This window comes from Pituophis catenifer, unplaced genomic scaffold, assembly GCF_029215685.1.
Source record: "Pituophis catenifer annectens isolate HBS135680 unplaced genomic scaffold, rPitCat1.0.hap2 SCAF_3, whole genome shotgun sequence".
Lineage (NCBI taxonomy): Eukaryota > Metazoa > Chordata > Lepidosauria > Squamata > Colubridae > Pituophis > Pituophis catenifer.
In genome coordinates, this window is record NW_027256883.1 from 191,888,621 (window position 1) to 191,960,709 (window position 72,089).

Here is a 72,089-nt window from a genome sequence, read left to right on the forward strand (position 1 = left end):
TGGCTATTCAGAAAGAAATACACGGGACTGGCATTGGGGCAGAGAAAGTTCTGCCTTTTGTTTGAGTCCTGGGATGTCTTACAGCGCCCCCTCCCGTCGTGCAAGGAACCCAAAACAATTGGGAACCGGATAAGTGATCATCGCGGATTAAAATTATGCCCTGGCCGGTGGAACCCTGAATCCACGGGGAAATGGGCACTTGGCCTGGAGCAACTTTTCTAGCAAGTAAGTGAATACGCCTCTGACACGAACAGTCTCAGGCGCTAGGACGCTTGCAGGGAAGACGGGGTATCCAAGCGCGGTCTCGAACTCGGTACCTGCCGACCTTTCATAAGAAACTATCGTTGCTCGTTGCCGCTGCGCTACGGTAGTTTTGGAAGCGACAAGCGTCTTTTTAGGCGAACAAGATGGAAGCGGATTCTGCGTTGTGCATTCCCCCGCCCCCCCCGCCCCCCCGGCATTTCTGGTTCTGACGATCAGCTTCCTCCCCAGGAGACTTTTGTGAAGTTTATACGATCTTTCGACATTTGCAACCCACCGGGAAAGTAAATCCGGTCCAGTCCATGCTGGTGGGGGCCACCAGGTCTCTTGGAAGTTATCAAATATTTTAAATACAGGATGCCTAAGAGGGCAGGTGTAAACCAGGACGATGCTGCATGCGCTTACTCCAGTGTAGCGCTTCTAAGGCAGGGGTCTCCAACCTTGGCAACGTTAAGAGTTGTGGACTTCAACTCCCAGAGTTCCTCAGCCAGCAAAGCTGACTGAGGAACTCTGGGAGTTGAAGTCCACAACTCTTAACGTTGCCAAGGTTGGAGATCCCTGTTCTGAAGAACCCAGCAGAAAACCTGCTACCTGTAACGCCACGCCTTGAATAGGGGAGCGGAGGCGACACAGAATCCACGTACTAATTGAATCCACATAATAATAATAATAATAATAATATGTAAGGAGGAAAACTAATCCTTTCCCACTCACTAGTTTTCCTAAGTAAAACACCTCACTTGCATCTGCCTTATTAATAAATATTATTTTTTCTTAACTAAAACACCTCGCTTGTATCTGCCTTATTAATATGTATTATTTTTCTCCCTCTTTGGCAACTTTTTGTAAGAAACGTTGCATCCATGCATCTGTCTAAGGCTGAAATTTACCTCAGATCCTAAATCCACACAGAACTAAGCTAAATATATATATATATATTTATGCATAAATGCATAAATATATATATATATATTATGCATATTCTTTCTAGCCAGGTTCCACCTACGTAAGCTAGGTTGTTCCACAGCCCTAGTTCTGTGAAATCTCATTCACAAGTTTCTGGGCTTTTTGTATCCTGCTGAAAAGCAACAACTCTGTGCTGCAATTTGGGAGATATTTAATATATATATATATATATATTAAAAAAGCAGCTACTGTATGATACGACCTTAGCCTTCTGTTCATTGTATTGTTTGCCAAATGGGGAAAAAAGACGTTAAAAAAAAAAGCTTTCATAGAAGACAGGATATTTATTGTCATTGCCCCCTTTTTCCTTTGCTATAAGTATTGAAAACTCTTAACAATTTCATAACAGGCAGGCAATGCACAGGTAAATATTTTTATTGTGCACATGTGCACCTCTAATTCTGGGAAATACTGCATGTTGGAAAATGAATATTTAGGGTTAGGGTTAGGGTAAATGAATATTTACCTGCCAGATAATTATTACAAGAAACTTGCGGAAGAAAATCTGTCAAATTCCATTAATTTAATAAATGTTAATCAATTTAATTACTTAATTACCATAATTAAGTCTAAGGAAAGCCACATGGGTGACTTTGGGCTAATCACATTTTCTCAGTCCAACACCTCACAGTTGTAGGGAAAATAGGAGGAAAGAATATTAGGTATGTTCACTGTCTTGAATTATTTATAGAAATAATAAAAGCTGTATCTTTATTATCTATTTAGCAAGAGCTGCTACAGGAGAATAAGGAAACATGTAGCTTAAATGTTCTGTAAATGAATTTCTAAAATGTATTTCATTTCACCAACCTAGTAAGAAGCAACCGCTAAATGTTATTAGTAATTTCTAACAATTTATACAAATATATACACTAGGTTGCATTTCTGTGGTTTCTGAGGTGACATAGCCTGTGCGATTTTTTTAATTTTTCCGTTCAAAAAGCTCAAATAAGCTCCAACTTTGAAGGAAATCCACTATTAGTCCCTTTTTCTATTTTTTGGAAAAACCCTTGTGATTCTGCTATCATCACAAGGGGGAAAATGTATTGGAGTGAATCTATAATATGTGTCTAGACTAGCATCTAATCCGTTGTAACCCTTCAGGTCATACATGATCTCTTTCCTATAGCTTCAACAGGATATTCGTTTAAATTGAAATCCAAAAGACAAAAATAACCAAGAGGCGCAAAACATTACTTCATTTCTTCCAGTACTCAGAACTGCAGTCACATAGTCCATCGTCCATGAATATATTTAGAAGCAAACTCTATTGGATTCAAAGTGGGCTTATGTGAAAGATAGACTTATGACCCTCAACCTCTCTGGAATAATATATGCATTTGAAATGTCAAGAACCCCAGGGGCACTTTCACAATAGAGGTACTATGAATGATATTCCCACTTACTCATGTATCAGAATGATACCTGCCACATTTCTCACTAATTATCTTTTAATTCTAGACAGATAAATATGCATCAAGACAAAGTACTGGTCTGCAGAAACCAAAGATTATGAAAATAAGACACTTTCTTGGAAATAAACATGATGATGGGGCTGACCTTTTGTTTTGCATTATGCAACTTACTATTAAATACTAATGAAAGGAGTAAGTGGTCAAGGGGACAAGAAGTCTGGCAGGAAACAAGAGGAATAGTCACAGGCATAACCCTATCCAATTGCCATGTGGCCCCAAGGTGAGATGGGCAGGAAACAAATCTAATAAATGAATGTTGAGAATGCATAGTATACAATAAAATTTGTCTAACACTACAGATTGCAGCAGATTTAGAGATATTCAACCTGTAGGTATTAACAATATTTATTGAGGCCATAAATGTACTCTTGGCATAAAAGGGAGTGATGCAAATAAAATCTTAAGAGATGAATAGGAACTTGCAAGCCTTGAAATGGCCCAAATTATTTCAATCATATGACTGGGTTGCATAACATATTACATCAAGGATTTACATCTTCACAAGAAGAGCCTTGGTAGTACAAGGGTTTAAGGCACCCTGTTATTAAAGCTGCTTAAGACCAGCTGCCTGCAATTACTGCAGGGTTCGAATCTCGCCAAGGCTCAAGGTTGACTCAGCCTTCCATCCTTTCTAAGGTAGGTGAAATGAGGACCCAGTTTGTGGGGGCAATAAGCTGACTTTGTATAAATATACAAAAAAAGGATGAAGGCTATTGCTGAGCACATTGTAAGCCGCCCTGAGTCTTCGGAGAAGGGCGGCATATAAATCAAATTAAAAAAAAAAAAAAAGACTGTGGGTCAAATTCCGACCGATTCAAGAAATAAACAGATTACAAAGAAGCAAATACTAACTTCTGTTCTTGAATTTTTCACTATCATTATATAAATCTAGTAAGAACGTTCCAGTACATAAATATGAAATAAAACTAAATTCAATTTTATTAGACATAACTGAAAATACTTAAAAGGACATATAAAATTTAAGTTCCTCTTCTTTTTCTCCCTGTGTTGTCTGCATTCTTTATCCAACCATAGATCTTTTTCTTCCTCTTAATCGTACTTCATCCAGCTTTTTTATCACTGGAATTGATTTTTTAGATGCAGCTGAGTATTTCTTCAAGAGTGCTTCAAACAGAGCTTCTGTGTTTGGATGGGTACTCAAAAAGGCTTTCTCTAAGACATATAAATCAACACCCTTATCCTCAGGAAGGCCAGAAATAAAACTTAGTCCAAAATCTATTAATGTCAACTCCAGCTTCTCCGCTGGTGGTCGCAAAAGCATGTTAGAAGTTGTGAGATCCCCATGTATGAGGTCTTCATCATGCATTCGTGCCAATATCTCTCCTATCTTTTCAGCTAATTGAATAAGATTGCTGATACCTTCACCAGATTGCTGCTGGGAGATTATATAGTCCCGAACAGTAGTTGATCCTACAATGTCTTCAAGATATATACAGTTGACAACATAGTCCACAAAGTACACAACAGGTGCAGAAATCCCTAAAAAGACAATAAAAACCATTAGTTTGTGGTGGAATATATTATACCATCTTAGGAGATAGACTAATGTTCTGAAAAAAGCATTTTTTGGTGCTCATCTTCCTCCAGACAATGTTACCATTCTATCCTTTCCCTTATCTTTGGCATTGTATGCCATAGTCTTTCTTTGCTTCTGAGCTATAAAACAAACAATCAACACATCACCATACTATTTGTAGCTGGCTATTATAAGAAGCTACAGAATTTAGAATATAAGAGAAAAGCTGGGAATGCTCATGTACTGACAAGATATGACTAAAATGTTTTTAAAAGTCTGGAGCAGAAAAAATGTTGATTTTAAAACTGGCATGTTTTATTCAATGAAACTTGCATCTCGTCTTTCTTCCTTCAAGACACTTATATAGCACTCTGCCCTCCATTTTTCTCTAAGGCCCTTAAGAGGAATATCGGCTAAGATGAAGAGCTGGCTCCAAATCACCTAGTGAGATTCCATGGCTGTGTATGAAACTCACAAGGTCATGGCCACTGCCCAAAGCACAATTCCATCTTCCAGCAGTCTGATATCCAATTTAGTTTAGTAAGTTTAATTGCAGAAATGTAAAACACAAGGTGTACTTGATCAGGAACATACTCAATATATCACTGGTTTCTAACCATTAATACTTCCCGTATCATGACAATGTCTACAAGAAATTGATGACGGCAAATGGAATTAATACATTAAAATTGAAAGTATTATAGAAAAAGAATTTTTTTTGTAATCCTCAAAGTAAAAGGTGGTGATATATCTAATCCAAATACCACACATTCAAACGTGTTTAACACATCCATTACATTTCTTTTTTAAAAAATTCAATCTGCTTCCTTAGCCATTTCAGACAGTCCCTCCAATAAAGGGAAGTAAAAAAAACTTTAAATCAAATCTACTAAAAATTGATCAATATTCGAAGGACAATAAAATATATATTTTGTTATATATATTTTCCTTTGTCAAACGGGAGCTGATTTGATCTCCCTCCTTTAGCCTATTTAGAGTACAGTAGAATCGCTTTTAAATACTTAAATCATGGGGGTGGGGGGGAGCGGATCTAACTCTTCTTTGATTGGCCGCCCTGTGGAGCCCACCCACTTCCTGCCTCATCCAATCCCTGGCTAAGCCCCGCCCCACCTGCCCGTCGACAGCGTAGCAACGAACGGGCCTCCTGTGCCGTTCGCTTGTGGCTGAGCCTCTCGTCCATCGTTGGATGCCGGTAACGTTTCGGGAACCGGAGTTTCATCACGGTCGGCCTGCCTAAAAATTGGCCCCGATAGAGGCGGGCTTCGGCTCCCTGCTGGATCAATTGCAGCCCTTCCATGGGAGGAGGGAATCCTGATGGATCGGTTTCGATCGATCCACCCTCCGAATTTGATCCTGCCATGATGGCAAAATGGCCAGACAACCTTCCTCTTTTAGTACGCATGCGCAATCATCCTAACCTAAGTGGTGTGTGTGCGGTGCGCAAATTCCGCAGCTGAATGAGCAACGTTATTGGAGTTGTAAGCATCAGACCATTAAATGTCAGCAAGGAAACCGAGGAAAATCTGCCATCTTGTGGTCGGCTGTGTGTTTGCAGTCCATATTTTTAAACCGTAATAAAAGAGTAAATTTTCCTACATTCTTTCTAGAATGATAGGGCTAGTATACCAATGAAGAAAATCAAGTAAGAATCTGAATTTGGAGCTGTGCTGCATAACTTGCTTACTTACTTACTTACTTACCTGTATGTTGTTCCATATCGCTCCTTTCCTACAGTCATTCAGATTTCCTTATTAGGAAATTCACTGGGAGTTCCATCCCAGCACTTTCCTGAAACAGATTTTTTTTTTTTAATTTGATATATATGCCGCCCTTCTCCAAAGGCTCAGGGCGGCTTACCATGTGTTAAGCAATAGCCTTCATACTTTTGTATATTTATACAAAGTCAGCTTATTGCCCCCACAAACTAGGTCCTCATTTAACCTACCTTAGAAAGGATGGAAGGCTGAGTCAACCTTGAGCCTGGTATTGTTGCATTACAGCTCCTCTAATCCCCTAATTTGCTTTCTAATTTAAACAAAATATATTTGGAGATTAACCTATTTTTCATAAAAAGGCATTTTGGTGTAGTGGCTAAAATGTACCAGATTCCCAGACTAGAAACTGAATTATACTTCTGCCTTACTCATGAAGCCAATGGGTATTTGGGTCAATCCTACACTGTCAGCCTTAGGAAGAAGGCCAAAAGCCAACTGCTTTTGAAACTGTTGCCAAGAAAACCTGTTTGGCAATCAATGGAATGGAATGGAATGAAGTTCTTTATTGGCCAAGTGTGATTGGACATACAAGGAATTTGTCTTTGGTGCATATGCTCTCAGTGTAGATAAAAAGACAAGATACACTCGTCAGGAATCACAAGGCACAACACCCAGTGACTAAAGATTTAGATTTTGTACCCATTTGCTTCAGAGTAAACCCTTTGAATTTATTTGGCTTTAGTCCTGGGTAAACACAGGCTTGGATTATTATTTACTAAGTTTGATATAAAAAGAATTGCATGACTGCAATCTTTCCTTGGCTGTACAACCTGTAGCCCCCCAAGTCTCAATCTACCACCAAGAATTACACAAAAATTGGCAGTGGATTTTAATGTTTAATGTAATATGTAAATAATCATTTCCTTCTTAGTCATATGGGCAGAAGATAGTTTCTGTAAACTCTTCAGAAAATGAATAAAGACGCCATCACAGAATACATGAAAACAAAGATGCTTCTATAATTCAAGCAGAGAGAACTCACATACCCGCTTGATTTTTAATGCTACATTTGCTTTACTGCCATAGCTTATATTAGTCCTATTTTTCCAATTATACTGATTAGGATAGTTGGGAATTATAGCCCTACATAGTCATAAAGCCAGAGTAGGTAAGTGAGGCCTGCATTCTTCAAGATAATGTTTCATTCTGAGCAGAGTGTTCACTGCAAAGGTTTCAGAGTAATTAATTCACTGTCTGCTTCCTCTCATGATTTTTATTTATTTCGACAGATACAGGTGTGGGTAACTGTGATGGTATTGTAAAAAAAGAATATCTGCATCTTTCGTATCTAAGGAAGGGAAAATGTTGGCACATGTAACTTGTATGTTGGATCTTTTAGGATGTGTTTGTACACATTGCTAAATCATGCTTACTTTATTATGGTTTGAATAAATTAATTAGCTAACATATTGATCCTTAAAACACAAGTTAGCATTCCTACTGAGCAAATTCATGCTAAGCAAAATCCAGTCAAATGACATGATGACTTTATGGATTTTTGTATGAATCTGGCTATAAAGCTATAAAACCTTGTCCCCCAACCCTCTTGCCATCTCTAGTTTTGGAACAAAGCAAACAGGATGGTTAATTATTTAGATGGTTTTAAGAATAATCTGTATGTATGGAGCTTCCAAATCTGGAAAAATCCAAATGCCTTCAACCCTAAGAATTAGCTTTCTGTATGTCTTTGGCACCATCTAGTGGTTGGTCATTCAGTTGTGCCCCAGATATGGTAAATGTAAAACATATCCATGGAGTTTTTGAGGTACCAAGAGATGCTCATCCTGATGCTACTAGCTCAAGAATCAAGTACTGTATGTCTTTATTATTAGCTATCAGAGAATAACAGTGTAGAAGAGCTACTATCCTCCTGTCCTAGTTTGTAAGCTTCCCCCCAAAAAAAATTGGTCAAGCATTATATGAAAACAAAGTGCTGGATTAAATGGGCTGTTGAGCTACTGCAGTAGGGCTCTTCCCAAATTTTATTTCAAAATAAATTACTGTTTGATAGAATGAAATGGACATGAAAAGCAGTGCCATGCTTCATTTTTAGAAATGCATTTCTCCGCACTTTTTTACCAGTATGAAACCTGGTATGATGCATCTGAAAAGAATGTCACACTCATCTTTGTACAGTAAATTCTGTAAGTGGCTTAACATAATTTGCATATGATTAAAATGGCAAGTTTATCTTTTTCTCTATTCACCCATTATATTGAAATTATTGTCTCCCTTTTCCTGTCTTCCCTAAATATGAAATCTCATATGTCAAAAGTATAGGCAGTGGATTATTGTAGTTGTTTTTCCTGCTCTCTAAAGTTACAAATATTTCTTTCTTCTTCCCATGTCCCATTTCTTATCTATAGACAAATTCACAAAACATCATCTTTTCAGTCCTGGTGTCAGCAGAAAGTCCAGAAAAGATAACTAGAAGTACCAACATATCTTGATTTAATCTTGACCTAACAAACCAACTTTCTATTCCTTCCTTTTATTTCTAACAGACTTAATCTTTAGTTCATTCAAAAATTGTTGTAGAACTTGATTTTTCTTCATTACTTCCTTACTTCATAGCACAGAGTCCTTCAATGTTTTAACAAGCTTCTTTTGCAAATCCAATAGGAAAAAAATATCTTAATCACCCTCTTGGTTTGTCATTTGAACTTCACTTTTAAATTTCAGTACCTCAATAGCTTCTTTTGTAGATTCAGTGAAACAACCATTTGTAAATCATTCTTTTGGCCTATCAGTTGTAAATCAACTTTCAATGCGAACTCTATTTTGTCAGATAAGATTTGTTCTCCATCTGAAATTTCTTTAGTAATATATTTTGGACATAGGTCTGTCCATAGAAGCATTATTATTACTGACATTGTTGAGGCTACTGTTTTCTGATTCCATTCTTCAAAAGTTTCCTTCAGTATTTTTAACATCATAATGTTTTCCATCATCTTATAGGCCCGTATGTCTTCTTTCTACCTATCTTATTTAGCACCTTGCTATTTATTTCAGATTCTTTAAATTGTTAAATTTATTTAAATTTATGATCAAAATTTTCTTTCATTCAAGCTTGAAGATAGACTCGCCCAGCATTTTCAAAGCTGTAATTCCAAGTTCTCTCATAGTTTAGAAGTACTCTTTTAAAAGTTTCTGCCACAGTTGCAAATGAGATGGCAATTCTGTAATGTCTGAATGTTGAAACTTGCAGAAAATCCACTGTCTTTCAGTCTCCTCACAAGGAGCAAATGTGTGAAGCAAATAAGTGATTTTCCATTCTCTCATTAAAAGAGATTCCAAGGAACTGGTCTACTCAATGTTTTCACACAGCCATCCTCGGTTTCCCATACTTCCCATCTGAGGTGTGAGCCCAGTTATTGCATGCAGGATGTGGAGCAAATCCTAATAAACTAAAATATCAGTCTGGGAAGAAATGAAGGATTGTCACTGTCATATTAACATGGTGATCAGCAATTGCTCTAGTTAGCAAATCCTTCCCACATCATTTCTGAATCCATTTTTCTAAATCCCACATCCTTCAACATTACTGATTTTATGGATTTTCTTCAATATCTTATCTGAAGTCCTTTTGAACCATTCATAAGATGTAACCATTCAGGATAAACATTTTTTTTTTATTTTTCCAAGTTAAATTTGAAAAAGGGAACAGTAAGCCAATCTATAAAACGTCTAAAGAGCTGGCTCATTTAAATATGAATTAGAAATATGAAGAAAAAAAAACAAGTTTGGATATACACCCCTCTGACTAGAACAGATTATCTTCAGTTGTATTCCCAAACACGGAGAGAAAATATGAACCAACTTCATGTGTTCAAAAAACGAGTGAAATTCCAAAGAGAGACATTATACCATCAATTTGTAATAAAACAAGTTTTTTGGAAAAAAAATAAAACAAAAGGCAATCCTAGCCTAGGGTCTGTAATATTGTAAAAGAAACCTGATATTAGCAAAAACAGCAGTGAACAGTTTTATTATGACACAGAAATAGAAAATGAACTCTTAGATTTTTTTTCTTTTTGTTACTATAACTTACAAAAACAGAGAGGGAGGGAAGGAAGGAAGGAAGAGAAGAAAGAAAAGAAAGAAAGTGAAAGAGAAAGAAAGAAAGATTCTTAAAAAAGAAAACCACTATATAGCGAGAGCAAAATAAGCAAGGAATAAATCAATTATACCTGACCTGTGGCATACATTCTAGGTGAGCTTCTATTTTGGTTTTTCAATAATCTTTTAAAATCAGTAAGGATTTGATCTTGATTCTACTTTTAATTTTTTATTAAATTCCTGCAAGATAATGGTTATTATCAACTCCTGCAAGATAATGGACAGAATGTGATACAAACCCCATCCCCTTTGCTTATTAATGTCTCACACACGTATTCAAAAGGATAGGATTTGCGTTGCCATTTACTAATTTGATCTATATCCTAAGATTCCCCGGTGTTAAGAGTAAAATTATTTAGGATACTTATAAGAATATAAGAATTGCTTTGCTAGATCAGGCCAAGGTTCATCTTAATCAAGAATCTGGTTTCTCACCATAATCAACCTAGACCTATCTTCTGCTATAGTTATTCCCCTCTGCAAGTGATATTTGGAGGTATGATAATCTCAACCTGGAGTTACCATGAACTCTTTCAAGACAAATCTGTTCTTGATGAATGTACGTAGTCTCTTTTTATAGCTGTCTGTTAGTTTCCCTTACATGTGGTAATGAATGCCATAGGTTAATTGAAGAAATGCTTTCTTTTAAGGTTATGCAAAACCTCAGATTAGGGAAAAAGGGGCTTCAGTGTGCAAAAGATCCATATTTGGCCCTTGTCTACACAACACAACTTTTTCTAGGGATCATCCTACAGTTGCAAAGGGCAGCCATGTGATCCTAGAGGATCCGGAGGCTTAAAGCAATTCCAACAGATCTTAATCAGCACTCCTGTGGGCACTGAAGCACCTTTTTCCAGAGTGCCTTTCTTTGTCTATTTTAAATACTGTATGGTTTTAAAGCTTCAGTGGGTATTTTAAGAGAGAATAAATTCTCTGTCCACTTCATATTACTCATGCATAATTGTATCTTAGATCTTAATGCTCTCCCCTTTTAATAGCTGTTCTTAGAAACTAAAGAGTTGCAAATGTTCTAGCCTAGCATATATTTTATTTCTTTGTAATAACTGTCTCATGTACTTATCAAGCTTAGGCAAGGAAGACTGAAATTACTCATTACTATAAATCTTACTTTTAAATGCCTCTCCAATTCTTTCTTGTCTTAATGGCTGATTTACAAAGGGGTTGCTGGCTTTAATGTGATTCCTTGGGGAAAAATACACATTCAGTATATCTTCTTAATCCCAAATCTCTAGCCAAGATCGCCCCGACAATGTAGCTGTGGCTTATATAGCAAACCACAATGAAACAAATCATGACTTGGCACTTTGAATCAAGACTTCAACTACAATTCAAATCAAATCAAGGAAACATTTTATCTCCAGTAGTATATATATTGAGAATCTATTATCTAATTACCATGCAGAGGCAAGACATAAACCACAAACACACACATTATTTATTACACACAATAATGTATACTGTGACCACTACTGGTAAAGGGTTTGGAAAGTGACATGCTTTGCATGTGTGTTTGATTTCTATAGCTGCCCATCTCAGCAAAAACTCTGGGCAGCTCACAATCCAGGGTTGAGTATTATATTGAACTGACTTAAGTGGTTGAGTTCACATGTATCACAAACACAGAATTTAGATTCTGACCAGCCAGCTAGCTGCAAAAGGCCTTCTAAGGTTACCCAAACACACGTTGGATTGTTTACTTGTTTGGGAGCAATTAGAAGAGACAAATGGGTCCGTTTTCCCTCATAATTTCCCACTCTTAAACTGACCACAAACCCCCAAGTGTAAATCACACACTTCCAAATCAGCCTTTTTGCTGCCAAAGTTAAGAGCAATCATGGTGCTATTAGAAGGCCACAATTGGATGCTGTGGAATGTCTGTGGACATTGGTTACCTCATGCCAACTTGTGATTCATTTCCTGTTCCTTTACTGTGCGGAATAGCCAGAGCAGTTTATGAACAGGGCCTATTAGACATGAACCAGACCACTATGGCTTGTTCAACAAATCATGGGTGAGGAAAATATGGCTTTAGAGCAGGGGTGTCAAATTCATGTTGTCATGGCAGCATCACGTGACTTTTTTGCCCCTTCGCTAAACCAGGCGGGGCCAGTACATGACGCATCTGGCCCACAGGCCGTGCGTTTGACAGCCCTGCTTTAGAGTGAAATAGAAATTTTGCATTACAGTCTGATTTGGAAGCCTTACTGCTTCAGACAGGAAGGCGGGGCAGAGAGCAGTGAGGATGGCAGAAAATATTGGCACTTCACTCAGTTCTATCCAGGACACAGCAATATAAGTGTTATTGCTTGAGCAGGGTCAGGCAATATTGTCTGGGACACTACACATCCTCTTCATGACTTTTTTTCCTTGTTACCTTCTGGGAGGCAACTTCGTAGTATCCGAAACAAAACATCCAGATTCAAGTCACAGTTTTGTTCCATCCAGTATCAACTTTGTGATACTCTCAAGCTTCCACTTTCCCACTATGTATTCAAGAGATGGGCAGTGATTAATGTTTTATATGTATTTATATGGAAGGGTGTAGGTAAATACACGCATGTGCCTGTTATGTATGTGTACACTTTTGAGAGCAGGCAACACAATTTCATTTTTAATGTGTGCCAGTAAAAAAAAAAAAAAAGACAATAAAGGTTATCTTATCTTAAAGCAGGCACAGATCCCTGTGCCAAAGATGCTTTTCACGATGCTTGGTTCTTCCCAAACAATCGGTAGTTGACTTCGCAGACCAGAACCGGCGACGTTTAGTCTACGCAACCTCTCCAGAATGGATGGGATCTAGCAAGCCCGAGCAAAGGGGGCCGTTTTGCTAGTTTCCCTGCAAAGGCGCTCCGGGATCCCACCCAGCCCTGCCCTGGAAGAACGAGCACCTCCTTTTCCCCAGCGCCGCTGACCGTTTCCCCTGTTTTCTGCGAGGGGGGCTCCCCTCCCCGCCGAGAGCACGTAGGCAAGTCCGGAGCAACGTGGCGCTCTTCGGTCCCTACTGTAGGGCAAGTGAAGCTTCCGTGGGCCTCCAGCTTCCCGCGGCTCCCGAAGGAGCAACAATTTCTGCTCCTGCCTCTGTCCTTCTGCGGCGGCGCGGACATCCAGGATGCGATCCTGGCAAAGCCAGAGCTTTGCCCTGGGGGCGTCCCAGCGGCGAGCCCTCTACCGTCGGAATGCGGGACGTCCCTTCATTCTCGCCGCTAAAGTCCAGGGCTGGGAAGCGCTGAACCGCTGGTTGAGGTTTCGATCCCTTAAGGGGCTTCCGGGCCGCCAGTTCTCTTCTCTTTCTCGAGTTGGGAAACAAACTTTTTGGGGGGGAGCTGTGTGCGCCGCTTCCATCAAACATGGGTGAGTTCCTTGTCCGGCGAGGAGAGTAGCAGGGGACGGGGAAGGGAGGACTTCTCTACAGGGCTTCGGTTTGTTCTCTGATGGAAGAAACTTTTTTCGACTTGCTTCTTTCTCAAACAAGTCGCCTTTGCGGTTCGCTTCTCTGCTCCCCATTGCTCTGTCCCGTGTTCTCAGTTGCTGTTTTCCTCTGCCAGACTAATGAGTTAATATCCTACGTGTGCATCTATCTATCTGTATCGTTTTGTTTTTGTTTGTTTTTATTGGATTTGTATACCGCCCTCCTCCCTAAGGACTCAGGGCGGTGAACAGCCACAAAATAAAACACATAAATACAAAAATTTAAAATAGAATAAAAACGAATTAAATAATTTGGCTGAGACAAATTAAAATACCCAATAATTTAAAAAACAAATTAAAATTTACATTTAACAGGGGAAAAGATTTAGGCCAGGCCAGCTTGATGAAATAAGAAAATCTTGAGCGCGCGATGGAAGGTGCGCAGATCCGGGATCCTCCGTACCTCCGTGCTTTGCCAAACGCTTTTAAAATGGTCTCAAGAAAAAAAAATAGTTCTCCTTCTTTATCTTGGATTACAGTGTTAGGTCTAGGAGCGGAAGCACTAACATCCCCTGTCTGATGCCCCTTGGGAAGCACTGGGTTAGAACTGACCAGGGATGGTAGGAGTTGAGGTCAAGTCAGCCAGATTGGAAGATTTCAGTGGGTTCAGTGAAAGCTAAGAGTAGCCGAAGGCGCTCGCTTTCCTAATCAAGCTGCATTCTTTTGCACTGTCAAAGTGCAGAGTTGATAGGATTGAGTCGCAGTGTCACCGTCCACCGTGAACCTAAGCAAGTAGCTCGTAAGACTACTGTCTCAGACCTGTTTATCGTTCTTTTGGCTAATCGGCAAACTATAAACTTGCCAACTACATTTTAGCCCAGTGTATTCTTGTGAACAGACCTCATGGGATTAAGTTTACATTTCAGTATATCATACAATCCCAGAACACATTGGTTTCGTGGAGTAGTTTATAAGAAGGTAGGGCATGAGAATATTGTCTGCCTCTGATATTCAGGTGGCCTTTTAATAAATGTTACATGTTTGCTCAAGAATAAGACCTGCTCTATTAAATGGGTTTTGTTTAGATAAGGGGTCTCCAACTTTGGCAACTTTACGACTTGTGGAGCTCAACTCCCAGAATTCCTCAGCCAGCGCATGCTGGAGACCCTTGGTTTAGATGGAAGACAAGACCTTTCTTGATCATTGTTTACAGAATGAAACACCTTGCCATTTATTTCCCCAATTAAATGCGGCCACTGGTTTAATTTACCTTTCTAGCACAAAAACATACTTGCTAATGTCAGAAAAAGATTTAGCACAGCCATTAATGAAAGTTCAGATTGAAATCAGTTTGCTCCTCTGTATCGGTTTTCAAAGGCAGCACACTATTTCAGTTAAAAATTCATTTGGCTTCCTACCCTTTTTATAATACGATGGTGGGGTGCCAGAGAATGGGGGAGAAATTGAAAGTACCTCAATTCTTTGAATACAGGATTGCAGCTATTGACACAATTTTCAAGTGTGTTGATAATTTTAAGGGTTAATGTTTGAAGATTAAAGTTTACAATTGCACCAAGCCATGGTTAGTTGAATAAGACAGAGTAGCCTAGTTCACATGTAAGCTATAAAATCATACTTTCCAAATTTCATTTTGCTAACTCTAACCCAAACAAACCACATTGCGGTTTATGATATATGATCCTTAGGTAAAGGAGAAAAAAGTACTTCTTTTTATCCAGTTATCTTCAACCCTTGTAAGAGGTTGGGCTATAAAGTCAACTATAAAATATTTAAACCTTTAAAAAGTTTTCAATAGGCATAGAGGAGGGAAAAAGCTGCTTTAATGAATAGTAGAGAGGCTTGCTTGATCAGATCTGGACCATTTCTTCCCTTCCAAACCATTTTTGAAGTATGCCTTCAAACTATTCTGTCTATTCCTTTATTTCTGCTTTCAGCAATCTCTGGGTTAAAATATGAATTTTCATCTATGTATACCAGAACTTTATTATTTATGGCATGACTGATCTGTCCAATCTGTACCTCCAGACTTTGTGTTTGATTATTAAAAGTTGCAGTACTCGGTCTCTGAGCTGTTATTCCTAACTCCAGGAATACACACTCCATGAAGTGTTTTAATTCGTTCCTCCATTCAGACATTTATTTTACAGATCTTGTATACAGCTCCAACTTCAACTCTAGGTAGATAATAATAAAATAACACAATAAACTAGATAATCAATAAACTGAGTCCATTTGGTATAGCATTTAAGGTTCTGGATTAGAAACCATAAGATTGTAATTTCTAATCTTATGCATAAAAGCTATATAGGTGACTTTTAACCAGTCCCCCCCTCTCTCTCTCCCTCCCCCTCCCCCTCTCTCCCTCTCCTCCCTCCTTCCCTCCCTGCCCCCAGTTCACCATAAAATATTGTGATGAAAAAAGAAAGAGGGAGAATTATGTATGCCATGTTCAATAAAATAAAGGTAGATAAAAATCAAAGACTGATAATATAAAGATAAAGCAACTAAAGATTTAAAAAGTAATCAGATTTGGCCATTAACAAAAGGGAAGCAAACACAGCTAAGAGTTCTTATCTTTAGTTTTTCTTGTCTGTCTCCTTGTTGCATACTAAGTTTAGAACTTAATGTACTTAAATATAGGCCTAGTTCTTCACAAGTTACAGTCTAGTTGTCTCACTCCAAAACTGGAAGCAATTTCTGTAGAAGTGAATGCTCAAACAGACCAAGAAATGTTTCATATGGCAAAAATAATGCAACAATGAAAGTTCTCATTTATTTCTTCTGACCTACGTGTTGTCTATTTGGGGATGGGAGAGACAGCAAAGTTAGACACTGAAATTCTACTAACAATGTGAAGAGATGAAGTACAAAAATAAGGCTTCTTTTTTTTAACAGCAAAGAATTAGATATTAATTTTAGTGGCTGAGAATGAAGTTTGGAGCTGTTGGGGGGGTTAGTTAAGAATTAGACTAAGGCCATGATGGCGAACCTATGGCATATGGTGGCACACAGAGCCATATCTGTGGGCACGCAAGCATTGCCCTACCTCAGCTCCAGCGCGCATGTGTGTGCCGGCCAACTGATTTCCGAGCCTTCCAGGCCCACCGGAAGTCGGGAAACGGGCTGTTTCCTACCTCTGGAGGGCCTCCGAGGGGGGGGGGGGAAGGCTGTTTTTGTCCTCCCCAGGCTCCAAGAGAGCTTCTGGAGCCTGGGGAGAGCAAAAAACGGGCCTTCTGGGCCCACCATGCCATTGTGTGCCAAAAGTAGGGGATCGCGCATGCAGGGTGCAGGGGGGCATTGAATTATGGGTGTGGGCGCATGCGTGCTCCCCCACTTTTGGCATGTGACAGCAAAAAGGTTAGCCATCATTGGACTAAGGCATAAGCTCCTAGGAAACCCAATGGCTCTTCTGCCAATTGAACAGTCACCTCGTATATAATCCTCACCTGAATTCTCATCCACTTTCTCAGCTGCCTCAACTGCAACTCACCATTCTTGGAAACCTCTTCCTACAAAAGTGTATTTATGATGTTGTTATTTTCGTGGCATTGAGCAAATGTTCCCCAGGTAAAAGGATGGAACCAAATCTAGCCAAGGACTGAATTCTCTTCCTCCATATAGTTGGCTGATGTTATGTGAATAGAGGGCTTCCTGGGTTATCTGTAGGGAAGGAACAGGCTCAGGCTCAACCCATCCAAGACTGAGTGGCTGTGGTTTCCGACGTCCCGATATAGTCAGTTGACGCCATCGCTGACTATTGGGGGCGAATCGCTGGCCCCCATGGAAAGGGCTCGCAACTTGGGCGTCCTCCTGGATTCACGGCTGTCTTTAGAAGAGCACTTGACAGCCGTGACCGGGAGGATTTTCCATCAGGTCCGCCTGATTCACCAGTTCGTCCCTTTCTGGATCGGGACTCCTTAAACACGGTCACTCATGCCCTCGTCACTTCCCACCTGGACTACTGTAACACTCTCTACATGGGGCTCCCCTTGAGGAGCACCCGGAGGCTCCAACTGACGCAAAGTGCGGCCGCGTGGGTGGTTATGGGAGCGACATGGCGCTCCCATGTAATACCTCCTGCGCGAGCTGCACTGGCTCCCAGTGGTCTTCCGGGTGCACTTCAAGGTTTTGGTTACCACCAAAGCGCTCCATGGCTTAGGGCCTGGTTATTTACGGGACCGCCTGCTGCTGCAAACGGCCTCCCACCAGCCGGTACGCTCTCACAGAGAAGGACTCCTCCGGGTGCCGTCGGCCAAACAATGTCGGCTGGCGGCCCCCAGGGGGAGAGCCTTCTCTGTGGGGGCACCTACTATCTGGAACGAGCTCCCCCCAGAGATACGGAGGATCCCGGATCTAGGCACCTTCCGCCATGCTCTTAAGACCTTTTTATTTCACCAGGCTGGTCTGGCCTAATCTCTCCCATTCTCTTTTTAATGTAAATTTTAATGTAAATTTTAATTTGTTCTTAACCTGGGGTTTTAAATTTGTCTTGGGCTAAATTGATTTAATTCGATTTTACTTCTGCTCTTAAATTTTTGTATTCTATGTGTTTTATCTTGTGCCTGTTCACCGCCCTGAGTCCTTCGGGAGTAGGGCGGTATATAAATCAAATCAAATGAAATGAAAATGAAATGAAACAGTTGGAAAGGACCTTGTAGGTCATCTAGTCCAACCCCCTGTTCACGCAGGAGACCTATACTAGGGATTCGAACCGTCGAACTACCAACCTTTCTGATTAACAGCCTCTTAGCCACTGAGCCACCTAGTTAGGTAAAATCAACATGGGTGAATCTCCAGCCCTTTTTACATGCATCATATAGACCTCAATATAAAAAGGTAAAGGGCTTTGATTGCACTGTCCTGGTCATCTTGATTTTTTCCTATCATTCCCTCTGATGTCTCTATAAGGCCCTCAGTTCCTTAAAACCATTCTTTCTGCCATTCTTTCTTCCATGCTTGCTTATAAGTTCAATAAGCAAGTCTATACACCAGTGTTTCTCAATCTTGACCCAGTGGTGGGTTGCCCCCAGTTCAGACCGGTTCTATAGAACCGGCAGTAAAACCGGAGGGAGGCTCTGCCCACCAACCCCGACGTCATCAGAACGCTTCTGCGCATGCCCCGTTGCAAACCGGTAGAAAAGGTAAGTAGAACCCACCCAGGCCTTGACCCCTTTAAGACACATGGACATCAATATGTTGGCTGGGGAATTCTGGGAGTTGAAATCTATATATCTTAAAGTGGCCAAGGTTGAGTAACACTCCTATAGACACTTCGCTGGGAGTAAATCCCAATAAATGTATCTCGGGGGGTAGGTATGTACAGAACGGTCCAAAAAAAATGTCACAAAGCCTGGTTGGTATGACCAGCTGCAACTCTGGGACTTTTTCAGCAATTATTTATAGCTTTCATGAGAATTCTCTCCCTAACAAAGAATGATTTGATATCCGTTTGGTATCTTTTTCCTCCACTAGCTGCATTTTAATAAAAACGTATAGGCTGATAACAACAGTAAGGGAAATGGGGTTTCAATAGAATCTAATTGATTCAACTTCTGCATTCACATGAGTCTCTTATGTGCCTAATGGAGCTTCCAGGTAGAAACATTTGAATCTGCAAATCCCTTCTACCGATTCTGATGAAATAGTTGTTTATAATAATACAGTTTCGGTTTAAATAATGCATAGTAAAATTGAAAGCGTTGGTAGTGCAGCAGACTAAAGCACTGTTAAGTAACACTAGCTGCCTGCAATTACTGCAAGTTCAAATCTCACCAGGCTCAAGGTTGACTCAGCCTTCCATCCTTTCGAGGTAGGTAAAATGAGGACCCGGTTTGTGGGGGCAATAAGCTGACTTTGTATAAAAGAGAACACTGCTGGGGGGAGGGGCGAAAGCCCTACTAAGCAGGTATATGGCACATGGCAATAAGGCCAAGCGCTTATTTCAGGGTTCAAAAAAATATAAGACAGGGTCTTATTTTTGAGGAAACACGGCTACTAAGAGATCCAATTCGGTCTAATGATTATGGCCCCAGGAAAGAAAGTGGGAGACCCCAAATTCTAATCCTGCCTTAGCCATGAAAGCCAGCTGCATGACCTTGGGCCAGTTTTAACCCAACCATCTCACAGATTTGTTATTGTGGAAAAAATAGGAGGAGGAAGGTGTGATGTATATGTTTGCTGCCTTGATTTTTTTGGGGAAAAAAAATCAAGCATAGAAACAAACAAACAGATAATCTGTGGGATATGCTTGAAAATAAATATACATAAAGTTGGATTGTAAGAATGGGGTCTAGATCAAGCCAATTGATCTAGTTTCATTATACTGAATGTTAAAAGTTAGTCATTGCAGTGTTTCTGCTTATTGCATGCAGGACAATCAGAATAGAGTTTGGATCCAGATTTAAATATTTTGTGAATGAAAAATAATGTTTTATAAATCATCTCTCTAAAACCCTTAAGGACAGAAATCTTGATTCACTAAACGGAGTTCTCTGTGTACTGTGACATCCATCCATAACCTGTCAGTGGCTGTTAGCATGCTAATAGGAGCTGATGTGTTACATTATGCTGTTCATAATAATGTACAGTAAACATTGCCCTGTTGGATTGGACACCTACCCTATCTAGCCTAGCAATCTGTTCTCATAATGACCAACCAGCTGCCCAAAGAAGCTCCCTAATTTCCAGCAGATGGCTTTCACAGGCAATAATACTGTTTTACAACCTGCTGCTAGGGAATTTGAAATTCAACTTCCGCACAACACGAAGGGTACATCCATCACAGAGACTAGAAGGTTAAACCAAAGCTACAAACACTCTCACTCGGCCCTGAAGTTTGCCAGGAGATAGTTCTTGTCTCTCTGCCCAGTCTATTCTACAAGATGGTTGTGAAATAAAACGAATTGTTACAGTGACCATATGTCCTTTATTATAGAGGACAGCCTTTTACGGTATTTGAGAAAGCTGTTCTTCAGATCTACTTAATTTTCAAAAATTCATATTTGTCCTTTATTTTGGTCATTTAACTTGTGTCATACAAATGGTACCACTTAATGCCCAAGTTTTCGCATCCACGTGAAAAAAATATGGAAACCAAATTCTTTTTAAATGAATAAATGCACATATACTCTTTGATTTTAAATATTTTAATATGCATTTTTGTAGTTTTTCTTGGTTTGCTCTTGAATTTGCCCTTCTAAAGCAAACATAAGCTATTAAAGCGTTTTTTATCTTCATGAACTCCTCTCAGATTTGCCCCCTTTTCAGGTTTGTCCTTTGTTTTTTCTCAAGAAAATATGTCCACTGTAATTATGGTGAGATAATTGCTAGCTTCCACTTTTACGAGAAGGCCAAAGTATAAATAGATGGTGAATGCAGATTTGTAGTTATACAAAAAAAAATCCCTTCAGAGCAAAATATGCACCCAAGTAATACATCCCTTTCAGGGGTGGGTTCTACTTACCTATACTACCGGTTCGCAACGGGCTGGGCGCACGTGCTTGCTTCACACGCGTGCGCACTCTTCTGCACAAGTACAGAAGCTTCTGCACATGCACAGAAGTGTTTTCATGACGTCAGGGTCAGTGGGCGGAGCCTCCTGCCGGTTTTACTACCGGTTCTATAGAACCGTTGCGAACCAGGGGCAACCCACCACTGATCCCTTTCCTTAAGATGTTGCTATGCTTACTTTGATATAAAACATGCTGCATACTGTCATGATCTAGGTAGAATTTGGGATTCAAATTTAGGCCTATAAAACCTTTGAAAAGCAGCTTTATTTTTAATAATTTGAAAATAATGGACACTTTTCCAGGAACCCATGGGATATTCAAAATACGTTGCAGTGGGGACTATACTAAATCTGGTTACCGTACCCTGTTTTCTGCCCTAGCAGGTTTTCCACGTTTTCCAACATTGAGTCATACTTCTGTGACTCTTGCAAATACTCTTGTTTCACTGGGGCTATGACGTAGGTTCTCCTAACTGCGCTTCCCCCCCCAAAAAAAGATTAATTTGCATTTCAGAAAATCCTGCCTTTTCTGACCTCAGAAACGTTGACATTCAGATTTGTTTTAGTAGATAAGACAGAAAGGTAAGGTCTTAAAAACCACAATATCATTAAAGTGAACATGCTGATGTACAGGTAGTCCTCAACTTACGATCACAATTGAGCCCAAAATGTTTGCTGCTAAGTGAAACATTTGTTAAGTGAGTTTTGCCCCATTTTTTGACTTTTCTTGCCACAGTTGTTAAGTGAATCACTGCAGTTGGCAAATTACTAACACAATTGTTAGGTGAAACTGGTTTCACCATTGACCTTGCTTCTCAGAAGCAAAGGTGATCATATGCCACACCTGGACACAGCTACCCTCATAAATATGAACCAGTTGCCAAGCATCTGAATTTTGATCATGTGACCATGGGGATGCTGCAGTGATCGTAAGTATGAAAAACGGTCATAAGTCACTTTTTTCACTGATGTTGTAACTTTGAACAGTCAGTAAATGAACTGTTGTAAACTTGTATTGGAGACAATTAATCCTGGATTGACTTTATATGTAAAACAATAATAACAAATTTTGCTTTCAAATGTGATGTAGCTTACAACACTGAAGTTATTATAAGCTATACCAACTTAAAGAAGAAGCTCTGTCAGATCTCACTCTTGCTCTTATTCTCAATCTCCAGGACAAGCATTGTTCGTCCTCCTGCTGACATCAGCAATCTCACTCCTTGGAGGACTGATCTTTGGCTATGAACTCGGAATCATCTCAGGAGCCCTGTTGCAGCTGCAGGTGGTTTTCCATCTTCGTTGTATTGAGCAGGAGGTCCTTGTGAGTGCCTTACTCATTGGAGCTCTCATAGCTTCTTTGGTTGGAGGAATCTTTATTGACCGGCAGGGAAGACGGAAAGCAATATTGCTCAGCAATGCAGTTTTGCTGTGTGGCAGTCTCATCCTGACACTTGCTAGATCACTTATTTGGCTGGTGGCTGGACGTCTGACTGTAGGTTTTGCCATTTCTTTATCATCTATGGCGTGCTGCATATATGTCTCTGAAATGGTGGCTGCCCATCAGCGAGGGCTATTGGTATCCCTTTATGAAGCTGGAATCACCATGGGCATCTTACTTTCGTATGCACTGAATTATATCTTTGCTGACACTCCTGAGGGATGGCGATACATGTTTGGCTTGGCTATTGGCCTGGCCGTCATCCAGCTTCTCAGCATCCTGTTCCTCCCGAACAACTCCAAGGCTTTCAAGGCACACTACAGTGTGACTCATAGTAACCTCATTCAACCTCACAAGAATGAAGATGGTGAAGACATAATATTTCCATGCCCCATGGAGAAGAATTATTCTCTTGTCGATCTCCTCAGATCAAAGGACAATATGAGAAACAGGACTTTGGTTGGCCTGGGATTGGTCCTCTTTCAACAGTTCACCGGACAGCCCAATGCCCTCTATTATGCATCGACTATCTTCCGTTCTGTGGGATTTCAGACTGATTCCTCTGCTATCCTAGCCTCTGTTGGTCTAGGGGTGATGAAAGTTATCGCAACTCTGTTTGCCATGTTTTTTGCAGATAAGGTTGGCCGAAGGGTGTTGCTGATGGCTGGATGTTTGGTGATGTCTTTTTCAGTTATGGTTATTGGCCTGGTCAGCTGCTCTGTTCCATTAGATATGGTTAAAGACTGTGAAACGCTCATAGATTCAAACAATACTTCCTTCCGTTCACCTTCTCTCCACATAAATTCAGTTTCTCCCCAACCAGCTGCTTCCTATTTCTTATTGACAAAAGATACTAGTGAAATACAAGCTGAATCAACTTTTGCTATCATGAGACCAGCAGTCAATGCCAAAACGCTTACCGATAATAAAAGTGGAGAAAAAAGGGCAACTGTTACATTAGAAACTGAGAAAACTCCATTTCTCACCCAGTCAGTGGAAGAAAAAGAACGGGATACCAATTCTTCAATGAGTGGGGCCTCTTCCAAGCAGCACATGCTCCTAAACTGGATTACACTCCTGAGCTTGATGGCCTTTGTAAGTGCATTCTCAATTGGATTTGGACCAAGTAAGTATCTTCCTGATTTCATACTTCTTGTCCTAGGGCCTTCTGACATAGATGGACCTGTCTATACCTGAATATGTTTTGAGTCTTAATAAGTAGTTTATTATGTTTGTTTGTTGGGCTTCTGTGCTGCCCAATTAGTTTGGCTCCGAAATGGCCTGCAATTACTCCTTACGGTATTAAAATTAGAATATCGTGGTATGTGCCATAATAGAACAAATGAAGTAAGTCATTTGATTCATGAATCTATACATGCAAACCATAAATGCATTTGCAGTTTCTGCGGGAGTTCCTATTCTTTATTAGAGTATTCCATAATAAAGAGGGTCAGGAATGGAGGGAGTGTTCATTTAAAAAGAAAATAACCCAGGAAAAAGAACTCTTAATTTTCAGTCATTAGCCTCTTTAATTAAATTTTATAGGGCTTATTCTGGCTAAATGTGAATAGGCTTTTGAGTGGATAATTTTCTGATCTTCTAAAGCCACTCTGTGTTCACTTCAGAGATGATTTTAGACCAGGGTAGCAATCTTATGCCCAGGAGCTTCATTTAGAAACAAAAGAAAAATGAAACCGCTTAGCTTCCAAAGGCCATAAGATAACAGGTATGGTACCTGGTTACAATCAGGTAACATGAGAAGTTTGGGGAGGGGGTTATATTAAAATTCCATTACTCTGCAGAAAGTCAAGCAGCAAGTTTGTCCAATTCCCATTCTTGATATATTTTGGGAACTGAAATAAGTTGGCACGGGTCACACAGGAATCCATGGTTTATGCACCTACAATGAGTCTTACACTATTGTTCTGTCTCACTTTAAACTGGACATGCTAAGGACAAGCTTTCTCCTATGCTTTGCCACTAAGCTAAGCACCTAGTCTTGTTCCATTCAATAAGTGGAATCACTGGAGTATTTTCTCTCTCACACACACAACTTTCTAAAAGAGTTCCTTTTACCTATCTGTTCCAGGAAGTAAGCACTGTGTTCAAATGTTTTTACATACCTAGTTAAGCAAACATAACTATGGATAACATACATCTGCCGATTTATAATTCCACAGTTTGCAAATAAAATGTCAATATTTTCAGTTGAGGCGTTAGTACTACAAACAATGACTCCAGCATATTTTGTATGCCTGCTCCAAATACTTAGAAGATATCTAAATGAAAGAGGAACCTGTGTTGGCCAGTTAGAAGCCTTAGAAAAGATAATTTAATCAGGTGAGGTTTGCATTTGATTAAAAGAAAAGTATTATTTTAAGAAAAGTTGAAGTTCAGACTAGCTGGTTTTTATTGACTGACAGTTTAATTGATTTATGTGATTTCTGCATATTGCTATTCTTCCTTTCAGAAGCAGAGTGGTTTACAAAAGAATTTTTTAAAAAAACAGTCTTAAATAAAACTGTCACAATAAAACCAGAAATGTTTAAAAACCAATAAATACAAACATTAAAACAAATTTAACAAATGAATAAAAACACTGGTCATCTTAAAGTGAATCTATTCCTAGAGAAATTGTTATCTCATAAATTGTTGGGTGAATAGTCATGTCTACAATTATTTTCAGAAAGATAGCATAGGTACCAGCTAAACATCTTTCTGAAGTTCCATAATTGGAATGCTATAACCAAGTACTATAAGTGCTGCTCCAAGGCATTGCCTGTGAACTGATCTCATTGGTAGAACCACAAGTAGGGCTTTTATCTTCATTATTTGGGCCAAGCAATCTCACAAAAAAATTGATATAAACTTCAGTTAATAAATCTGATATTGACTTCTACATTATTTTATATTATTCATGAATCCAACCGTTTACCATGGTCAATTTGTTGATACTGGTACTTGACAAAGCAGCCTTTAGTCCATAAGTGCTCTCTGGTGCAATGCATTCACCTGGGCAATGCAATGCCCAGCCTTCTTATTGATGTTCTCTAGATGGGTTAAAACTGTAACTAGAACTCTGTAATTTCTAGCCATCAGGGCCCCACTTAGTTATTAAAATGACATGGGACACTACTGTAATGCACCTACTAATACAGTTTTCCAAAATGAAGAGAAAAGGTAAAATCTTCCCTAACTTGAGTTGACATCTGGAGACTACATGTCCATGTCCATATTGTTTTCTTAACCAGTGAGATGGAAGTTATTTTCCATTGCCTTTTGGTATTTTTATTAGTTTCCACTCTACTCCACAAATTGAATTTACTGATGACCTCACATTAAACTATTTACCAGGTCAGCTTTACTCTCCTCAGCTTCTTCAGGATTAGCCAAATTCATCTAGGTATTGCACCCGTTGTAACAAGTAATTTTTTTTTATTGTTCCAGTTATTTTACAATCCAGTGAAAATGTCTGTCTTGTCCACTCACACTCTGTACACATAGAATTTTCTGGAACAGTGTACTACCTATCTTTTCAATGTTTCTTGTAAAAAAGTAACATGCATGTGCAGATATTTATTTTATGTTTAAAAGTGTGTGAGTTTAAAAGTCTGTTTAGGAGCAAGAGTAATAGTGGTAGTAGTCATAATCATCATCATCATCATCATCATCATCATCATCATCCAGAGTGTCTATCTTCATGTCTTCATTGTGTTTAACTCGAAGCTTCTGAATAATTGCATCTTCCAACCCAACAGTTCAAGCTTTCTTTCTATAATATTGTTCCCATTCCAGTTTCTTCTTATGGTTGGACAAAATGTTGCTTATGATTTGTTTCTTCCTCATGCCTAATTGCACTCCTTGACTTTCTTTTCTCCTCCCACAGTGACATGGCTTGTCCTCAGTGAGATCTATCCAGCTAGCATACGAGGGAGAGCTTTTGCGTTCTGCAATAGTTTCAATTGGGCTGCCAATTTACTAATCAGTCTTACATTCCTTGACATCATTGGTAGGTATAGTATTGGCTTGTTGTTGACATTCTTTTCTGCTAACCATAGCGGAGGTGATAATAGGGTGCACTTAGACCTGTGTTTCTCAATCTCAACATGTTTTGGATTTATGGACTTTAACACCTAGAATTCCCAATTCTGGGAGTTGAAGTTCATGTCTTAAAGTTGCTGAAGTTGAGTAACCCTGATCTAGACCCAACAAAGGGTCACTGCCATTGTCTTGTCTCCTGTTTATTATGTCACTTCTGGAGTCATGATCAGACATATATAATAACTAGAATGTTAAATTTAGACTCAAGATAGCCAGTCTCAAATCTCTACCAAACCAGAAAACTCAGTTCAAGGCAATCTTAGTCTACTCTACGTCAGAAGCCATGGTGCTTCTCATGATTTTCTTGGATGGGCAAAAGTAACTTTTAAAAGAAGATATCATAATGGTGTCATTAGAAGAAGAAAAAAATCCAAAGTCCATAGCTGAATAATATATTTATTAGGCGATACAGTGTTTTCCTCACAAAAGAGCAGACAAATATTTACATGCTCCAGAACTCTGCATCAGAGGAGATAATACTAAGGCTGCAGAAGAAGGTAAAAAATCCAAAATTACACCAGATGTTGTGGTTTGCCATTTAGTGTCATTCTCAAGAGTGGGATTGCATACTGAATGTATTGTCACTAGTAGATATTAAATTAAAAAATTACAACTAGTAGTATGAAACAGTTGTTGGCCCAGACATGTGCAACCCCAGGTCTGAAATTTAAAAAGTCAGTTGTTTCCTAATACAGTACAGTACAGTACAATACAACACAACACAACACAACGACAATTGTGAAGCTAATATGAAGCTACTTCTGAAGCTCACTTGAAAAAGTAAGATTATAATCTATCTGATTTTATGAGGTCTGTGGAGATTCTTAATCACACAGGTCATGGTTGAAGAAGAAACTGTAGAAGTTTCTTGGATGAGAAGCGAAACATTTTCAAAGAAGAAGGAAAAAAAAGTCCAGTTACCTTTTGGAAAAGCATCTCTGGAACTTCTATGAGAAGGGTTGCATTTCTTCAGTTAATTTAGCTGGTTTAGACATTGTTTCTTTCAGAAGTTTTTAGAATTATTTTTGGGTTTGAGGTAATATTTTAAAATATTGTCAAAATATTTCAAGTATTGCCAGATATTTTAATTCCAGAAATATTATGTCAGCCCTCATTTGTAGTTCAGATATGTATTAGTCTGTGTGTGGAAGAGGAAAGCCATCTGGTCCTGCTGTTAATAGTAAAACTCATCTGAAAAGTATTTATGGCAATTGTCCATCCCCAAGGTACTAAAGGTGGAGAAACACTGCAAAACCATGCTGTTAATGTTTTTAAAACCTTTTATTATTGTTATTACCTCACCCCTGAGAGGTTTTGCAATCAAAATGCTATAAAGTGATAATTTTAATTCAATTTAATTAAAATGACTGGCACCTTTTACAATGCATCTATTGTTGTACTAATGCCCAGAAGAAACTTCTGTTTTTGCTGAATGCGTGAGTCTAATAAAGTGTAAATTTACTTTTGAAAGGAAATTTTGAAGCTCCTTTTAAGTAGCCTTTGGTAAGCTCCTGATTTCACGACATCCTTTATCCTATCCCAGCAAATGTGGCTTTATGTCATACATTGATTTTGTTACATTTCTCCATGCAGATATCATTGGCTTGTCATGGACTTTCATTTTCTATGGACTGGTGGGATTGGCGGCTGTATTATTTATTTATTTATTTGTACCTGAAACCAAAGGACAGTCTCTGGAAGAGATAGACCATCAGTTCTCAAAGAAGCGGTATGTCGTAGTTTGGCTTTGGCTACAATATCTGTCACTGCTAACACTGACCAATGCAGAAGTGTTTTGCCCATATCATAGAGAATTTGAAGCAGGGCATGGTCAATCCATATTAATCTCTTCGTTGTTTTGGCAGGTTGCTGCAGAGGAATATATGCTGGCACCAACTATGGCACAGAAGAGAAATCTATACACGTGCTCAATATCAAAGAGTAGACAATTCTAATGCTTCCTGAAAAAGGAGCCATCACTCATGATGTGACACAATGGTTACTATATCATGCTGGAAGTTTTATGGTGACTTTCCCAAAAAAAGAAATTCTGGTACTATTTCATGACAATCTTGTATTTATGTAGGTGACAATATAATTCTTTTTTTTATAAATATACATATTTTGTTATGTGTAGAATCTAGCATCCCAGCCCCTGGAGGAAGTATATCTGGTATGTTCATATATTTTATAAATATTTGATGAATAAAATATATTTGAGCCTATTGATTGGATATTTGGATAGTATGTTTTTCAACTTGATGGATTTTGTTTATCCTAAAGGAGATGCTTTTGTATCTCCAAAACCATTTGTTGGAGAAAACCTCCCTCATCTATTTTCCAATACCTCTTTCAGTTTATGGCTAAGTAGCATCCCCCCTCTCCAGACAATCCATTGGGACCTGATTGTACTAACCAGTAAGGAAATGCTGACTTTTTAAGAAATCAGACAGAAGTATGTCAGAAAAGAAAAGAAAAAAACAGAAAAATTATAGAATCATCTCATTGCTTGCATAGGCTACATCTGATCAACACCGTGATTATATTTTTAATTCCCATAGAAACAAAGATAAGCACTAACTTCACTTTGCTCTGCATTCCATCTCAAATTGAACTATTATTACCACCTAAATATAGAAAAAGGAGTTCCTGTACTTTTTAAATTCATTTCTGAATAGAGTAAAACATTAACTAGCCCTGCCAAAATGTATTTCACTATCTTAATTTGTGAGGGAAGAAGTGGCTTAGATAGTTATGCAAACAGGATGAAATGGCACAGCTCAAATTATGGTTTATAACAGCCAGCATGCCTTGTGGTGATAGAACTTAGCAAAGTCCTTTTCTTGTCTCATGCTGTTTTGTCTATTCTTGGGATCCCTGTTCAATTCATTGGACCAGGTAACTCCAATGTGTGATATGCTACTGATTCAGGACCCCTCTAAATCTATTGAAGTAGAATAATGTATTTTAACGTAGAAATCTGGCAGTCCTCATATAGGATTTTATGTTTATTTTATGATTTACACATCACTGCTTTTTATTTCCAGTAAACTTTTATTTGTAATTAGACTGGAGAGGGTTGATGAGGATTTCTTTGCATCTTTAAGGGATCGCTTCTCCTACATGACTAAAATGTACAGGAACACCGTGGTTACATTTATTGTGTTTATAGTAAGTTGTATTGGCTCTCATTCCCAAGTAGTTAAGAAGCCTGCACTTCTAGAAACTTTCTCGCTCTATGAATAAAGAAAAAGAGTGGTGGCAGCAGTGGTGAAATGTAAAATTTGTTACTACTGGTTCTGTGGGCGTGGCTTGGTGGGGGGGTGGGGGTAATGTGACTGAGTGGGCATGGCCAACCTTTTTTTAAAAAAACTTTTAAAACCATTTTTTCTACAACCTCTTCGGCCGAAGAGGTTTTTAAAAAATGCTTTTAAAAGCCTCTGACAATCAGGCAACTAGCTGGGATCGTCAGAGCCTTTTTAAAAAAAACTTTTAAAAGCATTTTTTCGGCCGAAGAGGTTGTAGAAAAAATGCTTTTAAAAATAAAAAAAAAAGCCTCTGATGATTGCCCGGCTCAGTTGGGTGCGGGGAGGCAGGGATTTTTGCTACTGGTTCTACGAACCACCCACTGCCATCACTACCGGATCGGGCAATCCGGTCCAAACCGGGAGCATTTCACCCCTGGGTGGCAGCCTATTTCAGTGTTTAAATTCTATGCCTCTTGGCATATCTTACAGAGAAATTGAGGCAGATTAAAAAAAACTCACCCTTCTGCTACCTATTGACTAGCAATGAGATGCAAATTAAAGGTGAAAACCTAGTCCAAAATTACTTTGGGAAAAAGTGAATGCACAGATTTTCTTTGCTTAGGCAGAGAACAGAAACATAATACCTTTGTTAAAAATGGATTATCTAGCTAGAACAGAAGCTAAAGAAGAAAAGACATGATGACCTGGATGAACAGCAATCAATGGAGAAGTTGAAATCGTTGCCATTTCATCCATCCCTCAGAATGACCAATTTAAGCCACTTTTAACAAGATAACTTGGTTCAAATACATTCTCTGCTAAAACTGCAATCAACTAAGTAGCCTTTATCATACAGGGAACATAACTGATGATAACATCAGAAAGAAGCAATTGGCGTGCAGCTAGAATTCAAACTTTTAAGAAAGCAGGACATTCTTTTGTGATTTAAGCATATGTGGGAGGTGAAGTACACTTTTTGTTACAGATGTTCACCGAAGCACTCATTTGTCATGAACTTCCAAAATTAACTATGAACACACACACACAAAGGGATCTCAGAGGAAGTGGCAGCTATCTTGTCAGATGTAAATGCCTTATTCTCTAATGTGTAAATAGTATATGAACGGGGTATCAAGGGTTAATTTATTCTTCACTTCTTAATGTATTCATAATTCACCACTCCCATATCTAGCTCCACCCATTGTATATATAAGGAGCTGTATGCACCCATTTTCCTTGCTTCTATCTGTGAATATTCAGTGAATATAGAATGCCTTATGTAAATAAAGAGAGATATATTTGAACTCTTAATTCTCAAATTATTTATTGAGTCTGATCCTGAAAATATTGCAACAATCTGGTAGCAGAGGATGGTTGAATTGACTCAATAAAAATTTAAATATGTCTAAAAGAGATAGGCCCAACACCAGGGCGTACAGCAAAGAAATGGAAACGGATCAAGAAATAATCGATGAGTCCACGAATGCAACTTCAAGAGAATCTGAAGAATACACCACAGAAGACGAAGAAATAATAAATGAAGATGATGACCAGGAGGAAAACGAAATAGAAAACAACGAACTCAGGTCAGAGATACTAAAGCTTTTAAAAAGCCAAAAGAGCGATGAAATTCTCATTGCGAACCTCCAAGATATACTAAAAAACAACGGAGCAGCGAGAGAAAAGCACATCGCTACAGAAAAGCTAAAAGACTCAAAAATAGTGAGTGAAATGCTTACAGACAAAAACACAGTGAAGAAGAAAGGCAGCGATCCCGCGCAAAATTTCGAATGGCAGCCATCTTGGTTTCAACAGACACCCAAGGTGAGCGAAGCAGAGCCAATCAGAAAGCAAGATTCAAAATTTCTGGCGCGAAAGACCTTACTCGATGAAGAAAATAAAGAAGAAAAAATGTATACCCCAGAAGAATCAGAGTCAGAGAACGAAGAAGATTCAACAGACTTACAAATAAAGTCAGCAATGAAAACGCTTTTTGCTGCATTTGGACCGAAACTGAAGATTACTTAAAAATCCACCCAAAAACAAGCAAGCAAGCCAGAGCCTCAAAATCCACCCGCTCCTATCCAGACGAAGAGAGCACCGAAACCGGAACCCAGAGAGCCCTGCAGATATCACCCCACGCCGCAGATTGATCCAAGGACCAGCGTCTTCAGCAAAAGGAAAAGAGCACCCGCTATCACCAGGACTCCCAAGATCGAGCCGGAGACTGATTCATCGGAAGAAGAACAAAGTGAACGAGCTGCAGCAGCGAGAACCTCTCACGACGACTCCAGGAACGAAATGAGCAACGCGCATGCGCAGGACTACGAGGACGACCCAGGAAGACATGAGATGCGGAGAGAATCATGCAGACTCGTTGCGAGCATTCCCACGCCGTTTTGCCATTTCCAGCATTTACGAGACCACGGACTACCCCCGGTTGTAAGTAATGGACCCAACAATGTTGGGAATTTACCCAGTGACTTCCCAAAGCTGAGAATAGATGGCATTAATTTGCAAGAGTGGTATCAGCAGCTCCAGGTTGTCTTTATGAAGGAAAACTTATTGTTTTTTATCACTAATCCCCCAAAAAGACCTTGGACTCTAAAGTTAGATTGCCTACACCATAGAGCATTTTTCTTATTAATTTCCAGTGTGTCTCCTGCCATGTATCACAGCATTAAGCAGAATCTGACTGTATCAGAAATTATTCAATGCATGTTCAATTTATTTCACAGTGATAGTGTAGCTACCACCACAAGAATGTCTAAAGATTTTTTCTCTTCTAGGATAAAGCCAGGAGTTACCATAAGTGAACATTTAATATATTTAAACAAAATTAGAGCAGAATTGCATTTGAGGGGGGAGGTGATTTCAGATCAAACGATGAAAAGTGTTATCATCAACTCACTTGACCCATCATGGGATAATTATATGTCACATTTGGACACAATCAATCTAGGATACTTATCCATAGAAAGTCTATCCAATAAGCTAATAGCTGAAGACAATTCAAGGAGGAGTCGCTCTGACAACCATATAGAACACAAACAGTATAGAAAGGTAACATTTCAAGAAAGATATCATGAAACATTTAGATGTCACAATTGTGGATCCAAAGAACATAGTAGGAGGGATTGCCCTAAAATTACAAAAGAAAGACATAGATCAGAATACAGAAGTAAGTGCAACAGCAGACAGTCTTCCATTGATAGACATAGGTATAGAAGTCCACCTAATTATAAAGAACATAGAGGGGGCAGAGATAATTCAAAGGATAGGAAATCTGGTTCACTGAATGGACTAAACAAACAAGACAACACTAACATACACCAAACAGAAAACAATAATTGGCTCATTGATTCAGGAGCAACTAATCACACTACAAATAATAGAAATATATTGTCTTCATTTGTGGAGGATAAATTTGTGATCAAAGTAGCTAATCAGGAAAAAGTCCAAGTAATAGGTAGAGGGAATGTAACTCTACCTGGTATAGGAAAAATAGAGGGGGTATTACTAATACCTGAAATACCTCATAACATACTTAGTGCCATAAAACTAAGCAGAGAATCTGGCACTAATATCGTGTTCTCAAAGGGAAAAGCAACATTAGAGAAAAATGGAGTAGATATAGGTACAGTAATAATCAAAGGAGGTCTACCTTATTTAATGACAAAGGAAAAATGGTTACACAACATTGATTCAAATATGGAAGATAGCATTGAAATAGATAATGGGAACAATAGTAACAGTGACAATGATGAATGTGAAGTTACTCATAATCACAAAGATACAAACAATGAAAAAAAACCTAAAATAGGTAAACCAATTCACGATGAGTGTGCTCATGTCTTACATAGGAAGTTAGGACATGCCAGTTTTCCTGTTGTACAAAAGATGACTGAACACGCAGAAGGTGTCAAAATAAAAAATTGTGAAAATTATTTGGAATGCTCAGTATGTAAGTCCACAAAACTAAAAACTAGTCCCAGACCTAAAAGATCAACAAGGTCAACTAACAAAATTTTTGATTTGGTACACATGGACCTAGTTGGCCCACTAACACCATCAATTACTTACAAAAAACGTTACTTTCTAACCATTGTAGATGATTATAGTCGTTATGGATTTGTTTACACATTAAAACATAAAGATGAAACCTTCCAGAAATTTAAAGAGTTCTACAAACGTATAGAAACACAGCACAATATTAAAATAAAGCAAATCATGACAGATAGGGGATGTGAATTCATGTCTAAGGAATTTTCCCAATGGCTAAAGGATAAAGGGATGTTACATTACACATCAAGTCCTTTTTCGGCCTTCCAGAACGGAGTGGCAGAGAGAAAGAACTCAACGTTACAAACCATGATTAGATGCACATTAGAAGATGCTGGCTTAGGCAAACAATTCTGGTCAGAAGCACTACAATATTCAAATTACACACAAAATAGAACCTGGTCCAGCATCGTAAATAAGACACCATATGAAGTAATGTATAATAGGAAACCAAAATTAGCACACATGCACATATTTGGAGTCACTGCAGACGTACACATACCTAAATAATTAAGGCGTAAAGGAGAGAACGTATCCAGAAGACTTAGATTTATGGGATACGAAACAGGCACAAAAGGATACAGATTCATCGATAACAATAATAAATTTATAGTTTCCAGAACAGCTGTGTTTCATGAACAGGCCAACTGGTCTAAAATACATCTTAATGAAATCTTCACAAACGCCAAATCAGATACCAAGCCCCAAAGAAAAGGGACTATAGAAGAACACAGTAACAACATACATAGAAACAAAACCAAAACATGGACAAACAGTCAACACAAAATAAAGACAGACACTTTAACAAAAAAAGAAGCAAGATATTTACATGACAATGATAGTAAGCCTGAAAGAACAATCAGAAGTAATAGAAATCAAGTACCAAACAAATACAAAGATTATGTAATGTATATGGATGGAGAATCAACAACACCTAATACATATGAGGAAGTGTTAAAACTTCCTCCTGAAGAAAAAGAAAAATGGGAATCAGCAATGACCAAAGAGATGAATAGTTTACGAGGGCTAAATGTATTTACACCTGCAATTGCACCAAAGGACAAAACCATCATTGGCACTAGATGGATATATAAAATTAAAAATTTAGAGGGAGGCAATACACTATACAAAGCTAGATTAGTTGCGCAAGGATATGCACAGAAATATCCCGAGGATTATACAGACACATACTCTCCCACAGTAAGAACAGAGAGTGTCAAAACAGCTCTAGTTATAGCATCAGCACTCAATCTCAACGTGTTCCAATATGACATACAGACTGCCTATTTACATGCAGAATTAGATAAAGAAATATATGTAAGAGCGCCTCACAGTCAATACACAAACAAAAATGAGACTTGGTTATTAAACAAAAGTTTATACGGGTTGAAACAATCTGGTAAACGATGGTATGATTGTTTAGTAAAAGTACTTAAAACTATGAATTTTAGTGCCACTACTGCTGACAATTGTTTCTTTGTAAAAAAGGATGGTGATTCCATAGAATTTGTATTAATCTATGTGGATGATATTTTGTATATAGGTAAACATAAAGAGAGGAGAGAAACATTTGTAACAAAACTAAATGAACATTTTTCATTGAAATCTTTGGGTAAAGTTAATAAGTATCTTGGTGTTCAAATCAGTAAGACCAGAAGGGGATTCAAACTTTCACAAAGAGATAAAATCATAGAGCTCTTGAATAAATGTAATTTAAGTAATGCTAAGCCCTGTGACACTCCCATGCAAACTGATTTTCTAAGGAATACAGACGAATCATCCCCTGAATTCAAAGACAATACATTTTATAGATCAATCATAGGTTCCCTTCTTTACATTTCCAATTGGACTAGACCTGATATTGCTTTGCCTCTCAACTTACTGTCAAGACATGTCAGCAAACCAACACTATACCATTGGGAAGCTGTCAAAAGGATATTAAGGTATTTGAAGAATAGTTTAGACTTTTGTTTGTTATTGGAACCTGATAATATCAAGGAGCCCATCCTCACATGTTACGCCGATGCGGATTGGGCTGGCGATACCTCATGTAGAAAAAGCACATCTGGTTATATATTTCTACTTAACGGCTGTCCAGTTTACTGGTACACTGGCAAACAAGATTTAGTAGCTACTTCAACAACGGAAGCAGAATATGTTTGTCTATCTAAAGCAGCAAATAACCTTGTATGGTTTAATGACTTACTTTCAGACATCTGGAAAAACCCACCTTACCATTTATCATGCATGAAGATAACAAAGCTGCTATCGAAATATCTAGATCTGACGCCATTGGACAAAGGTCCAGACATATAGATATAAAATTTAAACATGTGAGACAGTTGTCTCAAGATGGATTTATCAAAGCAGTTCATTGTGAAACATCAGAGCAAATAGCAGACATATTAACAAAGCCATTACCGTCCAAACAACATAAGTACTTGACTTCTAAGTTGCATGTTTTGTATTGTTCTGAATCTGAATGTAATTGGTGTGGTATATCGAATCGGCATTTAGAGGGGGATTTGTCAGATGTAAATGCCTTATTCTCTAATGTGTAAATAGTATATGAACGGGGTATCAAGGGTTAATTTATTCTTCACTTCTTAATGTATTCATAATTCACCACTCCCATATCTAGCTCCACCCATTGTATATATAAGGAGCTGTATGCACCCATTTTCCTTGCTTCTATCTGTGAATATTCAGTGAATATAGAATGCCTTATGTAAATAAAGAGAGATATATTTGAACTCTTAATTCTCAAATTATTTATTGAGTCTGATCCTGAAAATATTGCAACATATCTTGTATCCAGTACTTGAATAAAAAAGCAAGAGCAACTGGAAGATTTCCCAGGGGATTATTAATATCAGCCTTGGTTGGGAATTGTACTTTAGATTTAGATGCATATCAAAAGGCTTTATAATGTTTTGTTAGAAAGGGATTCAGAAACTGAATTAGTTAAAGATTGTATGATTAAGTGGGCACAAAATTTTGAAGAACCAGTAATGTTGGAAACATGGGAAAAAAATTGGGTTCAGAATGTTAAATTTACACAGTCGCAGAATTTGAGGGAAAATTTCTATAAAATGTTTTATAGATGGCATTTAGATCCCAAAAAGTTGTCATGTATGTACCCTAATGTTCAGCCAAAATGTTGGAGATGTGAATGTTTGGATGCTACGTATTATCATGTCTGGTGGACCTGTAGGAAAGTTAAGGCTTTTTGGATAAAAATTTGGTGGGTCATGCAGAATGTTTTGAAGAAAAAAATTCAATTCTCTCCACAATTGTTTTTATTGGGTATAGTTAAGGGTTTTACATTGGGTGAAACAAAAACTGATATTGTATATGATAACAGCAGCAAGATTGTTGATAGGTAAATATTGGAAAAATGAAGCCTTGCCCACTATTGAGGAATGGACTTTGAAGATGGCCAGTTTTGCAGAGATAGCGAAGATTTCAGCATACTTAAAAGATTGTTCACAAGAGACTTATGAATGGGAATGGAAAAAGTGGATAGAATATGTTCAGAACAAATATCAAACTAGAAAGTATCAAATAGCTTTTATTTGAAAATAATGTATTAGAAATATTTTAATGTAATGAGGGTAAAAAGAAAAATTATAAAGGGGAGGGAGGGGTTCAAGTTTTTACACAAGTTTTATATTAAGGGTTTTTTTTTTTTTTTTTTTTACCAGATATGAGTATAATATAGGGAAGTCCGGGGGGAGGGGAGGGTTAGGGAGGTTGGGAAGTTTGGGGAGGGTGGGGGGGGGGGAAAAGGGGGTGAAAATGTAATTGTAAAACTTTTGCAATAATAAAAAAAAAAAAGCAAGAGCAACTGGAAGATTTCCCAGGGGATTATTAATATCAGCCTTGGTTGGGAATTGTACTTTAGATTTTATTTTTCAGGCCTGCTGGGTGCAGATTTCTCAAATAAGGTTCAGGTGCCTCTTCTCATTCCACTTCCTATTTTATAATCTCTGCCACAAAGCTTAACTTCGGTTGCTAAGGGAAATGCGATGTAATGTGAGCTCCTTGTTTAAAGTTTTACTATATTTCTGAGTAAAAGTGACAGAAGGAATAATTTAAGAGAAAAAAATGCTGCTTTCTATATTCAAAGCCTCTTTTGGGTGATTCTGCAGAAATTGAAAAGTGATGGTGACTCTACAAAGGCAACTTTTTGCTTTTTTGACTTGTGACACCTGGAATACTAATCTTCCACCCTTTCATATCCCACATTTAAGACATAGGGCATACTTACTGTATGCTTGTATAATTTATGATGCAACTTTTTTTATTTCATGCAGGGTAGGAAACCTAACTAAGCCTTCTAGATGTCCTGAGCAGTTCTGAACATCTCTCATTACTGACCATGGTGGCTGAGCTTCTAGGAATATCTGAAAGACCATATGTTTCTCACCTCTACTTTAAATATATCAGATGCAAATGGGAAACCAGAATGTTATGCAGTTATTTCCCAATTAGTGAAAAGTTGTAAGAGAAATACTATTAAAATTTGGATTTCTTTTAAATGAATAGAATAGAATAGAATAGAATAGAATAGAATAGAATAGAATAGAATAGAATAGAATAGAATAGAATAGAATAGAATAGAATAGAATAACAGAGTTGGAAGGGACCTTGGAGGTCTTCTAGTCCAACTCCCTGCTTAGGCAGGAAACCCTACACCACTTCAGACAAATGGTTATCCAACCACCTCTTAAAAACTTCCAGTGTTGGAGCATTCACAACTTCTGGAGGCAAGTTATTCCACTGATTAATTGTTCTGTCAGGAAATTTATCCTCAGTTCTAAGTTGCTTTTCCCCTTGATTAGTTTCCACCCATTGCTTCTTGTCCTGCCCTCAGGTGCTTTGGAGAATAGCTTGACTCCCTCTTCTTTGTGGCAACCCTTGAGATATTGGAACACTGCTATCATGTCTCCCTTAGTCCTTCTTTTCATCAAACTAGACATACCCAGTTCCTGCAACCATTCTTCATATGTTTTAGCCTCCAGTCCCCTGATCATCTTTGTTGCTCTTCTCTGCACTCTTTCTAGAGTCTCCACATCTTTTTACATCGTGGCAACCAAAACTGAATGCAGTATTCCAAGTGTGGCCTTACCAAGGCATTATAAAGTGGTAGTAACACTATATAATGCCTGATGATTAAGATCAGTGATTAAGATCAACTGGAATATATGGTCTTTCTGCAATACTTTATTCACAAGAACAGAAGTAGAATTAAGATGAACAATATTTAGTATGCTTCTTTAGGTATTGATAAATATTTATTTATTTAAGTTAATTTATCCTCACATCACACTAATGATTTAAGGTTCCCTCTACCCCATCCTCTGGGAACTGAAAGCAAATATCTGAAGCTCTGTAGCCACCAATGATGTACAAGATCCCCATGTAATTAAGGAGCCAAGAAAATGGGAAAAACCTCTTTAGCAGAGTTAGTGGATGCAACACTGGGCTGTAGAGAGAGACAGCTGAACAGTGCCTCCTTTGTTACTGTTGGAATGCATCCTAAGGCAGCCACATCCCAAATAGATTGCTATACATCTCAACCATTACTTTTAATGGTTTCATTTCATTAATTTGAAATTTCCTTAATAAAAGCATACAGCTTTTACTGGTTTGGTATTATCTACATTGCTCAGGCAAAATATCGGTAAAATAGCCTAATGCATAGTGAGTTAATTCAAGACAAAGATTTCAACTCCATTCTTCAGATCACTGGTCTGCTTCTAGTAAGCAACTAGAAAGTGTAATCAACTTTTTTCTCTCAAGGACAAAAAGGCTGATAGCAGCAACAGCATGCTTTAACCAAACTATACCTCTGACTCTTACCTATGTTAGGACATCCTCAAGCAGGTTGTGTATTGAAACAAGCAAGGTGCATTATTTAAAAGCTTCCACTAGGAGGCTCTTGAGGATTAAAGAATCACATCCTTTGCACTCCTCTAAAAGGCTGGTTTCCTGTTCAAAAGAAGCAAACAGAAATATCTTCTGGTAGGAAGTGAGTTTTTGCCCTGGCCCAATGTGTTTATAATAACAGGGCTTAAAACAGCATTTCATTAAGTGCTGATTTTCCCAAAAAGCTCCAAAAAGGTCTTTCTAAATTAAGATCAAGAATCTTGGTATGAAGCTGTAACTGATCTTTTCCAAGAAGGTTATTTGTGTGTATGTCTAAGTGTGCTTATGAAAAAGCAGCATCTACGTAATGTTAGATGTCATTGCCACAGAAAGTCTCAAGGTTTCAAATGAAAAAAGTAGAAGACAGAAACAAGCGTAAGAAATTGGTGAATAGATTTGAATTTTGGAAACCAGAAGAAGCAAGCAGCATCTAACCCAGTTTTCTCAACTCAGCATACCGGCTGGGGAATTCTGGAGTTGAAGTCCACAGATTTTTAAGTTGCCAAGGTTGAGAAATACTGATCTAGTCTCAGAAGCATGGAAGGACGTCAATTTTGAAGCAGGGGAGAAAAGCACTGCCGAGACTTCCCTTCCCATTACTGGTATGTTGCCTGAATTAACACAGGCATTTGCCAGTCTGGCACTCCTGGAGTTGCAATCTCAACCCTCCAATGCAAAATTTCCCTTTGCAAGTCAATCTTATAATAGGAGCATTTACCAATTACAAGTAATTCTCAACTTATGACCAGTATCTTAGTAACTGTTCATTCAATCAATCCAACAAAGGGGACTCACGACTCAGATTTGAAGTTCCAAAGATCTTTCCCTCTCCGCAGTCATATGACCAAACTTTGACCACTCAGCAACAAGTGACTGTTTTATGACAGTTTTGCACTTCCAGTTTTTAGCAAAACCATGCCCATAGCAAACCATTGATTTATTTAAAGATTGCAGTGTTCACTTAACAACCATCACAAAAAGCATAGTAAAATCAGGTTGATCACATGACTGATCTGTTTTTAGAATAGAATAGAATAACAGAGTTGGAAGGGACCTTGGAGGTCTTCTAGTCCAACCCCCTGCTTAGGCGGGAAACCCTACACCACTTCAGATAAATGGTTATTCAACATCTTCTTAAAAATTTCCAGTGTTGGAGCATTCACAACTTCTGCAGGCAAGTTGTTCCACTGATTAATTGTTCTAACTGTCAGGAAATTTTTCCTCAGTTCTAAGTTGCTTCTCTCCTTGATTAGTTTCCACCCATTGCTTCTTGTCCTGTCCTCAGGTGCTTTGGAGAATAGCTTGACTCCCTCTTCTTTGTGGCAACCCCTGAGATATTGGAACACTGCTACCATATCTCCCCTAGTCTTTCTTTTCATCAAACTAGACATACCCAGTTCCTGAAACCGTTCTTCATATGTTTTAGCCTCCAAAAGATATTAATAGCTATTTTTCCTGCTTACCTAGATTCTATATTGTATTTGAACTTCCTCATTTGTCAGTCAGTCAGCGAAGACAACTGTACAACACTCCAAAACAGAGGAGAGGATAAAAAGGAACAAGTTGAACTAATTAAAAGTTTATCAAAGGTTGGACAGAAGTTAGTCAGATTTTTTTTTTATTTTCTTTTCTAAAGGCTGAGTTTTTTAGCATATGAAAAACTCATTTTTTTTCCCTGCCAGATATATTTGAAGAGGATACTGGGGGGGGGGGGGAAGCATAACCCTAAGACCCTTAGATTCATTACACAGTTGTTTGGGTCTCAGCCAACAATTTTGTAACAGACAGTAGTAATCAAAATGGTAATTTAATAATAGGCAGAGGTAAGAAATAATTTTAGTTCAGTTTCCGCTCCAAAAGTACTTTTCAAAATGGGGTCCAGAAAGAGCCCTTTGGGGCAGGAAAGCCGGAAACTGTTATGCGAGAAAAGATCAATTCTCACCAGACATCTGTTTGCTTAAGAAAGGGAGCCAAGCAACATTCCTTCTGATACATCCAAATCCTGAACTGGTTGCTTAGTGAAGAGCCGTCTTATAGTCTGGGGTCCTTTGGATATAATGAGACTGCAACTCCAAAGCTGGCTGTTTGTGAATTTGGGGAGTTGTAATCCCCACACATCTGGAGGGCATTAAATTAGAGAAGACAGAGGTTGAGCAAATCTGTTGGGTTATTTAAAAAAAAAAACACCCTGATGTAGATCTCATTTTGAAGAATATTGCTATTTGATGAAAAATGTGCCTGCTTTCCTTTATACAATATAGGAACTGTGGCAGAATTAGTGACATATAAACCCAGTTAAGCTTAAAGGCAAGTACATAGGAGTATCTGAGGGGAATCAGAAAAGTAAAGATGTTGGCTTCGGTTACATGTTCGAAGCCCTGTCCCTTTTTATATAGTCATTAACATCATATATATAAATAAATAAATAAATAAATAAATAAATAAATAAATAAATAAATAAATAAATAAATAAATAAATAATTTTATTTCTATACCGCCCTTCTCCCGAAGGACTCAGGGCGGTGTACAGCCTATTTAAAATCACAGAAACATATATGTATGTATGTATGTATGTATGTATGTATGTATGTATGCATATGTATATGTATGTGTATGTGTGTGTATGTGTATATATATATGTATATGTGTATGTGTATGTGTATGTGTATGTGTATGTGTATGTATATATTTATATTTGCTGATAAAGAAATAAAGGGAGACTAGTATAGATCTATTTCAACTATTTAGCTCTCATCAGCTAGTCATACCTTTATGGCTAGCTTTATTCGAACTTGGGCTGCCTGCATATTAGGCAGTTGTATTAACCTCTGAGCCACATGTTCTCCTCCCTTTACCAGCTTGAGCCAGGGGAGAGATTAAATGTTTCTGTTTCGACAGAAAAACATATATCTATCTATCTAAATGGGCAGGGCTTCCATTTTGTAGTTGATATTACCATCTTGATATTTGTATCTATCCTCTGCAAGATGACTCTTCTCTCTCTTCAAATTATACTCACGGCCCACAAGAGAAAAGAAGGCAAGCCAGGGCCAAGCCGAGGTTAATAAAATGGATTTTTATGGGTGGCAGCTGGACCAGCCAGCAAATTTCACTCCTTGGTGTCAAAGTGCTGATCGTGATATCTGGTTTGATAATCAAACGTTTGGGAGAAGAGAAACCAAGCTCAGTGAATGGTAAGATCTCACTATCTTAACTGTGAGTTTCACATGCTCTCCACTCATGCGGCACAGCAAATTAAGTACAGGCCTTGTTTAGCATCTGTTCGTGGTTATGGTGGTAACCAATCCTCATATTTATGATCTTTGCAGGTCTGTAAAGGAAAGGAACTGTAGGAAAGTTAGCACCCACCCCTCTCGTAGAAAAATGAGATATTTTAGGAAATATTAAAACGGCAGAATATTTCCCCTAAAAGGGAGGCAGAAACTCATTCTCTCCTCCCCACACCTTTGTCAATGGGCCATTAAGGCCTGGGCCAGTCTATTCTACATAACAAAGATGCTTCCCTCAAGAGAGCCATAATAGGAATCCCAAAGCCCTTTCATTACATCATCACCCAGCAAGAGTCAATCAAGCTTGGGACTCAGGACAGCCTACAGAGTTGCCCCTGCATGGCCCCATGGGAGTCTGACAACCAATCAGAATACAAGTTCAAATTCAAAAGCCCAAAGAGGGTATAAAACTAAGGCACTCTCAACATCTCTGCCCTTTTTTTTCTCTTCACGCAAGATCTTCAAGGGATGTGATCCTGTCCATCATTACAACCATCTTTCCAAGCAGCCACCATGTTTCCACTGTCTTTTTCCCCACTTGGAACTGAACCCAGAAGGATATTTCTTCCTACAGAATAGAGAAGTAAGATCATAAACACAGTAACAGTTTCATTTAGTGACTGTTTCACTTAATGACGGAGTTGCAGATCCCAATTGTGGTCATGAAATTGTGACCAATTATACCACATTTGAAAAGATTACTAAAGGGTTCAATGGGTTTTGTTGCTCCTTGTTTCACTATTTAAAATAATTCACGTCTATATTGAGAAAAAAAATCATGAAACAAAGCCCATTTGAGAGGAGAAAACATTTTCTTTAGTGAAATATTAGGAAAAAGGAAATAAAAAATTGAAATGATACACAAAATAGCGATTAGTAAGCTTTGATACTGCATACTAATTTAAAATTCTAAATCATTAAATTTCAATCAAATCCCTTCATTGCTGTATGCATGAGTCATACTCAGATGAACCTAGTTACACCAAGAAGGGGGATATTGTTGCACTTGATGTATGCTTCTCTCCTTCTGTCTGTCTCCTGTGTAGTTATGTACAGGATTATACCTTTGTCCTACTGAGGTATTACTAACACATGTCATTCGTGAGGTCTCCAGGCAGATATAATGAAGGAAAGAATGTCTTCTGGCAGGGTGTTTTGAAAATGGTTTTAAAAATGTGGTTCCCTTCTAAGAGAATATATAGAAGAGGTTATTGGTGAGAACAGATATCCTTCCTTCCAGGAAAAGTCACATGTAGTTGTGGCCACTGCAAAATCACAACCTGACACCTTTCCTCACACCTGAAATGTATTAGCAATCAAAACATGTATGTGAACTGATCCTTTTTCTCCTTGATAAGGTATAAACCAGTGGTGGGTCTATAGAACCTGTAGTAAAACCGGCGGGAGGCTCCGCCCCCTGACCCTGACGTCATCAGAAGCAATTTGTGCATGCAGAAGCGATCCTATTGCAAACCGGCAGTAAAAGTAAGTAGAACCCACCTCTGGTAGAAACCTTTGTACAATTGGGGAAGGATGTTGGAAGATAGCTGCATAAAGATTTTCTGTTACAAATAAATCTTCTTTAGTTGGTTTTTTTTTTTTAATCATTTTTTTCCTACAGTATTGTCTTTGGTTTCCCAGCCAAATACTTCCTAGGGAAGGATTTTTAATGTCTTTTGAGCTACAGTTCAACATTTGTCCATATCAGAAGTCTGTAGTAATCAGGGTTTGATGTCAAATCCAAAACCTCACCAGGGAACAATATATGAAGCATTAGCCCTCTTCTCACCCCTAACTTCAAACAGACCTTCCTTACCTTCCTTTCCCCTCCAAATTTTCTCTCACTGCTATTTTGCACATTATGGAGACAGGATATAACATACACCAACCCATGAAGACCAGGCCTTGGGAAGTTCCATTACATGCATTACAATGAGGTCGGTAATTCCAGACATGTGCAGGGTCTAAAACAGTTGACATAAATTTGGTGCACATCCAGATGTAGAGATGCAAACAATTTCCAGATTTTAGTGTAAATGGCTGCATAAGATTGGGTTGTAAGCTAACTATCCCTACCAAATAATCATCCACAGGTGATGTTATTCAGTCGAGCAAGCTTTTTAAAATCAAACCTTAAATTAACTGTCGGGGAACCCCTTTTAACGCACCTTTCACAGGAGGGACAGAGGGCAGAGCCTTGTTAGCAGCTCTCTTCTGATTCTTTTATGCTTGCGTATTGGCTTCATTTCTCTATCCATATATGGGGGGAGGGAGCTCGTTCATCTGCAGGGATGTGGAACCCTAATTGTTAGGGTATTTGATGGAAATTGAAGTTTTGCCAAAGCTGCCCCTGAATTAATAACCTGCAAATGCTCCCATCATATAGTGATCAGTGATCTCAACACAGTAGCAAGAAAAGAGGCTTCATGCGATGCTCCGCTTCTCAACCAGCAGCTGTTTGACATAAAATGAAATGGGGGAGCACTTGTGACACCTTTGCAATATTACAGAAATCTTTCAGGAGTTCTGGCAGTGCACAATGATAGTCTGTAGGGAGAATGGCTGAGGATGTTGTGATATCACCCATGTTTATTGCCAATTTTTTGCCCCAGATTTAGTGGGAAGGCTCATGAGAGCATAAGAGTACTCTTTTTACCTCTTACTCCAAAAAATTTAGAAAAAGTAACTCATGTTAGAGCAGTGGTGGGATTCAAAAAATTTTACTACCAGTTCTATGGGCGTGGCTTGGCAGGCATGGCAGGGGAAGGATACTGTAAAATCCCCATTCCCTCCCCACTCCAGAGGAAGGTTACTGCAAAATCCCCATTTCCTTCCAATCAGTTGGATCTCGGGAGGCAGAGAATAGATGGGGCGGGGCCAGTCAGAGGTGGTATTTACCGGTTCTCCGAACTACTCAAAATTTCCGCTACCAGTTCTCCAGAACTGGTCAGAACCTGCTCAATACTACCTCTGTGTTAGAGGCTTTGAGGAGACTTCAAGGTAAAGTGAGGTTTCCACTTTAAATCTGCCCTACCTCCAAGTCTTCTCATTGAGGTCAAGAGCTGTGGTGGCACAATCATTAGAACATAGTACTACAAGCTAGCTCACGGCGCACTGCCAGGAGTTCAATTCTGACCAGCTCAAGTTTGACTCAGCCTTCCATCCTTCCAAGGTTGATAAAATGAGGGCCCAGATTGTTGGGGCAATATGCTGACTCTCTAAACTGCTTAGAGAGAGCTGTAAAGCATTATGAAGTGATATATAAGTCTAAGTGCTATTGCTATTGTTACTGTATTGCTTAGCAACAAGGTATTCTTTGCACTTGAGAGCTTCATTTTTTTCATAACTAATGTCTGTATCTGGAAAGTTTATCAAAGCTATGATGTGGCAAAGAAAATGTAGCCATGCAGGGCCAGCTCTAGTGTTGTAAAGATGTATGTTTATCAGGACCAAGAAAGTCAGCCAAGTATAAAGTTAATATTTCTAAGATTAATCACAGGCATGGGAGATTGTAGCAAAGAATTAATAGAGCATTGCAAGGAATGATTGATATAAAATTCTTCTGCATAGTCAATCATGTTTGACAAGCTAATGACATCTCTCAAAGACCTGAGAGCTGAAATGCAAAAATGAGGGAGGGCAAAGGGAATTCAAATAAATTGTATGTCAAGATTTTTGCAAGTATCATTGGCTCATGCTTCCAATTTGATCATAGAATTTCTTCACACTAATCATTTGACTTTTTTTTTTCTTTTGAAGAGATGATTTACAGGGGATTAATCATCTCATAAGATATTTAAAATATTTTATTAGGCCAAGAAGAGTGAAAAATAGGTATTAAGTAACTGATATAGCCCAGCTTCCTTAAGCTGATGCACTCTCAACAAAAAAAAAGTGTTATGTGCAAATATTCATGAAACGAAAAACTAGAGAGAAAATTAAGGCTATATAAATGGAGAAGAAAACATACATAATGGATATTTCCAATTTGGTTGTTTATATTCCACAAAACATTTTACAGCTTGCAAATCTTCTTTAATACCAGTAGGGGGAGCCCTAGCATCTTCAGAAACCAAGACAAAGTAAAAATAATAAAAAACAGTATCATCAATTACTGTGGGCTTTCTCCAATGCAAGGTTTCTTGTTCAGATATTTGTGATATTCTTCAGGATGTTTACTCTTATGCCTATGTAGCTGAAAATCTAAATATATTTCCTTGCTGCTTTCAGATAAGCAAGAGAATATGGTCCTTACTCACTGCATAATTCTTAGCATTGATTGGATAAAATCATCAAATTTAAGTGTGAAAGTTCCTCACAGACTATACCATTTCCTCCTTGAACAGTAGCATATCATGCCCATTTTCTATAACAAGGATAAGCAAATACTCCTACTACTTATATAAGCTGACTACTGAAGATTGTGACGGTGGTTGTATCTCACTCCCTTCAGGAATAATAAAGAGAGATGCAACAATTGATTCACCAGGGCACTGAATTGTGTAACAAAGGAAGCAGATGATGACGATCACCTTCCATGCTTTTTAATTTGGATTTACTGAAGACAGCTGCTATTTGTATGGTGGTAGAACTCGATTGTGAGTGATCCAGGAAGCGGTCTCCGAAGAGGCCATCGAAGGAAGAGAGTCTCTGGCAAGAGTCCAGATCAAGCAGTCATTTGGAATTAAGTATTAACATATGACAAGGTTAAAGGTGGAACCAGGAAATGTAGGAAATAAGGATGGCATATTTTACACAGGAAAGAATGAAGACGAGAGACATGGAGAAATAGGGGACATATAGAGAACAAAAAATGGAAGTGGCAAGCTGAAGATGTGGCCCAGATGCATGTGAAAGCCACAATGCAGTCCAGGCCAGGCTCACTCAGTAAGGATGAAAAGGTAGGCCAGGCTCAAAAATTGCAGGGAATCACACATTTCTAAATCTCCAGGAGAAAAAAAAATGTGAAACTTCAGTGTTTCTGAGGCCAATGGGAGAGAAAGAGATGGAACTAGTATAAAATAACCATATGTAGGCATATTCCTCTATCTTAAAACAAAACCAAACCATATTTGTGTTTCTTTTACAACTTCATGAATTTATTTTAATGGAAAATTTGTGAAAGTATAAACAAACAAACAAACAAATATTTCCTTTGCAAAAAGTACCTGGAGCACCAGCAAAGTGTCTGAATAAGCAGACCGTATCTTGTGATTTGAGAAATTTGCAAGCTTTATAGAGCTCAAAACAACAGTTTTTCAGATAGACAGAACTGCAGCCAAACAGGATAAACTAGAGAATAACATGGTTTTCACAATAACAAGCTATAACAATACTAGACAGCAATACAAAATGATCATAACAAAAAGTACATTTCCTTGGCTCCACCTAGTTGTTAGGGAACATTTATGCAAAAAATGTTCCTTGAGTGGCCCTATCAGTATATTTCAGACCACTAACAAAAAATAATCTTAATACAATTTGGTGCCATCACTATTTCAACACAGATTAAATAGTTTATTCAGTTGGCACTGATTCCCACATTACTTTCTATAATATTCTTGTGCCCTCAAGAATCAACAATGGAAACTTTGATTTCAATTGCCAGAGTGATGTTGGCAGCTCTGCTCTTTTAAAAAAGAATATGTGTCTTTTCTTTTTCTGCTAACATTTCTGTATAATCTGTAATTAGGAGCATAGATAATCTGAATTTCTACAGTTTTGCTCTGACAAAGGCATTAGCTCATGACCTTAAAACGGAGACAGAGATAGTCAATCTCAAGAGGCAGTTGATTGAAACTACATTCAGACAAAAGAACGGTCCTTAGAAGTCCTAAAGCAGATTTAACACCTTTGCCAAAATACTCATAAGAAGGTCATAAATTTAGCATCCTGCTTCATTTGAGAAGGAATTGTCTATTGCGTTTAGCAACAATGGTTATAAGGAAGCTCTATAATCATATTTGTTTCTAAATGCCAACCCATGGACAGCTGCAGCACTAGTGTAGGAACAGGATGCTGGAGGCTTAGTTCATTTTAGTAGGACTCTTTCTGTATAGTAAAGAGTATTTATTTATATACACATATAAATATTTATATATGGTCCTAGTTAAAAAAAACTCTCAGGATGGTTTACAATGTCACTCAATAAACTAAATACAGTGAAAATAATCACCATAACCAAAAGCCACATAAATCAAACTCTAAAGCTCACCTATCCATGCCAAAACCCAGTGAAAATAATGTATGCATTTAGTGTATGGCATTAGAGTACATGGATAACAGTAGTAAAAAAAAATATAAAAACGCATATTCTATGATGCATGTATGATGGAAATATGTAGCCAATTTTGTAAGATATGAGGAATTCAAGAAGTTATATGTTAAATTATAGGTCATATTTTGAAATACGGTAGTTCATGAGAATGGAATAAGTGTTCTATATATTAATAACTAGGGCTAGGCCATTTACTATAGAGCTGGGGTGGCACACTGGTTTGAATGCAGTATTGCAGGCTAATTCTGCTAACTACCAGGAATTCAATTCTGACTGGCTCAAGGTTGACTCAGCCTTCCATCCTCTTCAGGTTGGTAAAATGAGGACCCAGATTGTTGGGGCAATATGCTGATTCTGTAAACCACTGAGAGAGGGCTGTAAAGCACTGTGAAGCAGTATATAAGTCTAAGTGCTATTGCTGGACAGCCCATTTTGGCCGGCAAAGTGCTGCAGGAAGCCATCCAGGTTGAAAACAGGCCACTGGGGCCGCACACAGGTCCCCGTGCCCCATTTTGGCCAGTAAAGTGCTGCAGGAGGCGTCCATCCCATCCCCCTGGCCCATGGATGAGAACTACAGTGCTGAACCAACCGTCGAAGAAATCCAGTTTGACACCCCTGCTCTACAGAGTCTCTTTGTGTGTCTTCGTGCAGTTGTGAAAAAGACGTAGATCCCTTTTCAAGTGACTAGCCATATAGAACCGATAAAGATAATGGATAAAGTAAATAATTGCTTCCATCAATGCTACTTAGATTTTCACATTCTTATTTTTCCATTCTTCTTTTAAAGTTTCAAATACTTGTCCCCATCAGTGGGTCAGGAATGGTTTCTATAGCTTTTCAGCTTGGCATATTTTATTTTCCAAATCAAACATTATTATTTCTAATGTGGTTCTTTCTGACTGAATCTGGATGGAAACTAATAATATTAAGATTATTCCAAGAAGGTTGGGATCTTCTGGCTAGCTGCCAGAATGAGAGGGGGGAAAAAAACTGAACTCAAACATAACATTTGATTCTTTTTTTCCTTTCATGAGCCTGGGAATAATTTAGGCAAATAGGGGAAAAAAAGTGAGAAGTATTTGGCGCAAAGAAAAAAAATACAAAGAGAAGAAAAACTTTGAAAAGATAGGATTTTTTCCCACTTACTTCACAGGGTTTACTATAGCTTCTAATTTCAACTGAGTTGTCAGGAAAGCTCCAGATTTCTGGCATGTGACAGACTCAATACAACTGAGTCTATGGAATATAAAATTATTATACAGAGTGCCATATTTGGATCGCACAAACTTTGAAAAGGCATGTCCAGATAAGAAGCCTCTTTTTCAACCAACTCTTCAAATGGATCTGAGACATGGAATTGAATCAGGTGCCTTTGAATCACTTCAGAGAAATCTAATAATGCTTCAAAGGTTTGATGGAGTTTCTGGTGCTTCTTTGCTCTGCATAATCTCAAAGGTAACAGCTTTCCATCTACATATCAACCAAACTTTAGAGTTGGTTGAATTGTTTGATGGACTCTGATTTTGACATGAGTGGCCAGTTCATTCATGTTATCACCTCTGCAAAGGGATGAACCAAACAGATGAACCAAGAATATTTTTTTGCTATTTGTGTTCCCCACTTCTAAGTGACCTTGGAAGGAGGAAACTTCAGATTTGTTATCTTGCTTACTTATATTTGCTTAGTTCTTCTTAAGTGATTCTTTGTCCTTCCTGAAATCATATCTTTAATTTCCAATGTATTTTTCTGACATATAGCATGGCTCTTGTTAATATCTGTGTCCAGCCTCTCTATAGTTCTTCAGTTCTTTTAACTTTTGTGCACTATCCGTTTCCCCCTTTCATTGTCCTCTCTTACCTGCAAAAAACATTTACCTGGGATTTAGGGGGAGAGTTGCTGCTTGCCTGATGTTTCTGTCATCTTCATAATTAGTGCAATTGAAGTAGCATGATTGCTAATAAATTATTGCATCTATTAATAGAGATCATTTATTTACATTGTAGGTAATTTGATATGCAGGCATGATAACACATAGACACTTCTCAGACTCAAAAACATTTTTTTGATAAGTCATACTTCATTCTCAAAAGAGACTAATCATGTCAATACATTATAACCACAAGCCTGCCAGTCTGGAAAAAGAATTAAAAGCCAATGGTTTCTTTCTCTTCTAGAAAGTTTTTAAACTAGACTAGGACACCTCCCATATTAGTTCAGCACAAATTTATCCATAGACCAATTTACTTTGCTTTCTTTCCTCATCCCTGTAATGTCTTCTTTAAGTGCAAGGAAGTATTTCACATTTGTAGAGGATCAGTTAGGGAAACCTGCTCTAGTTACTCATTGAGGCTATTCAGCCAGGCAATGTACACTAATTCAAGCAAGCACGCATATATACCCAAAAACTATGTTTACTGACTTTTGACATACATTAAAGTTTCCTTTATCATAATGCAAGTAAACTGAAATCAGATGGTGCAGCTCAGAGGTGGGTTTCAGCAGATTCTGACCAGTTCTGGAGAACCAGTAGTGGAAATGTTGAGTAGTTTGGAGAATTGGTAAATACCACGTCTGACTGGCCCCGCCCCCATCTATTCTCTGCCTCCTGAATCCCAGCTAATCTGGAGGAAATGGGGATTTTGCAGTATCCTTCCCCTGGAGTGGGGAGGGAATGGAGATTTTACAGTATCCTTCCCCTGCCACACCTACCAAGCCACGCCCACAGAACCGGTAGTAAAAAAAATTTGAAACCCACCACTGGTGCAGCTGGAAGAAGCTCTAGCCAGGATTTGCAAATACAGTTTTGGGGGACTGCATATTGCCCTATGGCTATAGGTAATTCAGCAATGAGAAGACTTGGTCCAGATGGCAATTGAGTGTTGGGTTGTGAAACAGCTCCTACCAATAAAGCACTGATGATGTTGCCTAATTAGGGTAATGAAACATCTGCAAGAAAACAAGCAAGCTCAGAGAGCACCAAGGACCCCACATAGCTCCTAATTGGCCACTCTATACTTCAGCAGTTTGAGATCAGGAGAACTGTTTACAGCAACAATGCCTTCCAATCCATTAGTCCTATAATCCCCTTTCAATCCCTTCTGAGCATTCTCATGATTACTGTGGCTAGAGATATAAAAAGGACTGGTAGGTGAGATGCCTTCCTATCACTTCATCAGCATCGATTGCTGAGGTTACCATTATCGATAAAACTCCTTCAAATTGCTCTAGTTGAGAGCAATGTGCACCAGCCCTATGGGTTCCGGTGTCCTTATGCATGGAGCTAGTTGACATTCTTTTCAAGCATTCAAAACAGTATGCATTGTATATCTTAAAGAGAAAGTTGGGAGAAATATATTAAGCTGTTGTTCCCTTCTCCCATTTCACCTATTTATTTGTAGAAAGAACATATTGTGGCATTCTTCAGCCTGGCATCCTTCAGGTCTTTTAGGATCTGATACATAGATACCTGGAAGATGCTGGATAAAAGGAAAGCTGCCATACACTATTTGTGGATCCCATAGAGTTTGAGGATCTGATTTGAACTTCATGGAGATTCTCCATGGATTTAGGGGATTTTCTTCAATCTAGAGAGCCACCTTCCATACCCAGAAGACAGCACATAGGATGGTTATGTGCTTGTTCCCCATCCAGTTTATATCTCCCTTGCACATATAAATTGCAAGCTTTTAAAATACCTGAAGAAGACTGAAGCTACTGAGAACACAAACCTAAAGCATCATCTGAAGCAACCTAAAGAGATAGATCAAGGTGATACATTATGTTTTGTGCTCATAATCAAGGTCTATGAACAGAGAAGTGACAAACTGCTGCAGAGAATTACTTTTAAGATTATAATGAACACAAAACCTTATGTAACTGTTTTCAACCCTGCATAGCATAACTGAACTATATAAATTAAAAATATCCTACTACAAAAGTCCCCAGTTATATTGCATAATCTGCAATCTACAATGCTTTTACCACTTTTAAAAGCATGAGCCATGGTGGTGCAGTGATTAGAGTGCGGTACTGCAGGCTACTTCTGCCGGCTGCCTGCAATTTGGCAGTTCAAATCTCACCAGGCTCAAGGTTGACTCAGCCTTCCATCCTTCCGAGGTGGGTAAAATGAGGACCCAGATTGTTGGGGGCAATATGCTGACTCTGTAAACCCCTTAGAGAGGGCTGGAAAGCACTGTGAAGTGCTTTAAGCAAGGAATTCAAATGTGTCACTAAAGAACCTGTTGCCCTCCATTAATCACAAACTTTGCTGTTATGAGTTATTTGGGAAAGAAAAGTCAAATTACCTGGATGATCATGCAAGGATCAGGTGCTTTCAAACCCAACATATTGGGGCCAAGCTGGTAATGAATTGTAAAGGTAGTTTACATCTCTCCTGAGCACTAATAAGCCATAAAATGCCTCATTGACAGAAGAGCTTGAGTAACTCTGAGTAAACTCACTCAGAGTTTATTACTCAACTAATCTCTGCTCAAATTCCTGTCCCTAACATTGCCATGCATATAGAACTGCAGAGAGTCTCAGAGGATCTATAAGAATTTAGTGTCAGAAGAGAAAGGGTATGTCAAAAATATTTCTAATACTCAGTTACAAGGGTCCTTACAAGTGTAAGTGTAGCTGCATTAGTTGACAGTCTTTTGGGAAGAAAAATATTTTGCTCAGTTATTCATTTCTTACATAATTTTGTTTACATTCATACATGGCTCTATGTTACGGTTACAGTAAGAAGGATATTCTCAGGGGTGAAATCTAAAAAATTTTGCTACTGGTTCTGTGGGCATGGCTTAATTAGTGGACGGGGCTTGGTGGTAAGGTGACTGGGTGGGCGTGGCCAAGTCAATGTCACTTCTTTGCCCTTTTTTAACCTACAAAACACAACACAACACAACTGGCACAACCACAATGTAAAAGCAGCTGTGCTAGACCCAAAATGGCCACTGCATCAAGCAGGAACCTCACACAGCCACAAAAAGCCCAAAAAAACAACTTTCACACTTTACACACACAAAATTCCACATATAGCTTTGTGAAATTTTGTGTGTTTGTGTAGTTAGAGTGAAACACTACAGAAACACACTAAATCTCAGAAAGCTGCACAAATATTATATTATTTTATTTTAATTTATTTTTATTTTTATACAAAAGCAGCTAAATTTAAAACTTCCTAAACTTTAAATGGCTAGTCTAAAAAAAGAACAACTAAAAAAAAAACCCAATTAACTATTTTTTTTAAAGCTCCCAAAGGGGAAAAAAACTTACCCAATAGAACAGGGGTCTCCAGCCTTGGCAACTTTAAAACTTGTGGACTTCAATTCCCAGAATTCCTCAGCCAGCTTTGCTGGGAGTTGAAGTCCACAAGTCTTAAAGTTGCAAGGCAGGCAGGAAGGCAGATAGAGCTGCTTACCGATGAGCTTGATTGCAGGCAGGAAGATTCAGTTGGTTGCTGATGCAATGGATTGCAGGTATTACAGCAAGCGAAGCAAGGCAGGCGTTGCGACCAGGAGCTAAGGTAAGCAATCTGGAGGCCGGGGGGCGGAGGGGGAAGGAGGAATTTTTGCGACCGGTTAGCAGGCAACTCAGCTGGGATCGTCAGAGCTTGGCTCATCAGAGCCATTTAAAAGGACAAAAGGCTCTGATGATCGCGTGGCTCAGCTGGGCATGGGGGGCGGGGGCAAGGATTTTTGCTACCAGTTCTCCAAACTGCCTGCCGCCATCGCTACCTACTCACCCGAGCCGGTCCGAACCGGGAGCATTTCACCCCTGGGTCTTCTGATATAAAAATGAAGAAACCTAAGCAAAACTAACAAAAGAGGTGAAATAGGAAAAAGAAAGGAAAACGATAACACGAAATGAACAAAACAAGAATTATAAAAAAAACAATCATTTTTTAAAAATTGACACTTCTCTTTAATATAAAAATCTAAATTATGCGTTGATATAAATCATTACAACTCAAATTTGAAGTACTGAGTTAAACTGACACTAGCCAGAAATACAATCATGCCTTTCTGTCAAAAGAAAACTCATTTAAAGACTGCAAGCTGATGAACTTCAGTGACGCAAAATTTACAGTTGGGTACACAAAATATTGCAGTATCAACATCTTTGCTGTAGCGCAGCCATGATTTATCCAAAGTTCTACATAAATTGATACATTCCAGACTGTTTAAAGCTGTACGTATATTTCATAAGATTAAAAAAAAAACATAATTAATGCAGCAAAAGTACTTTTTTTGGATTTCTCAGAGTCCTTAAGAGTGCTCAGTGGAGGTTGGCTTTCTATGCTGGAATATATTTAAAGGAACTCTCATGTTCATTTGATGGTTGTGCCTATGAGCAGTTCCTTATTGAATACCGTATTTTTCGGAGTATAAGACACACCTTTTTCCCCCCTAAAAGGGGATGAAAATTTAGGTGCGTCTTATACACTGAATGTAGCCCCACCCACCCATTGGCCCGCACCTTTTGGCCTCTGCCTCCCAGCAGTTACCTCCTTGAAGCAAGCAGCAAGAAAAAACAGCTCCTTTCAGCTTCAGCAAAGTCTAATTAGCACAAGTTGATTGGATCAGCCTCCTGACTCTCAGCTGTTTTGCTGTCAGCTGTTGGCTCATAGGGGCAGGGATGGGCTTCACGTAATTTAACAACCAGTTCACCCCAGCACCGAAAATGTGAGAGAGCGCGCACGCTCACTTCGCTCATGCATGCGCCTTTTGTGCATGCGTGTGTGGCCTTCTATGCATGCTCTTTGCTTGTGCACACTTGCATGCATCCACACGTCTTAAAACATGCAGCTAAATAGGACAGCATAGCACCGGGGCAGGTGGGCAGGCCCACCCGCAGGTCACAACTACCAGTTCGCCCGAACTGATACGAACCATCTGAATACCACCCCTGCATAGGGGGATGAAAAGATATTGTGGGAGAAAAATAATCCCTCAGATATTTAATCCCTCATTAAATGAGGCAAAGCATGTGGTCACTAAAGAACGCCATTTCAGAGATGTTCCTCATTTGTACAATACCCTCTAAAAGAAATTCACTTGGCACCAATATTACGGCTATTTCAGTCCTGAGTATAAAAATTCCCCTGTTCTCCTATTTTAAAGTTAAATTGTTTGCTCAAACTGTATCTTTATCCCATATAAATACAGTGGTTTTTTTTTAAAAAAAATGATTTTGGTAAATGGTGAGCAGAATTATATCACAGTCTTGTCCCCATTCAAAAACCTGGATATTGTTATATTTACCCAAATCTTTTGATATTATGGTAAGACAAATCTATACAACCAAAAAGTATTAATTATTGCCAGTTAGAAATTATTTTCTATATGGTTATGCCTCTTTCCGCCGCACTCTAAAGACCTTTTTATTTCACCAGGCGGGCCTGGCCTAACTTTCTCCCTCTTTTTAAACAATTTTAATAATTTTAATATTTTTTAATATTTTTAATACTCAAAGTTTAAATTTGTTTTAAATTGATTGAGGTTTTAATCTGTCTGGGCCAAACTATTTAATTCGATTTTAATTCTGCTTTTTAAATTTTGTATATATGTATTTTATTGTTGGCTGTTCACCACCCTGAGTCCTTCGGGAGTAGGGCGGTATATAAATCAAATAAAAGTAAAGTAAAGTAAAGTAAAGTTTGTATGAATGCGTAAAGGTTTAAATATCTTGGGCAAATCTGTAATGAATTTTTTACCTGTATAGACATTAGGTTTTCTAAAACATTAGTGCTTATATTTGGAATAAATGATCATCTGGTCAGGAAATGTATTATGTTTCAGTTTTGAAGGAATCAGGTAAAGATACATTAACATAAATCTCAGTTTGATTAATGGTCTGGGTAATTTTTTGGTTGTGCTACAGAAATATTTTGACATTGTCTTCTTCAAAGACATTTTTTTCAATTTCTAGCCTATGAAGAGTCCATGAATTCATAATTAGACCCCTATGCCTGTACCAACCAGGGCCAAACTTGGTTAGATTCTGAGATTAGCCAAAGTCAGCTTGGTGTTGCCAATTGCTGAGGCTTTCAGTTTCTACATCTGCATTATTTTGAGTCACAGTCCGTGGAAAAGAAGGGTGGGCAACTTGAGTGCGGTCAACCTCAAATTCCTTTCCTACGCTCTCTAAACTTCTCTGATCATCCTTGCCAAACATGAGTGCATGATTTCCTGCTATTTTATGGAAAACATGGTAACCCTAGATAGTAAAAGAGGTTTTAAATTACGTAAATATTTTTTTACATAAACCTCTCTCTCAAAACTCAATAATTTGTTTAGCTCCACCCTTAGGCATCATTGGTTCACCCTCTATGGCTAATTACAACCACTCACTGTAGCTCTGGAACCTCTGCTACAGTGGTGGGTTGTCCCCGGTTTGGACCGGTTCACAAGAACCGGTAGTAAAACCGGCAGGAGGCCCCACACATCATCCCGGATGTCGTCATCAGCGATCTGTGCATGTGCAGAAGCAAGGTACACTCAAGAGCAAAGCGACCAGGCGCACACAATCTTGTTGCGAACTGGTAGTAAAGGTAAGTAAAACCCACCCCTGCTTTGCTACCATCCCAAATAGTTTCTGTAAAAGAATGTTTAAGTTACAGGGATGAGAGATCCTTTTCGTTTTTATGATGGCTCAAGAGGAGATTTAATATGAGTGTTCTATGGACAAAAAGGGATGAGTATATATTAAAATAGGGGCATGGTGGCTGAGTGGTTAAGATGCTGGGCTTGTCAACCAGAAAGTTAGCAGTTTGAGACCAAGGACCACATGAGGGAGTGAGCGTCCATTACTTGCCTCAGTTCCTGCCAATCTAGCAGTTTGAAAGCATGTAAACGCAAGTAGATAAATTGGTACAACTTTAGTGGGAGGGTTCTGTGCACCTTCGGCATATAGTCATGCCAGCCACATGACCACAGAAGCATCTTAGGTCAATGTTGGCTCTTCAACAGTGAATTGGAGATGAATGCCACTCCCTAGAGTCAGACACAACTTGCAAGGAAATCCTTTACCTTTATGCATCCAAACAATAAATAGGTAATAATGCAAAATTGGGGTATTTAATTGATTTTGCATATTTCATTAAGAGGCTTCTGATGTATTGTACAAATCAAGGTCAGGAGATAGTTTAAAAGGCCCAATAGACTTCAGGTGATGCACACATGCACAAGTCTTTTCTGCAAAAAAGGACTACCTAGGTTTCAAATCTAGATCTATAATTGATCATTCCAGTGGTGGTATTCAGCCAGTTTGGACTGGTTCGTGCGAACCGGTAGTGGTGACTTGCAGGTGGGCGTGCCCGCCCACCCCACCTACCTGCCCACCTGCCCCGCCTACCATCCACCTGCCCCGCCTACCCGCCTGCCCACCCCGCCTACCCACCCTCTACCTACCAGCCCTGGCGCTATGATGTCCTACTTAGCCACATTTTCTAAGCCATGTCCATGCGTGCAAGCCGTGTGCGTGAGCAAAGTGCATGTGCAGAAGGCCGCCTGCATGCGCTCACATTTTCAGTATGTGGCGAACTGGTGGTAAAATTATATGAAACCCACTTCTGGATCATTCCTATTTCTTCTGCATGAATAAACATTGACGAAATTCACTGATCTGACCTCAAGCCGTGTGCTCCTTAAGATCCTGCTTTTGTTTTCAAACATCACAGGCAAATTCCAACGTGGGGCAATCTCTTGGTAATCTGGCTTTGAACTGAAGGAGTGTGAATTGAAAATACCGGGGGAGAAATGGGAGGGGGAGAAATCATGACATTTGAAGTTGGATATGAACATTGCCTTTGAGAAACGCAGCATTAAAACAACAAAATCTTTCAAACTTTTACACGGCAGGAGCCATTGGCTTATTTCCCCCCGTTTTCTTGACACCGCGCCAATACTGAACACTCTAACTACACTTTTTAAAAAAACACTCATGACAGCTCATTTGTTTAACTTGGTTCAGCTTTAAAGTTCTGATGAAGCTTAATCTTCTGACCTGTGTTTATCTTGGCTGGGGATGTCTTTTCACACAGGCACTTCCTATCCTTTTTAATCTTCTCTGCTGGGAGAAAAATGTTTTTTGGGGAGCTAGGAGTTGGAAAATGAAGCCACCTAACTCTGTGGTGAGAGAGAGCCACAGTATATCTGCTTGTCAAGTGGGTGAAAGAAAAGAAACTTTATATGTGACTAGATTAGAAGAAGCCATGAAAAGGGAAGTTTGCCACTGTAGAAGCTACTAGTAGAAAAATGCATTCAGGAATCAATACAGTTACTGCATATTTTTAAAGCTTAAAGCCTCTGGAATAGTTGGTTTTCCCCAGCTTTGGCTCTTGTGTCCATCCCCAATGATTGAAGGTGATATCGATGATGAAATGCCAAACACAATATACCTGGCTGACTATGCAACCAACCACAATAACAATGGCTCTTCACAGGAAGTAATTGCATTAACTTTGTCTTAGCTTTCATTGTGGACTTGCTATTTATTTGATCTGCCCCCAGCATCTTTTGGGACTACCATTCTGGCACGTATTGGAAGAAATATCCATCTGGTTCAGTTCCAAGCCAGAAGAAAGACTCTGGAAACATAGAGGCTGATTGGAAAGATGGTTTAATGATGAAGCTGAACCACATGGGTTCTGGGTAGCTGACCACCTGGAATTGAGAGTGCGGGATATTTATACCTTCTCTTGGGCTTTGCACTTGAGCTTCCTGTTCCTGTGCAAAAACATGTATTCTATTGGCTGTTGTTAGACTCCCTAACAAATCCTTGGAGTTTGTCTGAGCTAAGTTTGGTTGAGGTTTGCTGGGGGTGGTGCAACTGAGTTGATGCAACAAAAGGGTTTTGGGCAATTCCTATTGTGACCGAGGGCTAATCCTACCTTTGTTGGAGCTTGGGTGAGGGTATTTGCTTATGAATAGTGCTAGCTATCTCTTTATCTCTTAAGTGCTGACCTCTGCTGAGGGCTATTAAGAAAGGTGGGGGCTGTTTTCCAAGAGCACATTTCACCATTTCTCATCCAGGGAAATATAATATTCTGCCTTTTAAATATTTCTCAAAATGTTTCATTCTTCTAGGAGAGGGGTGGGTGCTAACTTTCTACACAATGGAAAGCAAAGACCAAGTGCAGCTCTTTGTTTGAAGAAAATAATGCACACTTTTGTGTTATACAATCCAGGTTAATTAGTGGGCTTTATAAGCAGATACTGTTACAACGAATCCATTTTATGATAGCCTGGAAGAGAACTGATCCAAAGTTACCATTGGAAATCCAGATATTTTTTTTAATCTCCAGTCCAACTTTGATATAATTTATGGCAACCTTTCCTAATTAACACTTAATTCCATGTATTTTGGATTCCGATTCTAATCATCTCTACCAGCAGGCATGATAGGCTTTCTTGTTGGACATAGTAGGACTTAAAACACATTTGATATTCATAAACTGGGAAGGGCCAATCTATGATTTTCCACTTTCCGTCAGTTCAGGAAGGGAAAAGAGGTTTAGGCATCCACTTCTTTTTCATAAACTGGGAAAACTTAATGGAAAACTCAGACAAAAGAATTACTTTGGTTTTGGAGTCAGATTTGGAGTCAGCATGACAGAATGTTACAAGGCCGAATCCCCTTGTAATCTATCCAGCTGGGAAGTTTTAGCCCTTTTACCAAGTACTTCTCTTTCAGCCCATCTCTGTGAAAAATCCTAATTCTGTGAAGGTAGTTTTGATCTTCCTCTTCACTCTTGCCCTTTAAAAAATGTTCCAATTATAAAACAGAAGATTTAACTGTGTAACCAGAAAGTGTAGTGTGTTCAGAAGTTTCTTAGGAGTCATTCTTTTCTAAAGTCAAAAAGGATATAATCTGTTTATATAAATATTTCCCTTCAGCTGAGGGAGATGGGTGTTAAGGAGTATGAAAGATAGTTAGTTAGATGGGGGGGGAGAGGGAGAGGGAGGGAAGGAGAGAGAGAGAGGAGGGGGAGAGAGATTATTGGGAAAAGAGAGATATAGCAATAGAAATAGCAATAGCACTTAGACTTATATATCACTTTACAGTGCTTTACAGCTCTTTCTAAGCAGTTTACAGTTTACATCATATTGCCCCCAACAATTTGGATCCTCATTTTACCCACCTCAGAAGGATGGAAGGCTGAGTCATATAGATGAAGCAAGAGAAAGCAACTACTATAGATAACATTACAGATAAAATAATTAGGTCAACTAAAATAGGTACTTACTACCTGCTTGCCTGTGAAATTGGATTGTAGCACATGTTCATAGAATATTTCAGGCAGAATTATTGATGGGAATTCATCTGGATCTTCTCTTTGGATGTTTGTAGAAGGCTTTTCTATTCTTTCCTTTGCCTCTTTCTAATCTTTTACCTCAATTTTACTCTCAATTTTATAGAATATGGGGGGTCCCAGGAACCATGGGAGGTGGGAGTGGCAAGAGAAGGCAAATGATAAGGCAATGTTGCGCTGTTGCACAAACTCTGTCCCTTTTGTACATGTGTGATGACATTACATGCATGCTTGAAAAGGACAGTACTGTTTCCATCATGGCATGACACTTTTTTGACAAAGCCTCTGATCCTAGGGATGTTTCTGAAAAAAAAGATAAGAAAAAGTCTTGTTATTTGGGAAGTCAAGGATGTCGTTTTATGTCTGATGTTCTGGCCAGTAAATCATAAAGTATCAGATACTGAACCCACTTCCTAATGATCCATGATGGAATTATAAATCATTACAATCATTTTTTCCATCAGTTGTGAATTTATACCGTATAGATGGGAGTTTGTAATCAAGCTTTTTAAAAAAAAACAAATTTAAATCTTTTGAAGTCTCTCACTATGGGATCAATTTATCAGAACAGATTTCAAATATCAAATTATGGAGCATAACCCAGTAGAAAACAGATGCTTTTAAACATCAAATCTATGTCTTTTTGCAAATAGTGAAAGAGGAACAAATGAAAACTTTTGCTCTATGGGAAAAAAATGATTTTGATACAATTAGAATTCAGTGATTATACTGAAAACATCCAAGCTCCCTCTTTCCAAGATTTCATCTCAATTACAGTTTTGCCTAATAGAACTGTAACTGCAAAGCGTGAAATACTTTGTGAAACATTTTCAAAGGCACCCTGAGGTTCTCTACGGTATTTATTCTGCCTGAGCAGGTGACACTTGGGATCGTTGCCATCACTCTGCTTCTTGGGGCAATAGGTATAAAAAACAGCCAAACTATTTATTAAATCTATTTCTTGAGCTCAAATAATATAAGAAAACTTCATTTTCAACTGTAGCAACAAATGTGACATTTTTATGATATAGTTGTAATGGATTAGATCCAATCTAAAGTTAAATAAGATTGGATCCATGACTTAATGGAACTTCTTCCCAATTGTTTTTAATAGCGCTGCTCAAGTATACTAAAAATAGATGCAAGGCACTGGATGTTCACTTGCATAAATGTAAAACTGGCCTTACAGTTCAAGGAATAATGCATCATTTATAATCTATGTATCTATCTATATCAGATACTATCCTTGGAAAAAATGTAAATTCTCCCCATATTCTAACGTTCATCATCGTGTAAAATTGAAATATTTAATACATCCTTTGTCTAAGAATTGCTTTCAATTATCATGCGGGAGACAACAGGAGGCTTTGGGTAGGGTAGGTGCATGCTACAGAGGGCAGGCACCAGGCAGGTGTATGGGGAGGGTGCTACTAAGTATTGATACATAGAATTAAGGGCAATATTCCTAACAGTGGGAATAATTAACCAGTAGAACAGCTTGCCTTCAGTAGTTGTAGGTGCTTCTTAACTGGAGATTTTTAAGAAAAGACTGGACAGCTACCTGTCTGAAATGGTATAAAGCTTCCAGATTGAGCAGGGAGTTGGATAGAAGACTTCCAAGATCCATTTCCAGCCCTATTCTGGTTGGTTGGTTGGTTGGTTGGTTGGTTGGTTGATTCATTCATTGAGGCTCCTCAGGAGAAAAAGAAGCAGAAGCAACTTATTGGAGCTACTTGTGACTTTCCATGCCAGCTTCTCCATTGATTTTGTTTGTGGGAAAGGTCACAAATGGGCATTACATGTCCATGGCTCACTGCAATGTCACAAATATGAGCTGGGCACCCAAGCTGATGGGGGAAAAGTAGAATATTTACTTTAGCAAAAATAGTGATTCCTTCAGTAAAAATACTGATTTTTTTTTGGTATTTTGACTGTGCTGGAACATTATTTCAGTGAGTCCCAGAACTCTAGAAAACACAGTACATTACATCAAACATATTGAGTTTATTTTCCTACTATATCAGGAAGCTCAGCTATTGAAATATTTGCATTTATACAAAACTGATTTAAATCAATTTGGTTAGTTTTATCACCTGATGCATTAAACCAAAGTATTGTTTATTATCTCCTCCTGCCTAACATCTCAGTCTGCCTCTGGTGACTATCCATATTGTTTCTAAAGATATTAGAATGATTTCCTTGCTACTGTCCATCCAGCTTATCCGCTGGCATTCCAGAAGGCCACATAGGAATAGAATACATCTTATCTAGTTAGTATAAGCATCCTCTGAAGAACACATTTTAAATTTTAAAATATATTAATTAATATCTCCCTTTTTTCAAGAGCCAAGGAGGCTTACCCAGGAGGATCTCTATTTTATTTCCACATAAAATCCTGTGATGTAACAATAGCAATCGCACTTATATACCGCTTCATAGTGCTTTCACAGCCCTCTCTAAGCAGTTTACAGAGTCCACATATTGCCCCCAGCAATCTGGGTTCTCATTTTACCCACCTTGGAAGGCTGAGTCAACCTTGAGCCGTTGAGATTTGATCTGCTGAACTGCAGCTAGCAGTCAGCTGAAGTAGCCTGCAGTACTGCACTCTAACCACTGTGCCACCTCGGCTCTTATTTATTTATTTATTTATTTATTTATTTATTTATTTATTTATTTATTTATTTATTTATTTATTTATTTATTTATTTATTTATTTATTTATTTATTTATATGCCGCCCTTCTCCGGATACTCAGGGAGGCTTACAAGGCGTTAAGCAATAGCCTTCATGCTTTTGTATATTTTATACAAAGTCAGTTTATTGCCCCCACAAACCGGATCCTCATTTTACCTACCTTACAAAGGATGGAAGGCTGAGTCAACCTTGAGCCTGGTGAGAATAGAACTCGCAGTAATTGCAGACAGCTGGAAGCTAAATACTACCTTTAACAGTAGCATTAGTCTGCTGTGCCACTCAGGCTCCTAACCAAGGAGAAAATGAGTAGCCCCAAATCATCCAGGGATGTTCCATGTTGAGGATAGACTAGAACCTGAATCTTTCTGATCTGAGTGCAACAAGTAAACTGTTACCTCAAATTGTTTCTCAGGAAATCCTGCATAATTCGGTTATAAAGCACTTTGCAGATTAATAAATGGAAAAAGGTTTTCTTATGAAAACTCATTACAAGAAAGGGTTCACTGAGAAGAAGACTTCTGCTCTTGCAGACATGGAGTCTTGTGAATATAAGTGCCACCTTATCGTGGGTGAGGTCATTGTCCCAACTATTTTGGTATTTATTTTGCTTCTGAAGAACTTTCTCAAGGTCTCCCACTGAATGTTTTTCAGACCCTGCAACCTTAGACCCTTGTAATTGTCTAGAGACGCCACGGATGGGGTACTTCTACAGGAAAGAATATGCCCTATCAGTAAGATATCTGTTGAGCAGCAGCCACAATAAATAAACAATTTATATCTGTATCTCCTCTTCTCACCACTTATTTATAATCAATTACCCACTTCTAATCTGCACCATCAGCAGGTGATGAACTAATCAAAGGGAACAATGTGATCCTTTAAAGCACCTTGATAGTGCATAATTTGCACTTTGCTTTGAAAAAAAACGATAATGTTCCCTCTGAATTAGAAAGGGTGCCAGAGAAAGTCAGGATTTAATATTATTCTTTACGGTCACCTACCCTTCTTTTTCTCCTGGCCCATGACAGCATGATATGGGATACTGCAGGAGAGGGCATAGTGCAGCAAATCAATTGCAAGCGGCAGTGCTATGGCTATTAGCGAACAAGCAGACCATGACCTTATGAAAGTCTTTTGCATGCCTCCTTGCCTCTGGAAAGCATCAAGGCGAGTTATCTTCTTTCGGAGACTAAAATACCAGTAGCTCCGTCACTGACAAAAGAAAGGGAATGAACTCAAGTTAGCAGCATGAAATATCACGCCAGAGCATCTCCTGGCAGAATATTTGTATCTTTCTTTAAGCCTTCCATTTATCTAAGCCAAGAACTTTCTGCAGTCAGCCCATTCACCTTGTCATGTTTGTAGATGGGCTTCAGAGGGATGGAGAGGGGAGGAGAGACTGGGGGAAGGAAAGAGAAAGAGAGAAAGAGAAAAAGAGCCAAGCATTGAGTTTCTGTTTACTCCATTTCTTGATTGAACTTTAAAAAGTACAGAGCTGGGAAAGACCACAAGTAACACCAGGAATGATAGAGTGATCAGACCCTGGTAGCAGAATTAAACAGAAGCTAGGTAAACAGAAGCGCTGCCCTGCAGACAACATTAGAAATCTGTCAGTGAGCTGGCCTGGCCTTCCTGTTTGTGTTTGTGAAAACACCTCTCTCCCACCCTTGACTGCATTGTCTCCTTGCCAAGTGGTGGTGTTTGGTGACAGATGGCTTCTGAGGAAAGACCAGTGTCTGCCAAAACAGCTAAGCGATAAACAGCCATAGGCAAGCATCCATTTTCTGCAAAGGTAGATTTCAAATCCAAAGAACTAAGATGTTTGGCAGATGAGTTTTTGCCAGGGACAGTTGGTGGCATGAACTAAATAAATAATGAGAACATAAAAATTGTGCCAAAGTAGAATTGTGATAATTCCCTACTAGCTTTAATTTAAGATCAAAGTTAGAAGAAAACTGCTCCTTAAAAGGACTCCTGAGCTGCAAACAGTTCCGTTCTCCACAAATATTTCTTGGATCTTTGCAGGAGAACAGCAGTGGCAAAATCCTGCTGGTTCTGTCCGGCTCATGTGAGCCGGTAGCGCCAGTGGCACATGGTTTGGTGAACCAGCGGCGGTAGCGCAAGGCTCCGCCCACCTGCCCGGATATCATTACTTCCTGGTTTTTAACCTTCTGCACATGTGCAAAAATTGAACATGTCGATGGTGTGCGCACTTCTGAACCGGTAGGGAAGGCAAGTAGATTTCACACCTGGGGAACAGTGACCATGTTTAGAGAATGAAGTTCTATTTAAAATTGGCAGCTGAAGCAATGGTTCAAAATGAGACAGGAAGAAAGAAATTACCTTGAAAATCATTCTAATCAATGCAAATGTTTTGAATCGTCCTCGCCCCCAATAGTTCATTTTTCCTTACCTTTTTTGGTGTGATTTTTCAAGCAGAATCACCATCTTAACATATTACAATAATTAAACATTTATGGAATGGTGAGCAGCATGATCCAAGATTCAGATCTATCATTTGCTTAACAAAAGAAAAAAAGACGCTAAAATAGGGAGAGGGTAGACAGATTTTCTTGGATTTTCCTGTAGTGATGTTAAAGATGATACTAGAATTATTAAAGTATTACAATTTATTACAAGGGTTTGTATTGTAGTAATCGATACTCTGAAAAGCAAGAAAAACCAAAACTAACTGTTGAAAAGCTCATTGTGAAAACTTTTTATGATTATTGAATTGGAGTACCAGAAAAAGCACTTAAATGGTAATTTACTCAGATCACAAAAACTAAAATATTGCCAACATAAGCTTAGTTCATTTCTTTTGGTGATTTAACCAATTTCCTCTTTAAAATTATGTACTAAAATTATCTTATTAACCTTAAATATTATTTCAAAGTAAGAATTAGCAAATGACAATCCATCTGTCATTTATATTCAAAACAAGCAAAATATTGATAATGCATCATTTTCACTGACAGTTCTGGAAAGACAAAAATATAATGATTGTGTACAGTCTGATTTTATCAACTATGTTTATATAGAAATCTGTATATATTTAACAGGTAACACAACCAGGTAGCATCAGGCAACTAGCAGTTACAATATTTGCTAAACAAAAAACACAGCTGAAACCAGTTCCAATTATTATAAGGGAGGAGGTGCAAAATAATACTTTCCATTCCATTTCATGTTGGAAGTTGTAAAAGCTTTCATGATAAAATACAGGAAACCAAGCAAGTCCAAGTTGCCATTTGTCCACTGAAGCTGTTTGTGAGTTCTGTTGGTGTCTTTTGAAAATACTGCTGCTCAGGGAGCAGGCCCAAGACCTAAGAGTCCTCCACATAAGTTGGAGAAGGCTGTGGCCAGGAAGGTTGTTGCCCAACTTGAGATGGTATGCCAGTTACGGTCCTATCTAGAGTGGAAATACCTCACAACATTAACCTTTGCCAGACCAATTCTCGAATACAGCTTGTCTGCCTGGAATCCACACTGTATATCGGACATTAATACAATTGAGCGAGTCCAGAGGTATTTCACGAGAAGTGTACTCCACTCCTCTGCTCACAATAGAATCCCTTATGCCACCAGGCTTGAAATTTTGGGCTTGGACAACCTAGAACTACGCCCCCTACTATCTGACCTAAGCGTAGTACACAAAATTGTCTCCTACAATGTCCTACTGTCAATGACTACTTCAGCTTCAACCTCAATAATACACGGACAAACAATAGATACAAACTCAAGGTAAACTGCTCTAAACTCAATTGCAGAAAATACAACTTCAGCAACAGAGTGGTCAATGCCTGGAATGCACTACCTGACTCTGTTGTTACATCCTCAAACCCCCAAAACTTTAACCTTAAACTGTCTACCATGGACCTCACCCCATTCCTAAGAGGTCTATAAGGGGGCGTGCATAAGCACATCAGCGTGTCTACCATCCCTGTCCTACTGTCCCCATTTATTCATACTCATTTCTTGTGTTCATGTCCATATTTCTACTTATACCTGTTTTGTCGTAAATGTTTGACAAACTAAATAAATAAAATAAATAAATAAACTCTCATTGAACTACTACTATACAGCTTTCCTTTAAAGACCACTTCGTGTCTACCTTTAGAAAACACTGGACAGTGTAGTTGGTACAAAATTCAGAGCCCTATCTCTTAAAAAGACACTACATGCCAGGAATGCATTATACTGCAAACCTACTGATAAGCACTGCTTTTCAATAGGTTTGCGGCTGCAAAGTAAAATGCTGGCTTTGACCAATGAAAGTGCCGAAGTAATTTCAGGACTGCCATCTCCAGGTAGAATGAACTCATCTGATACGCAGATATTGCTCGAGATTCCTTACATGGGTGAAGCTAGGTGAGATGAGGTGAGGAGAGGAGATGCATCTCTTTCCTGAAACAGCCTTCCACTGGAAGCTTTGCTTGTCTGGTTCTGATGCTTTCTGCAAGCAAATTAAGATGAAGCATTTCTATTTAGTAGTCTTCAAAATTTAGTTGCGATGATACAATCTTGTGGGGAGTTTTTGGTATGCTGCTCCATTCTTAAAAAACATGTTGGCTTATTTTTTATTGCTATTCTTTTATAATGTGGTTGTTTTATGCCTTTCTTTGTGTACTGCCAAGAGTACTTTGCGTACTGCCAATGATTGCAGTAGTATGGAAAACAAACAAACAAACAAATTTATCTTAACATGCATACTTTAATAATACATATTTCCAATACATATTTTCCAATAAATTCTTTTCTCTGAGCTGCAAAGTATCCTGAAAGTTTGGACAACAATGTTTTCTGTTTCTCCCCATCTATACCAAGCCAAAAATTCAAAGTCAAACCAGTTAAATGACCGCAATCTACCTATATGGTGAACCAGTCCAGGTCTTCCATATTAACAGAATGTGATCTTAATTCTTAGCCTAACTTTGCATCAATTGAAAGTTCAAGATTTTCTTCAAATGTACCCCTCATACATACCCAATTCCTGCAACCATTCTTCATATGGTTTAGTCTCCAGCCATCTAATCATCTTTGTGGCTCTTTTCTGCACTCTTTCCAGAGTCTCAACTTCTTTTTTACAATATGGTGACCAAAAGTGGATGCAGTATTCTAAGTGTGGTGTTACTAAGGCTTTATAAAGTGTCGTGGAGGTTTTGTAGACTGCAATTCTACAAAATTTTAGAAATGCACCAAATACACCAAACAGACGAGCCAGAGAAGTTTAAAACAAATTAGTTTAATAAAACAAACAGAACAAAATCTACAAGAGAATATCAGTAGTCATCTCCCTTTCAGCAATGTTCATTCAGCTCTTTTGGAATCGCTCCGTGCGGTTGGAGCGCAGGTCTTCCTTCCTCAGAAGGAGGCTTCAGTGACTTCAGCTCTTTGTCTCTGACCCAGGCGAGATGCTAATAGGTAAGTGTGCGTGCGCGTATGCATGTGCGTGTGAGCACTCAGTAGCCAGAGCAGTTCCTTATATACTGAGTGAGTGTCAGTTACAAAGCCCGGGAAACTCAGAGTTAATAGCTGCGCGCTGATTGGTCCATTCAAACATTCAAACCAGAAACCAATCAATAGGCACAGCAAACCGTGAGAGAAGTTTTCTCTCACATAAAGTGAGACGGATAATTCACATGTTCTTGATTCTATCCCTCTGTTAATGCAACCTAGGATTGCATTATTTTATCTCAATATTGTCAGATTGAGCTATTCAGGAAAAGCCCTAGCTGATATAGTAGTTATGCAAATGTGTCTTTTGCATGCATTACTTTGTGAAAATCCAATTAGCGTGCAACACCATTATCTTGATTTAGTTTTACCTTGTTTATCATCATCCAGCCTTCATGTATCCTGTTTCTAATATTTAGGTCTTCAATTTCCTTGCAATCTTTGAGGGAAGAAATAGGGTGATAGTAGGTATATAGCCAGCTCATAAATGTAAGGGATCTCCACATTATTGTATCATACCTGTTTGCTAAACTGTAGGCCACACAGATAGTAGTTGGAAGGAATATATGTGCATCTTAAAGTTATTATCTTTCTGAGTTCTTTCCAGGAAATGCAGCCATGAATATAAGTCACTTAATGACTGGTCAGAGCCATGTCCATTTTTGAGCTATTTCCAGTTCCTCCATCCTTCAGCTCAAGAGCCATTTACATTTCACCACTTTCCTAATAGATCCTGTATGGCAGGCAATTGAAACCTAACACAGAGAAGCAAGGGGCAGCAAACAGGTCCCTCAGGAATCATAGTCTCAAGCTTGATTAGGGAGATGATGACACATAAATAGCTTGAGTTAGGACTTGCCAAGACAGGCAGACAAACAGAAGAAATGTGTATGAATTGTGCACCTTTCCTTGCAAGGAAACTATTGCAGCAATTGTTCTACATCTCTACATCCAGGCTTACTATAACTTCTTGCCAGCATTTGACTTTCTTGTATTACTGATATGACTGGGCAACTCTCGTGTTTTGGAACATCCTCAACTATCACTTAGTTTCCATACAAAAACTGAAGCTGTCAGCCATGATTTATCAATGTGCCTCCCTTTAGAGTTGCTTTGGGCAGTAGCATTCAAGATGTGAAGAGGGCCTTGTTTCAGAAACATGAAAACGTGCCTCTAAAAGACCTTGATGTCCCTAATCACATAAGCCAAGAGGCAGAACACTGATACTCTGGTAGAATGAAAAATATAATACAATGCCATAATCCTGGGATTGGTTTTTCTATTTTACAACATTTGAATTGGGAAATTGCAACAAGTATGCCAGAAATATAAATTAATTTGCCTTTAATTAACCTATTTCTGAATTTAAGAAGCCAAATATATCACTAAGGCCCAATTATAATAAGGGAACCAGTATGAGCTAGGCAAATTTCATATCAAAACAGGAAAAACTGAAATTATCTTTTGATTCATCTACGGTCCAAATATCTTAATCCTTATGAGGAGTGGATAAATAGGTACCATTTCAGTGGAAAAGGTTACTGTGTGTGCTGTACTTTCATGCTGGCCACATGATGACAGAAGCATCTCTCAGACAACCCAGGCTTCCTCAGCTGAGAATCGGAGATGAGAACCTCCCCCTAGAGTTGGACACACTACAGGGTAAACCTTTTTTAAGCCTTTAACTTTTTAAATGAACATTTATTAGAATTATTTATTTATTGGCCAAGTGTGATTGGACACACAAGGAATTTGTCTTTGGTGCATATGCTCTCAGTGTACATAAAAAGAAAAGATACATTCATTAAGAAACATAAGGTACAACACTTAATGATAGTCATAGGGTACAAATAAGCAATCAAATCATACTAGGAAACAATCAATATAAATCATAAGGATACAGCAACAAGTTACAGTCATACAGTCATAAATGGGAGGAGATGGGTGATAGGAATGATTTGAAAGTCTAATAAAAAAAGAGCAGAACAAGAAAAAAACAAAAAGAAATAAATGAAAGACAGTTATGACTCTAAGGACGACATCAGTGGAAATGAAGAAAATATAGGGGATAAGTAGAATTAAATGCAGATTCTGAGGGAGTACATGCCACCATTTGAGAAGGACCCATTGAACAGATGGGCCTCTGAATGTGGGTCCT

General features: G+C 38.6%; 2 protein-coding genes across 2 annotated transcripts; one reads left to right on the forward strand and one right to left on the reverse strand.

The window, feature by feature from the left end:
* Window positions 1-3,661: 3,661 nt before the first annotated feature.
* TP53RK (TP53 regulating kinase) lies at window positions 3,662-5,662 on the reverse strand. The gene is made up of 2 exons (XM_070940029.1): window positions 5,371-5,662; window positions 3,662-4,202 (listed from the first exon to the last, which is right to left on the reverse strand). Exons 1-2 carry the CDS (start codon window positions 5,660-5,662, stop codon window positions 3,724-3,726), a joined length of 771 nt encoding a protein of 256 aa, XP_070796130.1. The 3' UTR covers window positions 3,662-3,723.
* Window positions 5,663-13,391: 7,729 nt separating this feature from the next.
* SLC2A10 (solute carrier family 2 member 10) lies at window positions 13,392-28,635 on the forward strand. Its single transcript, XM_070940030.1, has 5 exons — window positions 13,392-13,526; window positions 22,293-23,681; window positions 26,442-26,564; window positions 28,250-28,385; window positions 28,522-28,635. Exons 1-5 carry the CDS (start codon window positions 13,523-13,525, stop codon window positions 28,619-28,621), a joined length of 1,752 nt encoding a protein of 583 aa, XP_070796131.1. The 5' UTR covers window positions 13,392-13,522; the 3' UTR covers window positions 28,622-28,635.
* Window positions 28,636-72,089: the final 43,454 nt, after the last annotated feature.

Bases quoted from the DNA above. Each gene is read 5' to 3' on its own strand.
- TP53RK (XM_070940029.1), bottom strand. From the start codon at position 5,662: ATGCGTACTAAAAGAGGAAGGTTGTCTGGCCATTTTGCCATCATGGCA. The intron at 4,203-5,370 runs GTGGGGCGGGGC...TTGTCTTTTTAG, and splicing joins GCTACGCTGTCGACGGGCAG to GGATTTCTGCACCTGTTGTG.
- SLC2A10 (XM_070940030.1), top strand. The intron at 23,682-26,441 runs GTAAGTATCTTC...CTCCTCCCACAG, and splicing joins CTCAATTGGATTTGGACCAA to TGACATGGCTTGTCCTCAGT. The intron at 28,386-28,521 runs GTATGTCGTAGT...TTGTTTTGGCAG, and splicing joins CATCAGTTCTCAAAGAAGCG to GTTGCTGCAGAGGAATATAT.